Source organism: Schistocerca serialis, unplaced genomic scaffold (assembly GCF_023864345.2).
Source record: "Schistocerca serialis cubense isolate TAMUIC-IGC-003099 unplaced genomic scaffold, iqSchSeri2.2 HiC_scaffold_1362, whole genome shotgun sequence".
Lineage (NCBI taxonomy): Eukaryota > Metazoa > Arthropoda > Insecta > Orthoptera > Acrididae > Schistocerca > Schistocerca serialis.
Genome location: NW_026047583.1, coordinates 10,406,050 through 10,478,138, shown reverse-complemented (window position 1 = coordinate 10,478,138; position 72,089 = coordinate 10,406,050).

Here is a 72,089-nt window from a genome sequence, read left to right as displayed (position 1 = left end):
CCCTCCCTACCACCTTCATAGAGGGTGAGAGCCCGACACCACCTTGGCTCCAGGCTCCGGTTCGTATTTATCTCGACCTCAGCTCACTCCCGAAGGAGGGTACTCCGGCTGCAGTGTATTGCTCACGGTTTGTCGAACTTCGTGCTCGACTTGCTGGTCACACCTTTATTTACACCGATGGCTCCAAAACTGACGATGGTGTCGGCTGTGCCTTTGTCGTCGGGACCGCCACCTTTGAATACCGGCTCCTTGACCAATGTTCCAGCTTTACGGCCGAGCTTTTTGCTCTCCATCAGGCCATTCAGTATGCCCGCCGCCACCGCCATTCATCGTATGTACTCTGCACTGACTCACCCAGTGCTCTTCAGAGCCTTGGGGCTCCCTATCCGGTCCATCCCTTGATTCAACGAATACAGCAGTCCCTCCATTCTTTCGCTGATAATGGCGGTTCTGTCAGCTTTCTGTGGGTCCCCGGACATGTAGGAGTGCCTGGGAATGAGGCTGCGGATGCTGCTGCCAAGGCTGCAGTCCTCCAGCCTCGGCCAGCCTCCCATTGTGTCCCGTCATCTGACGTTTGTGGGGATGTATGTAAGAGGCTTGTGTCCTTGTGGTGGGATGCTTGGTCATCCCTCCAAGGAAACAAGCTCCAGGCAGTAAAACCGCTCCCAACTGCTTGGACAACTTCCTCCCGACCATCTCGGCGCGAGGAGGTCCTTCTGACCAGGTTGCGGATTGGGCATTGCCGGTTTATCCACCGCTACCTGCTCTCTGGTGACCCAGCCCCGCAGTGCCCTTGTGGTCAGGCATTAACGGTGCGCCATGTTTTATTGTCGTGTCCCCGTTTTAGTCAATTTCGTGTTGTCCTGTCCCTGCCACCTACCTTACCGGATGTTTTAGCTGATGACGCTCGAGCAGCTGCTCGTCTTCTGCGTTTTATAACTTTAACTGGCTTGACCAAAGACATTTAACCTTTTTACTTATTTCATCTGCATCTTTGTCATGTCCTTTTGATGTCCCCCCATCCCCTTGAGTTTTAGCAGGTTCCTTGTGCTCTAACACCAGTGACTGGGCGCTAATGACCTCAGCAGTTGAGCGCCCTTAACCCCTACCAAAAAAAAAAAAAAAAACCACTGCACACATTTCAAATGAGCGATTATTTCTTAGAATTTACATGATCGGCCCATTATCTATGTATGAGTGACGTATGTGAACATAGAAATGCTGTTAGATTGCTTTAGCTGATGTGCGTATCAAATTAAAAAACCACTTAATGAATAGACTCTTTGGTCATAGCTCATACAAAGAAGTATCATTAATTTCTAAATTAAATATATGCATAATTTGATTTCTACCGTCTCCTAATAACAGTGATGTTAATAGCTTGAACCCCACCAGGTGGCTTGCCATGCTTTGGTGGGCTCATACTTGGCTACCACGTGACCCCAGCCTTTGCAGCATTTTTTCCCTTCCTTGCTCCAAGTCTGTCCTCTTGCTATTCGTTTTCCCCTCCTGTGGGGAAAATGTCTGGTGTGTTGTTGGAGCGTTCTGTATCATCGCTGAGGTAAGAACAGTCTCACCTTTGTTTTTCACTCCCTTTTTCTTTCTTTGTCTCCCTTCTCCTCTCATTCCTCCAAATCAGCATTTGAGGCTCCTCTTTTTCTTCTTCCTCCCTTTGTGCTCTGGAAGGTCGGACCACACATATGACGCAAAACAGGTAACTGGGTAACACATTAATTCTCAGCCCCTGGTCGACAGATAGGGTTCGCACGTGCCCCCTGGCACATTTCGGCCCCAGGGAGGGGTGATTGCCTGAGCTCCAACCTTCCCAAATTGCCAATTGGTCCCTCTGTCAGGTGTTCTGGAGGTGTGACCTAAGGCAGGTGCACCCTCTTGTGAAGAGGGCTGCCAGTTGGAAGGAGCATGCCACCAGAGACACTGGCAGTCATGGGGGATTTCCTCAATCATCTTCCCACTCAACTTCTATAAAATGTAAACACAATGAGGCTAATGATAGAATGACCTTTCCTGCTGCACCACGGTTTGTTCTGGTCTCATGTACTGAAGACAGTCAGTCGTTTGCCATGGTAATTCCATTTATTATTCAGAAAGGTGTTGATGTAAATGCTGGCCCTGTGAAATACTGTACTCGTTTAAGGAATGGCACTTTGCTTGTGGAGACCACTTCTGATTCTCAAGTGCAAAAACTGCTTGCACCCTCATTTCTCCACAGCTGCTCTGTCCATGTCGAGGCCCGTACAACTTCAAATTCTTGCCATGGTGTAATTTACAACAGGCAGCTCAAAGGTCTAACCGATGGTGTCACCACATGATACCTTAGCCCGCTTGGTCTCCATGCCACAGGTGCGCACCACCAATAGTTTTTCAGTGTTGGACTCCACAGACCAACCACCAAAGCATGTTGATGCTTTTGTGGAGTCCATGGAGTAGGATCCTCCTGCTTCTGTGCCATGTACTGGAGACAGTTCACCATCTGTCACTTGGCAGCAGCCGAGGTGACACACCTACATCACTTCCTCAATATGCCTCTCCTCCAATGGAATGTTGGCAGCCTTCAGTCCCACAAAGAGGATTTATGGCTGAGTTTAGCATTGCAGCATCCCCTTGTACTCTGCCTTCAGGAAACTAAATTGAGCCCTCATGACCGCTTTGTGCTTTCACATTACTTACCGATTTGTTTTGACCTTCCCACTAAGGTCAGCATTCCATCTCATGGGGCATCATGCTGCTCATAAGGGATGACATTCATAGCCAACCCATCTACCTGACTACCAATCTTCAAGCTGTTGCAGTTCACCTTTTCCTTCCCCACCTGACTTTTTCCCTCTGTACCATTTATGTCCTTCTGTCATTCGATGCAACCAGGACAGACTTTCTTCAGCTTCTGAGGTAGCTTACTCCCCCATTTTAGGGACTTCAACACACATCATCCACTTTATGGTTCTCCCAGGACCTGTCCGAGAGGTGCCCTCTTGGCTGACCTTCTTAACCAACTTAAACTTTTCTGCCTTAACACCAGAGAACTGGAACACCCACTTTCTTTCCTGACTCTTTGCACACCTATACCCATTTGGACCTATCCTTCTGCACTGCCCAGCTTGCTCCCTCGTCTAGAGTGGTCTGTTGTTTCTGACATGTATTCGAGCGACCATTTCCTGTGTCCTATCCATTTGCTGACTCCTACCCCATCGGTGTGCACCCCCAAATGGCATCTTCCTAAGGCTGACTGGCAGCTTTACTCCTCCCTGGCAGCCTTCAAAGAACGAGACATCTCCAGTTGTATGACCAGTTGGCATATCTCACAAACGTTATCCTTACTGCTGCAGAACGTTCCATTCCCGGCACTTCCTCTTTACCATGTCATGTCCCATTCCCTTGGTGGACTGAGGCACGCTGCTACGCAATTTGACAACAGAGACATGCTCTCTGCACTTTTAACCATCACCCTACGCTGGCAAACTGTATTCATTATAAACAGATGCGTGCAAAGTGTCATCGCGTTCTTTGGGGTAGCAAAAGAGCTAGCTGGACATCATTCACTAGTTCTTTCAGCAGTTCCACCCCTTTCTCTGACATGTGGGCCAACCTCCAATGTGTGTCTGGGACGAAGATCCATTCCCCAATTTCCAGCCTGACAGTAGCTGACGATGTCATTGTAGAACCTATTGCTATACCCAACACCTTCAGCCGCCATTTTGCAGATGTTTCGAGCTCTTCCAACTATCACCCTGCCTTCCTCCATCAGAAATGAGTGAAGGAGAAAGGAGACTCAGGCTATACACTTCTCTTCTCTGGATCTTGAGTGCTACAATGCCGCCTTTTGTATGAAGGACCTAGATCTCACTTTCAGTTCATCTCGATCCTCCGCCCCAGAGCCAGACGCCATCCACATTCAGATGTTGCAGCACCTTCCTCTTGTGGGGGAGCTTTTCCTGCTTAAAATGTACAACTGAATCTGGGCAGGGCACATTCCCTGGGTACTGGCATGAAGCCACCATCATACCCACACCTAGTCCCAGTAAGGATAAACACCTTTCTTTTAGCTACACCCCATCTCTCTTACCAGCTGCATTTTCAAGATGATGGAATGTATGATTCATGCCCAGCTGGTATGGTGGCTAGAGTCTTGCTATTTACTGATGAATGCACAGAGTGGATTTAAGGTTTGGCGTTACTTTGTCCACCTCGTTACTTTGTCCACCCATATCACGAAGGGTTTTCTGCAGAAATCCCAGACTTTGGCCATGTTTTTCCATTTGGGGAAGGCATACGACACCTGCTGCACAACTGGTATCTTCCACACTCTTTACACATGGGGTTTCCATGGCCGCCTGTAATGTTTCCTTCAGGAATTTTAAGAAGACCAAGTTTTCAAGGTGAATTTGGGTTCTGCCTTGTCGGACAGCTTTATCCAGGAAAATCGTGTCCCTCGGTGTTCCGTCCTGAGCATCATCCTTTTTGCTGTCGTCCACAGCTCATGGTCTCGTGGTCGCGTTCTTGCTTCCCGAGCACGGGGTCTCAGGTTCTATTCCCGGTGGGGTAAGGGATTTTCACCTGCCTCGAGATGACTGGGTGTTTGTGTTGTCCTCATCATTTCATCATCATTCACGAAAGTGGTGAGTTTGGACTGAGAAAAGGTTGGGAATTTGTACGGTCATTGATAACCGTGCAGTTGAGTGTCCCATAAACCAAACATCATCATCATCATCATCATCATCATCATCAATCATCATCTTTTTGGTATTGCTGTTAACCCTATAATGGCCTGTCTCTCGCCGGTCATCTCCTGCTCCCTTTTTGTAGACTATTTTGCTATCTATTGTAGTTCTCCACAGACATGTCTCACTGAGCAACATCTTAAGTGATGTCTTAATTTTTTTATTTATTTTTTATTTAAACGTCAAGTTTGTTAGGACCAAATTGAAGAGAAAATCTCCAAGGTTGTGGAACATGTCAGTACATGAAATTACAACATAAAAGTAATAACAGACAAAAATAAAGTGGTTATGAACTCGAAAAAAGTAAGTCCTTAAGTATAAGTAAGCACAATCAACAATACAGCAAGGCTTATTTTTTCAAGGAACTGCTGTAGAGAAAAAGAGTGACCGATAAGGAAACTCTTCAGTTTAGATTTGAAAACATGTGGATTACTGCTAAGATTTTTGAATTAGAGTTGTATTTTATTGGAAATAGATCGGCAGTATAATGCACACCTTTCTGCATAAGAGTTAAGGAAGTCTTATCCAAATGAAGGTTTGATTTCTGCTGAATATTAACCAAGTGAAAGCTGCTTATTCTTCAGAATAAGCTAATATTGTTAACAAGAAATGACAGTAAGCAATATAGGGGCCGTTGTCAAAATACCTAGACCCGTGAACAGGGGTCGGCAAGAGGTTCATGAACTTCCACTACTTATTGCCCGAATCGCCAATATCTCAGCCAAAAATATCTTTTTTAGAATGGGAAGATTTACCCCAAAATATTATACCATACCACATAAGAAAATGAAAATAAGTAAAGTAGACTAATTTTTGTGCCAAACAATCACTCGCTTCAGTTAACATTTGAATAGTAAAAATTGCTGCAGTAAGTCTTTGAACAAGATCCTCAACAAGGGCATTCTATGACAGTTTACTATCTATCTGAACACCTAGAAATTTGAACTGTTCAGTTTCACTAATCATATGCCTATTCTGTGAAATTAAAATGTCAGTGTTTGTTGAATTTTGTGTTAGAAACTGAGTCTTACTGTGATTTAGCGTTACTTTATTTTCTACTAGCCATGAACTTAGGTTGTGAACTACACTATTTAAAATTGAGCCAATGTTGCACACAACATCCTTTACTACCAAGCTAGTGTCATCAGCAAAGAGAAATATTTTAGTTACCCATAATACTAGAGAGCATAGCATTTATATAAATAAGGAACAGGAGTGGCTCCAACACTGGGGCACCCTCCCCCCCCCCCTCCCCCCACCCCCCACCCCACTTGACCGTACTCCACTCAGACCCCACATCACATCCATTCTCAACATTGTGATAATGACCTTTTGCTGTCTGTAGCTAAGGTGAGAGGTGATCCAGTAGTGAGCTACTCCCCATATTCTATAATGGTCCAACATCTGGAGCAATATTCTGTGATCAACAAAATCAAATGCCTTAGTTGAATCAAAAAATGTGCCTAGTGTTCGTAACCTTTTGTTTAACCCATCCAGTACCTCACAGAGAAAAAAAGACTATAGCATTTTCAGTTGTTAAACGACTTCTGAAGCCGAATTGCACGTTTGATAGCTAATCTTATGATGTAAAATGATCAGTTATCCTTACATACACAGCCTTTACAATTACTTTAGCAAACACTGATGGGATAGAAATAGTAATAAAGCCACTCTATAAAAATGGAGAAAGGAGTATTGTAAATTATTTTAGACCTGAGTACTTTTATCATTCTGGAAACTGACCTTTCCTAAAGGAAATATTATAAATATGGCTAAATACATGGCTCTAACATGTGCAGCACAGTACTTAAATATTCTGCTAGGCACTCCACCATAGCCATAGGAGTCCTTAGTCTTCAGTGATTTAATTATTGACTCAATCTCCCTCTTGTCTGTATCACAGGGGAGTATTTCAGACATCAATCTCGGAAAGGCATTTGCCAAGAAAGTTGTATGATTCCCTGTAGAAAATAAATTTTTAATTAATCCACCAGCAATGATCATAAAATTGTAGTTAAATACTGCAGATATATCTGATTTATCAGTAACCAATATTTTTACTACAAACTTACTTTATATCATTGACCCAGGGCTGCTGACAAGACACTTCCTTCACAACTGACCATATGGTTCTAATTTTATCCTGTCAATTAGCTATTCTATTTGTGTACCACATACTCTTTGCCTTCCTAATTACATTTTTAAGCACATTCAAGTACTGTTTGTAATTGGCTATTGTAGTTTGATTGTGACTACTTCTAACATTTTGAAGTATTTCTCACTTTGTTTTACATGATATCCTTATCACACTACTCAGCCACCTGGGCTGCCTGTTACTGCTAGTACCCCATTTAAAATATTCTAATGGAAAGCAGCTCTCAAAGAGCATGAGAAACGTGTTAAGAAAAGCATTATATTTATGATCTATGTTATCGGCACTATAAACATCTGGCCACTCCTGTTCCTTGACAAGGATGAAAAAACTCCCTATTGCTGTTGGATTAACTTTCCTACATAGTTTGTAATTATATGTGACATTTATTTGAGCACAAAATCCTTTTAGTGTTAAAATTTGTGCATCATGGTCTGAAAGATGATTCACCCTTTTACTAACAGAATGCCCGTCTACCAAAGAAGAATGAATAAAAATATTGTCTATGGCTGTGCTACTGTTCCCCTCCACCCTAGTTGGAAAAAACAGTGTCTGCATCAGATCATATGAATTCTGGAGATCTGCTAACTTACTTTCCCTTGCACCATCGTATACAAAATTTATGTTGAAGTCACCACATGTATCTAATTTCTGGTACTTCCTCCAGAGTAAATCAAGAACACTCTCTATTTTCTTTACTCATAGTGCATTGACAGTGGCCTACACTTTTCCACTGACAAAACCATCTGTATGAATTTCTTGTGGGGACAAATGGTTTCTCCCACCATCTTCACATCTAGGGCCTGTTGCCCTTCCATTCATTGACAAAACAAAATTCATGGGGCTCATGCTCAATACGAAACTTTCTTGGTCCTCCCATGTCTCTTACCTGGCAGCCCACTGTACTCGGTTCCTCAGTGTCCTGTATGCCCTCAATGGTACTTCCTGGGGTGCTGATCGAAGCACCCTCCTCTGTTTGTACCTGTCCCTTGTCCACCCGAAACTCAACTATGGGTGCTTTGTTTATGCATCTACATATCCATCCCTCTTATGTGTTCTCAACACCCCAGGGGGCCCAAAACTCTTTTGTGGATACGTGCGTGGCGAGCACGGGGCCCCAAGCTATTGCAGCCTTCTTACTCTCCAGGGCTGCATTTCCTTCCCCTTCCCCTCCTTTCCCCTCCTTGCTCCTTTCCCATCGCCCTCTCCTCTCCCTCTCTTGGTGTCCTTGCTTATGTTGGCCCCCGATATTCTCCTGGTTCTGTTGGTTTTACAATTCGGATTTGTTGCATAATCATCTCCTCCTTTTGGCATTCCCTGGTCCCCCTCTGGGGTTTGACCTCCATTACAAAATTTCTCCTCCATAGTGTGAACCATTTGGGGAAGAGCACCTTACCTAGTGTCTCCGACATGCGCCCTCCTAGTACATTCCACCTTTCCTTTCACGTCGTTGTCTGATGCTGGGGTGCATAGCCAGCACAGTAGCCAGCCGGTGTGGTGGGGTCACTATGTACCTTTTGGTTGAGCCTCCTGAACACACAGGGATAACACTTCTGATACCTGAGCTGTGACCACCTCATGCATGCCTTGGAGTGGTTGCTCGTCATCCTGGAGCATTGGAACTCCCGGCAATGGTCGCCGTGCCAGACAGCCCTTGCTGTGGCTGGGTGGTGCCCGTGAGGAGAGTCCCTGATTGGAGCGGGTGCTATCAGGGCGGATGCTATGCAAATGAAACGCATACAGGTCCAGAACTCTGGCTGTTCTTCTGCGGCCGTCTCTCTGTGTGGAACTGATTCTTCAAGTGCTGCTTCTCTTGCCCCTTCGGCCTTCCCTTCCATGGCTACCCCCTGGGAAGAGGGTCAGGCCCGTCGGCTAGGGGCAAAACGTTTCCCCCCATTATCTAGTTTGCACCAGGACTGATGGACATACTTTCACCAATACCAAACCTTTATTCTTCGTGGAACACATTGAAGGCAAGTTTGGTGAAGTGGGATCCCTGAGCAAGATGTGGTCGGGTTCGTTGCTAATCAAAACTGCTTCAGCTGCTCAATCTGTGGCCCTTCTTCCTGTACCCATCTTGGCACAATTCCTGTGTCCATTACCCACCACCAGGCTCTAAATATGGTACAAGGTGTGATTTTTCACAGGGACCTCATCCTTCAAACTGATGAGGAACTTCGGGACACTCTCGGATGGCGGGGTGGTCACTTTGTTTTGCGTGTTCAGAAGGGTCCTAAAGACAATCGCATTGATATTGGTGCCTGTATCCTGGCCTTTGAAGGGGATACCCTCCCTGAGAAAGTTAAGATTATGGTTTATTGATGTGATGTGAAGCCGTACATCCCACCTCCTATGACATGTTTTAAGTGCTTGTGTTTTGGACACATGTCTTCCCACTGTTCACAGGCCCCTCTCTGTGCTGACTGTGGACCTCCCCTCCATGAGGTTAGTCCCTGTCTTCCCCCTCCTGTGTGTGTAAATTGTCATGGTAGTCATTCTCCACATTCACCAGATTGCCCAGTATATAAGAAGGAAAGGAAGGTTCAGGAGTATAAGTCTCTCAATTGTTTAACCTATACAGAGGCCTGTAAGAAATATACATGTCTTCACCCTGTGTCCATGACATCTAGTTACGCCTTGGTTACATCTTCACCCCTTCCTCCCTCTTCCTTACCCCCATCCCGGACCCCTCTCCTCCCCCCATCCCCTGCGGCTCCCGCACCTTCTCCTCTGGGCACTGCTCCCCCTCCCCAGCCGGAGAAGTGTCCTACTGCTTCGGCATCTGCCGGTCAAGGCCGCCTCTCCTGGGATGCCCCTTCCTGGCACCTTCCAGACCAAAGGTCTGCTGCTGCTGCCACGTGACGACCGCGAGAGCCGCGGTCTGTTGGTCACCAGGTCGCCCGGTCTCTTTCTGTTCCCGATCTTGCTGCAGCTGACTCCTTTATGCCACACAGCCCACACGATCTCAGCCAGAAAAGAAGAAGAAACGTAAGTCCCGGGACAAAGAGCCTCCGGTGTCACCGGAGGTCCCATCCCCAACTTCACAACCTGATTCTGACCTGTCATTCATGGATGTCACCCCCTCCTTGTTGGTGACGTGTGGGGACCCAGTGGTGTGCCTGGCTTTAGCATGTTCAGACCCCATTGAAATCATCATTCTGTGGGTCTCCAATGGAATTGTAATCAATACTATCGTCACCTTCTGGAATTGAAATACCTTCTTTCGTCTTACTCTGCAGCTTGTGTGGTTCTCCAGGAATCTCATTTTATTGATGTTCACTCACCGACCCTCCGTGTTTTCTGCCAAAATCAGGTCGGAACCCTGCGGGCTTCTGGTGGCATTTGTACGTAGGTCCGTACAGACATTGCTAGCACATTGATTCCTCTTCAAATTACATTGGAAGCGGTTGCTGTTAGGGTCCACCTAGGCTCTGCGGTCATGGTTTGCAATCTTTATCTCCCTCCTGACAGGACTCTTACACCTGCTGGCTTAACTGCCTTTCTTCAGCAACTTCCTCCTTCCTTCCTGCTCCTTGGGCATTTTAATGCTCATCATCCCTTGTTGGGCAGTGCCTTTCCATCTAGACGAGGTCTTCTCATAGACCAGTTTATTGCAGACCACGACTTTTGCATCTTAATGATGGCTCCCCTACTCATTTCAGTGCCGGTCATGGTACGTTTTCTGCCATTGATCTTTCTCTTTCTTCTCCCTCTCTCCTCCCTTCATTACACTGGTCGCCACATGACGACCTCTGTGATAGTGACCATTTCCCGTTGATCCTCTCTCTCCCTTCCCGCTCCCCGATCGGGAGGTTACCTCATTGGTCTTTCCAACGCACTGATTGGCCTCTATACACTGCACAGGTCATGTTTTCTCCCTGTTTGTTGGGTTGTATTGATGACGTCCTACGTGATGTTTCTGACGTGATTGTTTGCGCTGCTAGCCTTGCTGTCCCGCGCTCATCTCGACCATTTCGTTACCGGCAAGTCCTATGGTGGAGTACGGCCATTGCCATTGCCATCTGTGATAGCCGTCGAGCTTTCCAACACCTTAAGAGGCACCCTTCCGTAGCCAGCCTTACTTACTTTAAACGCCTTCGCGCTAAAGCCCGTTATTTAATCAAACAGAGCAAGCGGATATGTTGGGAATGATTCATTTCTTCCCTTGGCTCTACTGTCCCTCTGTCATGGGTATGGGCTACACTTCGCTCGCTCCAATGTTGCCATCAGCAGTCCACCCTCCCAGGCTTTCACCTCCCAGATGGCCCTTGTACGGACCCATTAGTTCTTGCAGATCATCTTGCGACCCATCTTTCAGTGGCCTCAGCATCAGCCTCCTATCCAGCTGCTTTCCTCACCAGAAACAGTGGGCTGTAACTTAGACCGTATGTTTTACCCCTTGTGAGTCAGAATCTTACAACCAATCTTTTACTGAATGGGAATTTCTTTCTGCTCTATCTTCTTCTCATAATACGGCCCCTGGGCCTGATTCCATTCATAACCAACTGCTTCAACATCTCAGTGTTCCACAACGGCAACATCTTCTTCGGGTGTTTAACCGTATCTGGCTCCAGGGTGACTTCCCTTCTCAGTGGAGGGATAGCATCGTGGTTCCTGTCCTTAAACCTGGTAAGAACTCCTGTCTTCTGACAGCTATCGGCCAATTAGTTCGACCAATGTTGTTTGTACGTTACTTGAACATATGGTAGCCCGTCGGCTCAATTGGGTCCTCGAATCTCAGGATCTCTTGTCCCCATACCAGTGTGGCTTGTGAGAGGGACGGTCTCCAACCGATCATTTACTTCGCTTGGAATCCGCAGTTCAGCAGGATTTTTCTTAGCGCTGCCATTTAGTTGCAGTGTTTTTTGACCTTCGCAAGGCCTATGACACGGCCTGGCGCCATTGCATCTTACTTACCCTTCATCAGTGGGGTCTTCAGGGCCCACTCCCGATTTTTTATCCACCAGTTCCTGTTCCATCGGTCATTCAGAGTTGGTACTGTTTTTAGTTCTCCACGGACCCAGGAGACGGGCATCCCACAGGATTCTGTCTTGGTCCCTCTTTTCCTCATTGCTATCGATGGACTTGTGGCCTCTGTCAGTCCTGTGGTTGCCCCTTCCCTGCATGTGGGTGATTTCTGCATTTGGATTAGTTCCTCCTCGATGGCATCTGCAGAATGGCAGCTCCAGGGAGCTATACGGCGTGCCTCTGCATTGACCCTCTCACACGGGTTTCAGTTCTCTCCTCTAAAATCGTGGGTGGTCCACTTCTCTCGCCGTACTACGATCCACCCTGATCCAGAGCTCTATCTCGATGCACAACGATTGCCTGTGGTCCCACAGTTTCGTTTCCTGGGTCTTCTTTTCGACAACAAGCTCACTTGTCTGCCCCATATCAGACTTCCGAAGGTAGGATGTTTCCGTAAACTCAATGTCCTTCACTTCCTTGCCCACTCCTCTTGGGGTGTGGACTGTTCCCTCCTTCTCTGTCTTTAACGTGCTCTAGTTCTGTCTCACTTGGACAATGGTTGTCAAGTTTATGGTTCAGCTGCTCCTTCCACACTGCACGTGCTAGATCCAGTCCACCATCATGGTGTCCGTTTGGCCACCAGTGCCTTCCCTACTAGCCCTGTTGATAGTCTCCTGGTTGAACCTGAGATCCCCCCCCCCCCCCACCTCCCTTTTTGTTTGGTGGTCCCAGCTTCTGGTGTCTTATGCACTCGCTATCCATTCCTCTTCCACTTATTATTCCTATTCTATCCTGTTCCCAGACCATTGAAGTCGCCCACCCCACTCCCACCCTCGTGCGGGTTTACTGGTTGGGCTCCGCCTTGCGTCTCTTTACCATCCCTCCGATGGTGTTCCATTCCTTTTTCCACCAAATTTTATGGGAGTTTCGGGATGCTGTTGTTTTTTACACTGATGGCTTTAAATTTGCTGATCATGTGGGGTATGCCTTCACGTCCTCCGTTGGAACGGAAAATCATCTGCTCTCACCTACATGTGGGGTGCTTACTGCGGAATTGATGTCAATTCCCCAGGCCCTTACCTTTATTAAACAGTCCCAACACAACCGCATTTTGTTATGTATGGACTCGATGAGTGGCCTTCTTGCTACTGACCGGTGTTTTTCGCGCCATCCATTGGTCTCTGCCATCCATGACCATCTCGCTGATATTCACCGTGCTTCTTGTTCCATTGACTTCCTTTATGTCCCTGGCTATGTGGGTATCCCGGGTAATGAGCTCGCTGATTGTTTGGCTGGAACAGCAGTCACTTACCCCCTGTTTTCTGTAACCCCTCCTGCAGTGGATTTACGGTTTCACATCAAATCCCACTTCACACAGTCATGGGCCAATTCTTGGGAGGTTACTCCCCTGTCTAATAAACTTCGTGTGATTTAGGTGACACCAGGCCCATGGCGTTCTTCCTTTCACCTCCCCCTAAAGGACCCGACCACACTGTGTCGTCTCCGCATTGGCCGTACCAGGCTGACACATGGTTTTATTTTGCGTGATCAGCCACCCCCACGTTGTGGTTGTGAATTCTTCCAGTCAGTTGCCCACATTTTGGTTGACTGCCCCCTTCTTTTGGCTCGGTGTGCTAAGTACAGACACCCCCACACTTTACCTGGATGGTCACTCTGGTTCTCGGTTTCCTCCGGGAAAGTGGTTTTTATTCTCAGTTTTAAGGATTTTAATCTCTCTGGTGTTGATGCAGGGCGGTGAGTGTTTTGGTGTCTCCCACTGTAAGCCGTGGTTGGAGATTCCTGACACATCTCCCTGACCAAGATCCTCTTTTCTTCCCCTTTTACTCTTTTTTTACCATTTTTTCTTAAGGATTGGTTAGTCTCCTTTTCCCATACGTACTTCTACATTCTAGCGGTTGCACCTTTTAAGTTGCAGGTAGTCTTGCCTATACTGCTTCAGCGTAGCGTTGGGTTCGTTCTCTTGCTGACTTCCTTCATTTTGTTATTACCATTGACAACATGACTGCCCTTTTACGTTTTTAGCATTTTCCCTTTTATTGTTCTGACTTTCCTGAGATGTCACATTAGCGAAATGGACCACATTTGAAACAAGGGGCTGATGACCTTGCTGTTTGGTTCCTTAAACCACAACCAACCAACCACGTTTTCTCAACACTGTCCACCATCATAGCATCAATTTGGCCTTCTACACTAGCCTGGTTGAGTGTCTGTATGCTGAAGCTGCTGACCTACCACTGTCATACTGCCGTGACTCTCTCCTCAGCAGGTATGCATGCCATTTGTCTGCCGTGCATGGCCACCCACCATATGCCTCATTCTTCGATGATTCCTTTGATTGCTGGAATGGGGCATGTCCCTCTTCTCTGTTAGCTCCTTGAGTCCACTTTCGGCACTTGCTATGGAAGCTAAACTTCACACTACCTGCAACTTTCCTGGTGGGTATGAACTATGCACCTTCTTGGTTTCATGCAGCAGCCCCATGTTAACTATGGCCTTCATTTGCTTCCTAATGACATTACTCCAGCCCCAGTCTATTGCCTTCAGTTTCACAACCTTCTGTAGAGGAATGTTGGACGTGGATGGAAACTGTCAGCATGTGGCGTATTAAAACTCATCAGAGTTTCCCAAGTGATTTATTATTTCCCACTACAGTGCCCCATTCCTCTCGGTCAGCGTCACTGGGTCCCATAATGCCGAGGACACCGCTGTCTGTGAAATGGATTGGTGCAGAATGGCTGCCTCAGAGACCCATGCAACGCCACCCTGCTGTGTGTCGGCCTAGTATGGCCGCGAAGTTGTGACGGCGTCAGGTTGCGTTGACATCAGGCTGCGCCAGCGGCCAATTCAGCAGCCTGCATCCACATTGCCTCAGTGCTGCTCTGAGGGAGCCGCCGGGCAGCCCTCTGCGTGCTCCTTCACTGTCATGGTTAATATCGCGGGCAACAACAAGTGCCTGTGATTCAATGTCCGAATCTGCTGCCTTCACCTCAAGATGCCTCTGGCTTGTGTTAGGAACTGACAAGACTGCCTGTGGTAGCAAGCCATGGCATGGCTCGCCGCTGGCTGGCTGCAGTCCATGCATCGGCTTCAGAGGGTCGAACTGGCAATCCGCCGTGAATTGAAATGCCGGTGTCCCATCTGCTACTGCATGTAACCGGTGGTGTGACATGCCCCGCTGTGTGCCCCTGTATTGCTAACACACCACTCTGAGTCACATACTCGTAACACCTAGGTTGGGCAAGTGGGCCCCTTCAGTCTGTAACTTTCGCCATAGAAACTGCTGTGTTTACACTTTTTCAGTGGTTCGACAGCTCTGTGGCGTCCATTCTACTTCAGAACCACTGGTAACATTACTTACTGTCAACAGGCCCGTGCCTGTCTGTAACTTGTGTGCTCCGAAATATTGCACCGAAGCTAACCTTTTCCTGTTATAAATGGTGGTGCCACTACACTTCGCATGGAACTTGGCGATAGTAGCTTTGTATACTCTGATTGCTCTCGGACTGACCGTGAGGTCGGGTGTACCTTCATTATTGGCACCTGTGTCCTTGGATATTGGCTTCCGGCAAACTGCTGAGTATTTATAGCCGAGGTCATTGCCCTGTATCAGGCCATTGAGTACATCAGGCAACACAGCCTTTTCAATTGTGTCCTATGTTCAGGCCCAGTGCATTGCCCTTCACCCCCTGCGGGTTCGGGGGTTAGAATAGGCCCGCGGTATTCCTGCCTGTCGTAAGAGGCGACTCAAACGTTTCGGCCTTATGTGATGGTCCCCTCTCGGGTTTGACCTCCATCTATCTAAATTATTCCGAAGAGCGAGCCAATTGGGGAAGGGCACCTTACATGGTGCACTGTATCCTTCGTGCATTTAGACCTATAGCCGTCTTTCTCGTCGTTGCAATGGTGTCCCGCTCGTTTTCGATCTCTTGGGCGATTACCACGCTGCACTCTGCAGTGTTTCTTTTAACTGTGACGACGACCTTGGCCATTTTTGCACCTAAGATCCAGCACGGTAGCCAGTCCGTTGTGGTGGGGTCGCCATGTACCCTCTTGGTTGTAGCCCCCTGACAACACAGGGATCGCTCTACTGATGCCTGCGCCGTTCACTCCCCACGTATGCCAAGGAGTAGATGCCCATCTCCCTGGGGCATCAGGACTCCCGGCAATGGCCATCCTGCCAGGTGGCCTTTGCTGTGGCTGGGTGGCGCCCGTGGGGAGGGCCCTTGGTCGGAGTAGGTGGCATCAGGGCGGATGACCCACAATGAAGCGTGGTACATCATCTGTCGCTGGCGGCCAGCCGTCAGCAGTCTCTAAGCGTTCGAGAGCCCATTTTAAAGGTAACGTTTACGACCCCAAATCGTTCCCCTCCCTCGCCACACCATGGGAGGAACGACAGGCATTGCGTGACACTGAGACGTATTCGCCCAGATATCTTGTCTGTACCAGAGCTGATGGGGAATCTTTTCTATCCGTGAAGCCGCAGTTCTTTGTAGAGCATTTAGAGGACAAGTTCGGGGAGGTGGAGGGCTTGTCCAAGATGCGGTCTGGATCGGTGTTGATAAAAACGGCATTCTCTGCCCAGTCACGAAGGTTGCTCAATTGTGACAAGTTGGGGGATGTTTCCGTTAGCATCACGCCGCATAAGAGTCTCAACATGGTCCAGGGTACTATATTCCACCGGGATCTTCTTCTGCAGTCCGACGATGAATTACGCGCCAACCTCGAACGACGAGGTGTTCACTTCGTCCGGCGCGTCCATCGGGGTCCGAGGGATAATCAGGTCGCCACCGGTGCCTTCATCTTGGCCTTTGAGGGTGATGTCTTACCCGAAAAGGTTAAGGTGATGGTTTACCGTTGTGATGTGAAACCATATATCCCTCCTCCGATGCGGTGTTTTAAATGCTGGAAGTTCGGGCACATGTCATCTCGCTGTACTTCCAGCATGACGTGTCGGGATTGCGGACGTCCTTCGCATCCCGATACTCCATGTGCCCCGCCTCCTATCTGTGTTAACTGCGGAGAACACCATTCCCCCTGCTCGCCGGACTGTAGGATATTGCAGAAAGAACGGAAGATAATGGAATATAAGACCTTGGACCGGCTGACCTACCCCGAGGCTAGACGGAAATATGAGAGGCTCCATCCTGTGGCAATGCCGTCGACCTACGCCGCTGCTGCAACGACGGTTCTCCCGTCATCACGAATCGGCTCTAAGATCGGTCAGCATCCACCGGCCCCCTTGCTTGTGAAGGGCACTTCACACCCTGTTGCTCCTGCTCCATCTTCTTCAGGAGCAACACCCTCCCAACCTTCGGGGACATCAGCTCCCCCTTCCCAGCCGGAGAAGCGTAAGACTTCTTCGGCTGCTCTCGCCAGGAAGGGATCCCTTGGGGACCTCCCTTCGCAAGTTCCGACCAGTGGCAGAGCGGACGCCCGCAAGTGGTTGAAACAACCGCCAGTCCCTGGTCGTCGGGCCTCGCGGTCGTCGTCTGTCCCTGAGACTGACCCAGTGAAGCCCATACAGCCTGAAGAGCCGAAGGCACAGCGTGATAAGCAGAAAAGGAAGAAAGTCCCCAAGACCAACGGTAATGCGGTGGCACCGATCCCGCCGCTCCCTACAAGCTCTGCCTCTGAGGACGAGGTGGAGATTCTGGCGTCCGCTGAGGACCTCGCTCTTGCCGGTCCCGCGGACGCAATGGATGGCATTTGCACGGATGCTCCATCGGAGGCAGCAGGTGCCCCAGTGGCGTAATCTACCTTCCCAGTCCCGTCACGCCTTTCCCAGCCATGGACAACACCATCCTCCAGTGGAACTGCAGCGGTTTCTTCCACCATCTAGCTGAGCTCCGCCACCTTATCAGCCTTCACCCTTTCTTCTGCATTGCTCTCCAGGAAACTTGGTTTCCAGCAATGCGAACCCCCGCCCTCCGTGGCTATCGGGGTTATTATAAGAACCGAGCAGCTTATGAAAGGGTGTCTGGTGGCGTCTGCATATATGTCCTTCACACTCTGCACAGCGAGTCTGTCCCTCTCCAGACGCCTTTAGAGGCTGTCGCTGTACGCGTGTGGACGCCACAGGCTGTTACCGTCTGCAGTCTTTACATTCCACCGGATGGTGATGTCTCGCAGCATGTCCTGGCTGCACTGGTCGCCCAATTGCCGCCACCTTTCTTGCTATTGGGCGACTTCAACGCTCATAACCCTCTGTGGGGTGGGTCATTGGTAACAGGTCGAGGTGCCATCGTTGAGCATTTATTGTCGCAGCCCGATCTCTCGCTGTTAAATGATGGTGCCTTCACACACTTCAGTGTGGCGCATGGCACCTACTCCGCCATTGACCTTTCCATCTGTAGCCATAGCCTCTTACCGTCTGTCCAATGGAGTGTGCATGACGACCTGTGTGGTAGTGACCATTTTCCGATCTTTTTGTCACTACCACAGCGCCACTCTTCTGGGCGCCCTAGCAGATGGGCTATGAATAAGGCTGACTGGGACTTGTTCTCCTCCACTGCCGCTTTTGAGCCTCTCTCTACCGATGACATTGATGCGGTGGTTCAATCGGTCACCACCGGCATCGTTACTGCCGCCGAATCTGCCATTCCCCATTCCTGTGGGTCCCCTCGGCGGAAGGCTGTGCCTTGGTGGTCGCCTGAGATCGCTGCAGCGATTAAAGATCGCCGGCGGGCGCTCCAGCGTCACAAGCGACACCCCTCCCTCGACCACCTTATCGCCTTCAAACGACGGCTGCGTGCGTGGGCCCGCCTCCTTATCCGCCAAGGCAAGAAGGAGTGCTGGGTGCGGTATGTGTCCACAATTGGCCTCCATGTCACTCCATCGCAGGTCTGGGCCAAGATTCGACGCGTCTACGGCTATCGGCCACCTGTCAGCGTCCCTGCGCTCTCACTGAATGGAGCAGTTTGTACTGACTCCGACGTCATTGCAAATCGCTTAGCAGAGCATTTTGCTTTGAGTTCCGCTTCTGCGAATTACCCCCAGGCCTTCCGCTCCATTAAAGAGCGGCTGGAACGTCGGAGCCTTTCGTTTCGCAGCAACCACCCAGAATCTTACAATGCTCCATTCAGTGAGTGGGAATTTCGCAGTGCCCTAGCTGCTTGCCCTGATACCGCTCCTGGGCCAGATGGCATCACTGTCAGATGCCCCCTGCGGGTTCGGGGGTTAGCATAGGCCCGCGGTATTCCTGCCTGTCGTAAGAGGCGACTAAAAGGAGTCTCAAACGTTTCGGCCTTATGTGATGGTCCCCTCTCGGGTTTGACCTCCATCTATCCAAATTATTCCGAAGAGCGAGCCAATTGGGGAAGGGCACCTTACATGGTGCACTGTATCCTTCGTGCAATTAGACCTATTGCCGTCTTTCTCGTCGTTGCGATGGTGTCCCGCTCGTTTTCGATCTCATGGGCGATTACCACGCTGCACTCTGCAGTGTTTCTTTTAACTGTGACGACGACCTTGGCCATTTTTGCACCGAAGATCCAGCACGGTAGCCAGTCCGTTGTGGTGGGGTCGCCATGTACCCTCTTGGTTGTAGCCCCCTGACAACACAGGGATCGCTCTACTGATGCCTGCGCCGTTCACTCCCCACGTATGCCAAGGAGTAGATGCCCATCTCCCTGGGGCATCGGGACTCCCAGCAATGGCCATCCTGCCAGGTGGCCTTTGCTGTGGCTGGGTGGCGCCCGTGGGGAGGGCCCTTGGTCGGAGTAGGTGGCATCAGGGTGGATGACCCGCAATGAAGCGTGGTACATCATCTCTTGCTGGCGGCCAGCCGTCAGCAGTCTCTAAGCGTTCCAAGGCTCAATTCAAGGCTAATGTGTATGACCCCAAATCGTTCCCCTCCCTGGCCACACCATGGGAGGAACGAAGGGCTATGAATGAGAGCGAAAGATACTCGCCCCGGTATCTCGTCTGTACCAGAGCTGACGGGGAATCTTTTATGTCCGTGAAGCCTCAGTTCTTTGTAGAGCATTTAGAGGACAAGTTTGGGGAGGTGGAGGGCTTGTCTAAAATGCGCTCTGGGTCAGTACTGATACAAACGGCATCCTCCGTCCAGTCCCGCAGGTTACTTGCTTGTGACAAGTTGGGGGATGTTAACGTTTCTATTACGCCACATACGAGTCAAATATGGTCCAGGGTGTTATTTTCCATAGGGATCTCCTTTTGCAGTCTGATGACGAGCTGCGCGCCAACTTAGAACGTAGAGGTGTTCATTTCGTCCGGCGCGTTCATCGGGGTCCGAGGGACAATCAGGTTGCTACCGGTGCCTTCATCTTGGCCTTCGAGGGTGCTACGTTACCGGAAAAGGTCAAGGTGATGGTCTACCGATGTGACGTCAAGCCCTATATCCCTCCCCCGATGCGGTGCTTCAAGTGCTGGAAGTTCGGCCATATGTCTTCCCGCTGCACTTCCAGCCTCACATGTCGAGATTGCGGACGCCCGTCTCATCCCGATACTCCATGTGCCCCGCCTCCCATCTGCGTCAACTGCGGGGAGCACCATTCACCTTGCTCGCCTGACTGCACAGTCTTTCAGAAAGAGCGCAAAATCATGGAATATAAGACCCTGGACCGGCTGACCTATACTGAGGCCAAACGGAAATATGACAGACTCCATCCTGTGAGAATGACATCTTCGTATGCAGCTGTTACAACAACTGTGCTAGCTCCATCATTTGCGAGACTTCCAGCCAGCTCGATAAGCAGTACGACTCCTTCTGCCCCCTTGCCCGTGGGGGGCTCTCCCCAACCGGTTGCTCCTGCACCACCTACCTCAGGAGCAACCTCCTCCCACCCGTCGGGGACGTCCGTCCCCGCTTCTCAGCCGGAGAAGCGCCTAACTTCTTCGGCTACTCTCGCCCGTAAGAGTTCCCTTGGGACACTCCCTTCCCAGGGTTCCCCCAGCGGGAAGGATGACGGCCACCAGTGGCATAAGTCCTCACCAGCAGCCGGGCGTAGGGCTTCACGATCCTCCTCTGTCCCGGAGACTGAATCGGTGAAGCCTTCCCAGCCGGTGAAACCCAAGGTTCAGCGAGAGAAGTCCAAGAGAAAGACCTCTAAGGCTAAAGAACTTGCGGTGGCACCAACCCCACCGCACCTTTCGCGCTCTGCGTCTGAGGATGAAGTCGAGATTCTAGCGTCCGCTGAGGACCTTGATCTCGCTGGTCCCTCAGACGCCATGGATGCCTCTCGTCCGGGTACTGAATCGGTGGCAGTGAGTGAACAAGCGGCGTAAATTGCCTTCCCAGTCCTTTCACGCCTTTCTCAGCCATGGACAATACCATCCTCCAGTGGAACTGCGGCGGTTTTTTCCACCATTTAGCTGAGCTCCGCCAACTTCTCAGCCTTCGCCCTTTCTTCTGCATTGCTCTCCAGGAAACTTGGTTTCCGGCGATGCGAACCCCCGCCCTCCGTGGCTATCGGGGTTATTACAAGAACCGAGCAGCTTATGAAAGGGTGTCTGGTGGCGTCTGCATTTATGTCCTTCACACTCTGCACAGCGAGTCTGTCCCTCTCCAGACGCCTTTAGAGGCTGTCGCTGTACGCGTGTGGACGCCACAGGCTGTTACCGTCTGCAGTCTTTACATTCCACCGGATGGTAATGTCTCGCAGCGTGTCCTGGCTGCACTGGTCGCCCAATTGCCGCCACCTTTCTTGCTATTGGGCGACTTCAACGCTCATAACCCTCTGTGGGGTGGGTCAGTGGCAACAGGTCGAGGCGCCATCATTGAGCATTTATTGTCGCAGCTCGATCTCTCGCTGTTAAATGATGGTGCCTTCACACACTTCAGTGTGGCGCATGGCACCTACTCCGCCATTGACCTTTCAATCTGTAGCCATACCCTCTTACCGTCTCTCCAACGGAGTGTGCATGACGACCTGTGTGGTAGTGACCATTTTCCGATCTTTTTGTCACTACCACAGCGCCACTCTTCTGGGCGCCCTAGCAGATGGGCTATGAATAAGGCTGACTGGGACTTGTTCTCCTCCACTGCCGCTTTTGAGCCTCTCTCTACCGATGACATTGATGCGGTGGTTCAATCGGTCACCACCGGCATCGTTACTGCCGCCGAATCTGCCATTCCCCATTCCTGTGGGTCCCCTCGGCGGAAGGCTGTGCCTTGGTGGTCGCCTGAGATCGCTGAAGCGATTAAAGATCGCCGGCGGGCGCTCCAGCGTCACAAGCGACACCCCTCCCTCGACCACCTTATCGCCTTCAAACGGCTGCGTGCGCGAGCCCGCCTCCTTATCCGCCAAGGCAAGAAGGAGTGCTGGGAGCGGTATGTGTCCACCATTGGCCTCCATGTCACTCCCTCGCAGGTCTGGGCCAAGATTCGACGCGTCTACGGCTATCGGCCACCTGCCAGCGTCCCTGCGCTCTCGCTGAATGGAGCAGTTTGTACTGACTCCGACGTCATTGCAAATCGCTTAGCAGAGCATTTTGCAATGAGTTCCGCTTCTGCGAATTACCCCCAGGCCTTCCGCTCCATTAAAGAGCGGATGGAACGTCGGAGCCTTTCGTTTCGCACCAACCACCCAGAATCTTACAATGCTCCATTTAGTGAGTGGGAATTTCGCAGTGCCCTCGCTGCTTGCCCTGATACCGCTCCTGGGCCAGATGGCATCCACTGTCAGATGCTGAAACACCTTTCAGTGGACTGCCAGCGGCGCCTTCTCGATCTTTACAACCGTCTTTGGGTCGAGGGGGAGTTTCCGTCGCAATGGCGGGAAGGCATTGTCATCCCCGTTTTGAAACCTGGAAAGAACCCTCTGGAGGTGGACAGCTACCGTCCCATTAGCCTCACCAACGTTATGTGCAAGCTTCTCGAACGGATGGTGAGCCGGCGCTTGCATTGGGTACTGGAGTCTCGGGGCCTTCTGGCTCCGTCTCAGGGTGGGTTCCGTAAAGGCCGCTCCGCCACCGACAATCTGGTGAGCCTGGAGACTGCCATCCGTACTGCCTTTGCCCGCCGTCAGCACCTGGTCGCTGTCTTTTTCGACATGCGGAAGGCGTACGATACGACATGGCGTCATCACATTCTTTCTACGCTTCATGGATGGGGTCTTCGGGGTCCTCTGCCGATTTTTATCCGCAATTTTCTGTCGTGTCGTACCTTCCGCGTGCAAGTCGCGGCCTCGTATAGTTCCTCCCACGTCCAGGAGAACGGTGTGCCACAGGGCTCTGTTTTAAGTGTCTGTCTGTTTTTAATAGCCATTAACGGGCTTGCTGCGGCCGTGGGAAATTCTGTCTCCGCTTCCCTGTATGCTGACGACTTCTGCCTTTATTACAGCTCTACTGGCATTGCAACTGTTGAACGTCAGCTACAGGGCGCTATCCGTAAGGCGCAGTCTTGGGCTGTAGCGCATGGGTTTCAGTTTTCGGCAGCCAAGACCTGCGTTATGCATTTCTGCCGGTGCCGAACAGTCCATCCTGAGCCGCGGCTTTATCTTGCCGACGAACTCCTTGCTGTGGTGGAGACCCACAGGTTTTTGGGGGTGGTTTTCGATGCCCGGTTGACTTGGCTGCCTCATATCCGTCAGCTGAAACGGACGTGTTGGCGGCATCTAAACGCTCTGCGATGCTTGAGCAACACCCACTGGGGCGCCGACCGCTCTACACTGTTGCGGCTCTACCAGGCGTTAATCCAGTCCCGTCTGGATTATGGGAGCCTGGCTTATGGCTCAGCATCCCCATCTGCGTTACGGGTGCTGGACCCGATTCTCCACAGCGGGATACGCCTTGCCACTGGTGCTTTCCGCACCAGCCCTGTGGACAGCGTACTAGTGGAGGCAGGTGTACCTCCGCTGCGGTTCCGACGCCAACGTTTGCTGGCCGCTTATGCTGCCCATGTTCTAAGCTCGCCCGGGCATCCAAACTATCGTCTCCTGTTCCCGCGGTCGGTCGTCCGTATGCCAGAACGTCGGCCCCGGTCTGGTTGTACAATAGCGGTCCGCGTCAAGGAGCTTCTCTCTGGGCTCCAGGGTTTCACTGTTCCACCTCCTTTCCGGGCTACTTTGCATACACCCCCATGGTGTGTTCGTCGCCCAAGCCTTCGGCTCGACTTGGCACAGGGCCCTAAGGACTCAGTCCCTCCAGAGGCCTTCCGCCGCCGCTTTTATTCTATCCTGGCCACGTATCAGGGCTCTGGTGTTGTTCACACTTACGGTTCGATGGTTGCTGGTCGTGTCGGATATGCGCTCACTCTAGGGGACCTTTCCGAACAACGTTCCTTGCCGGATGGCTGCAGCGTTTACACTGCTGAACTGGTCGCCATCTTTCGTGCCCTAGAGTATATCCGCTCCTGCTCAGGCGAGTCCTTCGTTATCTGTAGCGATTCCCTGAGCGGTTTACGAGCTCTCGACCAGTGTTTCCCTTGTTCTCGTTTGGTAATGGCTATCCACGAGTCTCTGCATACTCTCGCCTGTTGCGGCCGCTCTGTGGTCTTTGTGTGGACCCCCGGTCATGTCGGTATCCCGGGTAACGAACATGTTGACCGCCTGGCGAAAGAGGCCACCAGTAAGCCATCTCTGGACGTTGGCCTCCCAGAGACTGATTTGCGGGCAGTCTTCCGCCGCAAAATCTTGGCGCTATGGGACGATGATTGGCGCGAACTGCCAATGCGCAATAAACTCCGTGCTGTCAAGGAGACGACGGCTGTGTGGCGGTCATCTCTGCGAGCCACTCGCAGGGACTCAGTAGTTCTTTGCCGGCTCCGCATTGGCCACTCCCGGCTGACACACAGTTATTTACTGCGCCGGGAGGACCCTCCTCTATGTCGCTGTGGGGCAGCTTTGACAGTGGCCCACATTTTGCTGGCCTGCCCCCTTTTAGCAGTGGTCAGGCAGACATTTGCGCTGCCTGCTACACTCCCTGCCCTTTTAACAGACGACTCCACTATGGCTGACTTAGTTTTACGTTTTCTTCGGGTAGGGGGATTTTATCATTTACTCTGAGTGTTTCTGTTTTATTTTATTGTTTTGTGTTGACTCTGGCCTTTGGCCTATGATTTTCCACTGGTTTTTTAATGTGTTTCTAAGTGGTTGGCTTTTCCTTATTTATTTCTATGGTCGGCCAACCACCGTCACACTCTGTGTGGTTTTAGTTCGTTTTGTCTTGTCCTTGTCTCCGTCTCTCTTGTTCTGTATCGTCTGTGATCTCCTCTGTTCCTCTTTTTTTATTCTCTGTGGGTGTTCTTTGTCTTTGGAAAAAGGGACCGATGACCATGGCAGTCTGGTCCCTTTCATCCCCCAAACCAACAAACCAACCAACCATTGCCCTTCAAAGTCTATGTGCACTGTACACAGCCCATCCCTTAGTGCAGAGGGTCCAGGAAAACTGTCACTTGTTAAATCTTGGGGGAGCCAGTGTGATGCTTCTGTGGGTTCCTGGTCATGTCAGTCTGCCAGGAAACGAAGCTGCTGATGCTGCAGCCAAGGCTTCAGTCCTTGTACATCAGCCTATGAGTCCTTATGTTCCCTCCAATGATCTCTGTGTTGCCATCTGTCAGGAGCTGGTGTCTTTTTGGCATTGCCAATGGTTTTCCCTTCATGGGAATAAGCTCAGGATTATTAAGTCTCTCTCAGCGGCTTGGACAACCTCCTCTTGGCACTCCCACCATGAGGAGGTCATTTTAACCAGTCTGCATATTGGGCACTGCCTTTTTAGCCATTGTCATTTGATAAGTGGTGATCCCCCACCATTTTGTACACATTGTGCCAAAGTTTTCACTGTCTGCCACTTCCTGATGGTATACCCATATTTTAACCATTTACATTCCTGCTTGAGTTTGCCGTCTGAGTTACTGGCTGTTTTAGCAAATGACGCATGGTCTGTTGACCGCGTTTTATTTTTTATTCACCAAAGCAATTTAATTTTTAGTTTTGTAACCCCATTTCAGCATGTTGTCTTTTCTAGCCCTTTTCCCACATACCTGTTTTATGTCAATAGGGACTGATGTAGAGTCATTTTTTAACTCGTCTCTGCCTTCGTGTTCTGCACTTTTGACTTGGGCACATATGACCCCAGTTGTTTTTTGCACCCTACTGCATAACAAAACAAACAGCCAGCTTACATGTTAAAGAGCCTGCTAAGCTAGGACAAAGTCTGGAATTGTAACTACATCAGTACTGACAAAGCAGAATTCAGAATTGGCATTTACTCCAAAACAGATGAAATTAATTACACAGTCCTACACTTCATCACGAATTATTTCTATCTAGTAACTTAAGGAAATTAAACTGGATTCCAAACTATTAAAGCTTGGTTCTTAAAAGATGGTGCAAAAGCATTACTCACCAGATCTTTGCTCACTCAGCCTGCCTTAGACTTTATGGGGTAATGGGAAGGAAGAGTATTTCCACTAACTTTAATTCCCCCCATGGGTAACTGGCCATCCTCTCACTAGAGGCAACTCCTCTGAATCTGCTTTGATACTGGAAGTAGTTGATATCCAGATCCCACACCACTATGCTACCCCCAGGCCCTGAGAGAGCACAATGGAAATGAGCTTGCAAATGTGCTGGGTGGATGGCAGCAGCAGTCATAGTGGAGCCCTCCAGACAGTCTGGTAAGACTCATTGTGGACTCCTAAAGTCACTCAGCAATGAAAACTAATGAAATACACCAGAATTTGAATCAAGAACTGCTTCCAATGTGGGTAACTTAAGAAAGAGATACCCTTGGTTTTACAAAGCAGCTGAAATCTTTTAATAAAGACCAGTCCTCCAGTCCAGATTATCTACCAATTAAATTACTTTGAGTATGCTGATATAATAGCTCCATACTTCACACTTACATACAGCTCCTCACTTGATGAAAGTTGCACAAGTCACACCACTAATCAAGAAATGAAGAAAGAGTAATCCAGTGAATTATTGACCTGTATCACTGACTTCTATTTGTAGTAGGATTACGGAACATATACTGTGTTCCAACATTGTGAATTACTTTGTGAGAATAAAGAGCTAGTTGGCATTCACAAGATGAATATATTCTGAATCAGTGCTGACCATCTGCCATTAGAGAGTTTTCTTCAAAGTAACAAGTGCTATCAATAGGGAGTCTAAAATTTACTCCATTTTTATGGAAATCCAAAAGGCTTATGATAATGTTCCTTACAAACAACTTCTAGTCAAATTGCATGCACATGGAGTGCCATCGCAGTTGTGTGGCTGGATTCATGATTTCCTGTCAGAGGGGTCGCATGAGATATCCAGAATTCCCCAATGAAGTGTAATAGGTGCTCTACTGTTCCTAATATGTATGAATAGTTTAGGAGACAGTCTGAGGAGCCCTCTTAAACCTGTTTGCAGATGACATTGTCATTTACTGAGTACGACAGGCATCATAGTATCAAAACCAATTGCAAAATGTTATAGACAAAATATCTGTATGATGTAAAGTGTGGCAATATGACTAAAAAAAAAAAAAAAAAAGAAAAGCTTGAGGTGATCTATATGAGTACTGAAAGAACTCCATTAAATTTCGATAGATGATAAGTCACATAAATCTATAGACGGTAAGTTCTACCAGTCATGTAGGCATTAAACAGGAACAACTTTAATTGAAATTATCACAGACAATAATGTTGTGGGAAGCCAATGTAATAAATTAATAGAGATCAGAGATCACATGGAGAGATTTAAATGTTCATCTTCCCTGTGTGTTGTTAGAGAGTGGAATGGTACAAAAATAATGTGAATGCTGTTAAATGAACCTTCTGCCAGGCACTTGCATGTGAATTGGAAAGTAGTCGTGTAGATGTTGGTGGATGAGTATACAGCAGACTGACTTAGGTCCCACCCTCCAGGCAGTTCTGCTACAGACGCACATAGGTGCAATGAAAATTAGCCGTTTTCATGTGAGACTGCTCCATGTTTGTCATGCCACTGAGAACTTATAATGACAGTACCTGGTCTGCTTTGCCCATCTGATCAGCTTTGCTGAGTGTTCCATGATGTCCCAACATTCCATTCCACTTGCTGTGGCTAGTATATTTTGTAGCATCAGAATAGTGCTGTTGTGTGTAAGTTACACTTTCCTACTTAATCATGCACAGTCAGCAGATTGGTGGCACCTCTGTCTTAAGATATTTTGCTGCATATGCATTTGACTGCCCAGCTCATATGGTATGTAGCAATCTGTTCCGTAAATCAGACATAATAACTGCAATATCGACAGTATCTGCAAACTGAAGCTCCAGTGTATTACTATAGCTTGGCCTGGTTTCCTCTGTTAACTGAGTTGCCAGGGAAGATGACTAGATTTTTACTTGGCTACACCAATATATTCTTCTGCGGAACACCACTACATAAGAGAGTGCTACCAGGATTCTACTAAGACTTGGATGTATCAGATGACTATCCACTGGTCAGTATCATTGGAGTGTTCAACATTTTGCCAGTAGAATAGAATTTGTTACCAGATTTCATTCACTAAACACCAGAAATAAAGCTCTTTAAATTTTACAGTGAGTGTTTATCTCATATGCAGAAAACGTCTGGCCTCCACCACACTTCCCTCATTCCGGACATTGAAAACATTTTGTACATACACAGTCAGTATTTGAAATAAGCATTTAATCTTGGCATTGATACACAGTTCATTTTGGAGGTTAGTCACATAGTTGAAAATACGAGAGTACGCATTCTGAACAAGGTTAGCATCGACCGATCTCCACTGCGTACTGGGAGATAGCCAGATTCCCATTCTGTGGATTAGGAAGTGAATCATCTCCCATCTGCTAACAGGGCCAATGTGATATTCAGACATAGAGTGCATGGGAGTCTGCTGAAGCAAGTCTTGTAATTTTTACATCGTAATCAAGGTGACTCAGTCCACTCGTAAAATAAAAATGTAATGGCAGGTTATCCAGGTTTATGTGTGTAACCAACCAGCTCAGGTACTTGGTAGGACTTCATGTTTGGTGGAAGTTTGTGGATTGAATTGTGACTGAAATATATGTAACTGATATGCCACATTGTGTTGGGTACATGTGAATGTTATGGGTAGAAATTGGAGGTCAATATTTCCGTGCAGAGATGATTGTGGAAGCAGGTCTGTCATAAACAGCATTGACCGAAATATTGGAATAGCCAGGAAGGTCAGGCATAACAGTGTTAAGGTGCTAGCTGTCGATAGCATTTGTGTCCACCAGCTGATCAATAGACATAGCAGAATAATACAAGAATAGGATATGTGTTGCTAGTGTTGAGGTGTCAAGTAGTCAAGTAGGATCAGGATGCATCTCCTTATGCCAGGGAGTAAGATCCTTACTCAAAACAGCCTAGAATTGTTAAAAAAAATTTATTGCTCAGATTGATTACACACAATCTTGATTTAAGCTGGAAGTTGAACCATAATTGACATTCATACTTCGTTTGGCTTACGAAAAGATCAAAGAAAGATTTTACTACCATAATGAAACCTTTTTGGAAAGGTGAATATTCATCATCACCAACTATCTTACTTGAACACATCCAAGGACCTCTCTTATAGTATTCTCGTGAATTATTATACGAATTTCAAAGCTATTTTATGGAGGTGAACATTTATCACTTGGAGGTTTGGAGTTAATGACACCTTTTATGCCTTGAACACTTTCAGTAGTATCCTTCTGTAGAACATACTCAAAGGTCTGAGCCATTAGTTGTGTAAATATGCATGGTGCCCTCCAGTCTACGTTGCCTATTCATTTACACTAAAGAGCATTTTGGTAATCTGGTGTATTATTGTGAAGTCACGTTTTTGGTGGTAACAAATGCTGCAATAGAGAAACTTCCTAATTTCCAAACTATTACATAGCAGAATGCCTCATTTCAGTGCACTCACTCCAGAACAATTTCAACAGATGTGGTGTGTTGAAGGAAACCCATATGTTACTGCTGTTACCTGCTGGATTCAGGAAAGGTTTCATATAATACCTGATATTTTCTGCAAGTCTATCATGTCACAGCTACAGCATATGTTGAAGATTCTTTGACAGTTCTTGATTCTAGTCTAAAGCACTCTACTAGTCATAACTGTATAGTAATTGTAATAAACTAGTTGCCTATTCAACCCATGAATCTTGATAAACTGAACATTGGAGTGCGGATTGACTCCAATGAATGTCAACACTTAACAGATGCATGAAGGAATTTATTTGCAAACCTGGTAAATTGGAAGTTGTTGTACATTTATTGGTGGGGGCATAGTTGTAAAAGTAAACAAAAAAAAAGTCCTTTTCTAAGTGCATATCTTTGGGGAGGAGCTTGTAAAGTTAACGAATGGGGACTCTCTTCTCAATTCGATGTTATCCTCATTTTCTGTTCAACAGACAGTGCATAAGTGTGGAAAGTGTTCTGCCATAATGTTTTACACTAGCACAATTGACATGTGGTTATATCTTTCACACTGGGAAACCTATTTGTCCTCATTAAAGAAAGAAAATTGCAGAGAGCATTTCTTCTGCTCTTCAAGGCTCTAGGATCTTAATAGTTTGGTTCCTTTTTCTGCCGTCCTCTCATATGAGGTTGATATCACAAAATACCAACCGGTTACAGACTGTCTGGATCTGAAGAACCATTAACATTACCAGTGTCATCCCGATTTGTTTTCAAGACCCCAGCAGATTGTTTGTTATCAAAACATGACATTCTGACCTCACCTGTACCTCAATCAAAAGATACTGGCTCATTTTGTGATGCAGAGGCAGTAAGAAATCTCCGTTAACTATAGTCAGATTAAAATTACTTGATAGTTGGTGCTTCGTGCTTTGCGGCTTGTTTCCTTCAGAGTGCTCAACATCAGGCCCAAACCGTTTGCTGTTGCAAAACTATCACAACAGTTGGTTAGTTCACTTTCAAGTCCTTACCCAGTTTTTTTTCCTTGCTGTGTTTGGATCTAGATTCCTGGGTTTGGACCTTTTATTTAGTGTTTCATCACATGTGATAACCACACCAAAAACCAACCAACCCCCCCCCCCCTCCCCCGACACACACACAATACTAATTAAATACACATGTTTCTTAGATAGCACTAACCATACTACTGGATCCTTCTGCACGAGATGTGATGTGGCACCATTCATTCAGTTGTTACAATTACAGAGATTGGTTTAGATTAGATAAGCTTTGCACAACATTGTGCAAAGTTAAATTTTTAAAGGCTACCATTCATGATTGTGGCTGGGTCACCATAGCAAAGGATATAACCAGTTGCCATAAAGTAGCTTACCATAACACAGTGCTTAGTGTAAAATTTTGACGTGTAGATGTCTGTAGGTTCGAACCTCATCAAATAAAGAGACATTTTTATTTCTAAATCTAATCAAAAGACTTTGATTATTAGTTCTATTGAATTAATTGGTTTAAATGTAATATATTTATTTTATTTCTAATACTTTGCTGTAACATTTTCATCATTGTATTAACTTTTCTACTTTGTCTTACTTATCTTCCTATCACTCTTTATTCATTTGGAATCTGCATGTGTCGCCTATAATCTGAAACAAAGTGCCAACCAGGAAAGCTCATTGATTGGTCCCAATATCTTGTCTCAAAACACAATTTTCAAATCTTGTTCTTGTTTTCTTCAGTCCAAAGACTGGTTTGATGCAGGTTTCTTAACAACACATGGATACCATATACTGTCAATTCTACTTTTACACAACTGAAATTGAATACTGCACATTGTTCACTTAAATAATTTTCCCTTAAGTGTGTGTGTGTTGTAAGAAGTACAACAGCGACAAATGTGGCTGCGAACTTCTTATGTCATTACCACATGTAGTTCAAAGTGTTGCATTCAAACTTTTCTCCTTCCCCACAATTCCTCTCTGAACTTCCATTATTGGTTGTGACTCGTTTGGCATGATACCCTCTTTCTTGTAGGTACTAAAATGGTCTCACTAAAAGAGCAAGACAGGATATTCATTATCAAGAATGCAAGAGGGAAAGAATTCATCAACAAAGATAATGACGGGGGGAACCACAGAGGCCTGATGTCTATCGTTCACTTCCAACAATAATCTCCGTATATCTGCAAGATGTAAAAAATCAATACTGCTAAATCCGCTTTGTTCTATCCTCTCTCTTGAATCAATTACCACTTGACTCATCATTCTTGTGAGGGACTTTCTGCTGCAGAATTATTTCCTAGGTTGACAGATGTAACCTTAACCCTTAGCTACTGGAGGGGTCTATCAGACAGCCTTTTCATTTTTTTATGTACAAAACCACTTCATTGGTGAATGTATATTTTCATGGCTTCCTGTTGTTTGTTACACTTCTTGGAAACAGACTTTATGGGAATTTTAAATACACCATTTCTGGTACCACGCGCCACGGTATTTGAATCCGTGTCAGACTTCATGGATGTCGAAGACCCATAGAGGTCTCTGCTGTGGCGGCGCACACCTCCTGGCCCGCTTTTAGTGTGGGGGCGCCACAGTGGAACACATAGTCATAGCGGCCAATAGCGGTGCCCCCGATAGCATACTTAAATGCCGGCCACTCGCTCAGCCAGTCAGTCTAATCTCACTTAAGTCGGGTTACACCTCGCTTTGCGCTAGACTGCTTACTTCCAAGTTTGTGTACGAGTTTGTTTCCTTCTGACTCTGTTGTTCAGTCTTGTTGTATTCGTTCCGTCCTATGTTGGTCATGTCGGTCCTCTTCCTTAGTGTTGTTGCTTGGGGGCCTCTCCGCAGGTCCCGGCGCACCTTCCATCTTTGCTACCCCGCGACTGTCCTGGTCGCAGTTATGACATTTTCGCAACGAGGTAAACATTGATCATTCTTGGTATGGAGGCGAAGATGGTCTGTCTGTTGGAGCAACAGCAGCACTAGACTCTATTCAGTCCTACCCCTCCTGAGCCTCAAGATACCGCCCATGCTCTGCAACCAGTCATCCCACAGGATGACCCATCAGCACGGCAGCTTTCCCTCATGCTCCGCATTTTCAGAGATGTCAGTTCCACAGCACGTGAACCTCTTTGTCGTTGACCATCCATCAGCTGCGAATATTTTTGGCCTGTATGTGTTTAAACTGTTTGGCTTTTAATTTTCTGACGAAATTAAGGTCGTTTCCACGACTGTTCCCCTTCAGGACTTGGACGATCTGTGCTTCACTTTTGCATCGTTGTTTGCACCGTATCTTGGATGTTCTTCCCGCTTTCAAGTGCACATCACCCTTTGGCCAAATGCACAGCCTCGCTTTTTCTGGGTCCGACCCCTTCCGGCAGGAACTAGATCGGCTCCAGGCTGCCGGCATGCTGGAACCTGTCACCTATAGTGGATGGGTGACACCACTGGTGGTCATACGGAAACCCAATGGGTCCCTTCGGCTGTGTGGGGACTTTCACACTACAGTCAATGCTCAGTCCCTTGTTGACACTTACACCATTCCCCGACAGGAAGACCTTCTAGCCACGCTTGCCGGGGGAGAGTATTTTTCCAAGATTGACCTGGCTGAGGCTTACCACCAGTTGCCCTTGGATGCCGAATCTCAGAACGTCATGGTTAGCAACACGCCTTTAGGATTGTGTAATTACAAGTGCCTTCCCTTTGATGTCTCTTTGGTGCCAGCCATTTTCAAGTGATTCCTGGACCAGCTTACCCAGCCTATCCCTGCATGTGTGAATTATCTGGATGACATCTTGGTCACTGGGCGTTCCCGCCAGGAACATTTGCAAAACCTCAGCGCCTGATTACACGCTCTGTAGTCTGCTGGTCTACGCTGTCGGCTGGACAAGTGTGGTTTTTTTCAACCAGAAGTGGAATACTTGGGCCACTGGCTTGGCAAAGATGGCATTGGCCCTTTGGGTCATAATGTCGGGACCATTGAGGCTCTTCCTCATCCCAAGGACTTATCGGAACTGCAGGTGTTTCTGGGCAAGTTTACTTATTACTTAAAGTTCTTGACCCAGGCTGCCTCCATTGCTCAACCCCTCAATCACTTGCATCACAAAGGGGTACCTTTTGTTTGGACTCCTGCCTGTGACCTAGCCTTTCTCCATTTAAAGGCGATGATGAAGTCCACCCCTTGCCTTACTCCCTTCTCTCTGGACCACCCCTTGGTTGTGACAGCTGATGTGTCGGCATATGGCATTGGGGCCGTCCTCGTGCACCAGGATGCTGATGGCTCTGAACAGCCCATCGCTTATGCCTCTAAGACGTTGACCCAAGGGCAACGGAACTACTCCCAAATTGAGAAGGAGGCCATGGCGATCGTGTTTGCCATACAGAAATTTCATACCTGTCTCTTTGGGGCAAAATTTACCCTCCTGATAGACCATAAACCCTTGGTTACACTTTTTGGACCCCACTCTCACCTTCCCGAGCAGATGGCTCAATATCTCCAGTGATGGGCATTGTTTTTACGTAATTACAATTACGACATCCAAAATAAGCCTACTGCCCATCATGCTAATGCGAATGCTTTGTCACGTCTCCCAGCAGATCCCTATCCTGCCTTTGACCACCAGGAGGTCCTCTGCTTTCACACTGATTCCACCTGCTGGGAGCATTGGATGGTCTTCCTCTTATAGCTGCTGACGTTGCTGCGGCTACCCGCCGCGACCCTGTCTTGCGGCAAGTTCTGAACTACTTGGCCCATGGGTGGCCATCCTATGTTACTCTTCGGATGCAGTCCAGGCTCTCTATGGTCAATGATGTCCTTCTGTTGGCCATGGAGTCAGATACCCACCGCGTTGTCATCCCTCCGAAATTGCGGCTTCAGGTGCTCAGTTTGTTACACCACAGGCACTAGGGTATGTCTCGTATGAAAGTTTTGGCTCGTCGGCATGTGTATTGGCCTGTTATCAATGGCAATATTGAGCGCCTGGCCCGTGGCTGTACTGTCTGTGCGCGTCACCAGCCAAGCCCCCCGCAGTCATTTGCACACTGGCCTGTGCCTCGCCGGTCCTGGGATCGCATCCATGTCGATTTTACGGGCCTGTTTTTAGGATCCATGTGGTTACTCATCATTGATGCCTATTCCAAATACCCATATGTTGTCCGAATGGCATCCACCACCATGGAGGCTACACCCATGGCCCTGGCCCAGGTTCTCGCCATTGAGGGCCTGCCCTCACACGTTGGTCTCCGATAATGGTCCCCAATTCACAGCATCCTCCTTCCACAACTTCTGTCAGGCCAACGGTATCAAGCATATTCATAGATCCCCTTTCCACCCTTCATCCAATGGCGCGGCGGAGAGGCTTGTCCGCACTTTTAAACACCAGTTGACTAAGGCGGTCGACACATCTCCAACCACGTCGGCCCTCACCCTGTTTTTGAGCACCTACCGCACTATGCCAATTGACTGTCACAGTCTGGCAGAGGTCTTTCGTGGACGACAGCCGCGGACCCTGCTCCATTTGGTGCTGCCGTCCTCCTCCCGCCCCCACTCCCGGCCCTCGCAGCGGTATGCCCCTGTCACGGCTGTGTGGGCCCGCAAGTACGGGCGCAAGGTCGGCTGGACAACGGGAATGATCGTCACAGCCCATGGACAGCATGTTACGTCGGTGCAGACGTCAAAATGGGTAGAGCGCTGCCATCATAATCAGCTCCACCCTCGTGCTGCCACGGGACTCGCGCCGCAGCCTCTTTCCCTACCTCCTGCGGGTACGGAAGTGGTCCTTGAGGCACTGTCCCAGCCCCCAGCTGCCGTCTCCCCGTGGGCCTGCCGCCAGCCCTCTCCACCTCCGGGTGGATCAGCAGCTCCCTCCCCCACCCTGGACTCTGGATCAGCCGTCATGGGTACCGCGGGCATCCCTTCCTCCCCGTCGCGAGCAGTTCATACGCCCAGTTCCTCTTCCTACTGCCACCCACCTCAGCACCGTCTGGGGCGTTTCTGCCCCTACACACAAGTTTCAGGGGGGAGGGATCTGGTACCGCGGGCCGTGGTATTTGAATCCGCACCAGACATCATGGACGTCAAAGACCCATAGAGGTCTCTGCACCATCGCACCTTAAGCTGTGGCGGTGTGCGCCTCCTGGCCAGCTTTTAGTGTGGGGGTGCCACAGTGGAACACGTGGTCATAGGGGCCAATATCAGCGCCCCCAATATCATACTTAAACAGCAGCCACTCGCTCAGCCAGTCAGTCTAATCTCGCTTACGTCAGATTACACCTCGCTTTGCGCTAGACTGCTTACTTCCTGGTTTGTGTATGTGTTTGTTTCCTTGTGACTCTGTTGTTTGGTCTTGTTGTATCCCTTCCATCCTATGTTGGTCATGTCCTTCCTCTTCTGTTATGTTGTTGTTCGCGGGCCTCTCCGCGGGTCCCGCTGCGCCTTCTGTCTTTGCTACTCCACGACCGTCCTGGTCGCAGTTACAACACCATTGTTTAAGAAATTCAAACTTTTGAAAAACAAAACACAGAAAAATTTGCTGTTTATTTTTATTTTGTGTGTTATTAAAATAATAGCACATATTTACTTCTCTACTCACTCACATATTATCATCAGGAAAATAGCATTACAGATTTGCAACATAGCTGTATGGAAAAACATGTTTTAGTTAAGACAAATTAGTAAACTCAAAGCTGATTCCAAATACAATTGTCTTTTTCAGCCTTAGAGTGGTTATTCCACTGTTTAATTCTGTCAAGGGAGAAATTTTGCCAAATTCTTAATTTGAAAATTTGGACAAAAGTAATTACTATATGTATTCTTCTGTGGCCCTGAAGCAAATTTTAATCACTTTCAGCTTGCATGCTTTTCACGCAGACCCTCTTAAAATTCTGCAACCAAATCATAACACTGAACTGTTGACACGGATATCTCGTTTTCCACTTCAAACAAGGACGACAAGAAGTTGACTTTTTCATTTTTCAAAACAATATTTTTATATCTGAAGCTCATATTTTCAAAACACCAAGTTTGCTCTGAGACTTTGTCTTGTAGCTGCCTGGACTACAACTGATTCTGCAGTGTCGAATTGCCTTGTTCTTACATTAGTTTCCTCCTTCGAAAGTATCTTTCTGTTCTTACTGAAGAAGTACACTTCTCCATTGTAGACATCTATTACATTTACTTCACTTTCAGTTTCCTTCTCCGAATCAGTTTCGTGATCACTAAATACTTGCAGTCAGGATGATTATCACTGTTATCAAAGTTTTCATCTGAGAATTCACTGATGTATTCTTTAACATCCACATCTGTCTTGGATAGAAAACATTGAATAGAAGGTTTAGCCTTCCTCTTAATGGAGAAATGATAATGTTCAACAAAAACATGACACGCAAACACTGTGGTATATCTTTGAGACCTTCCGAAACCCAAAAACGAGAAATAAATTGTAACAACAATGCCAGATTTATGGCAAGTGTAGCTTGCTGTCCAATACAAAGGCACACAAAAGAGTATACTTCACCTCAGAGGGGTGTGTGAAATATCGTAAGACAAAAGAACTGTTGCGGTCAGAGACGCTATCCATAGAAGTCGAGGGTTAACAATCTTAAAAACATTTGTATGCCACTGATCCAACCTATTATGGCTGTTTATACTGAACTTATCCTCCCATAATTATTATTATGCCTTGTGGGGTACAAGAGCCCTGGTTCCTGGCAGTCGGATAGAAAATTTCATAACTGAGGTTAAGTAATATTTGGTCTGTATGTCCTCAGCACCTAGTAGACATTCATCAGGAACCGAAGCTAATAAACTCTGGTTCTTGTAGAAGACTTTGGAAAGCTTGAATAACGTCCTTGCAATAGTTTGGTAATATCCTGTGCCTTTTGTCAAATATATGATAATCACTTCCACGGGACTACATGGATTGGCAGAAACTATAATTTCTTTTGAACTGTGTATCCAAGGAAATGGGCAAGACTTCTAAAAATCAGATTGTTTGAAATTTCTAAGCATGGTATTGTTTGATATGAGATTAAATTGGTTGTGACCGGTAGGCTGAAAGGAACACATGACAGGAGATGGGACACTTGCAATCAAGAGCCTGGATAATGGTAGCCAATTCCCCTTCTAAGTCCCTGTGGATCAACCCCCAGCTTGCGACCAGTGGGCACAAGGGAGCCAATGAGTAATCAAACTGTTCAGCCCAAGTGCTAGTGTGCATTCCAAAACACTTGAAACTTCCTAGCAAGGTAGGAAGAGTTTGAACTGAAAACAGCTGCAGTATTGTTCCTGCAAGTTTTTACTGATCTCTCTAACTCTATGATGAATATTTTGCGTCTTCATTATGACATCCATCATTGCTTACTGCTGTTTTAGCTTCCTCTATTGATCACCAACTTTTTGTTCCACTTCATTTGGAATGGAAGAACATTGACAAAATGGTGTTCTGAGTCTGACGGGATGAGGGATATGGCATCCCTGGTATCACAGAGTGGCTTCTCCTGAGATTTTTTGTTTCTTTTTTCTCTTCAACTACTTTAGAACACTGGAACACTAGAGGGCTTACCTGCTATGGCGGTAGGACCTGACGAGGAGCTGACAGCCTTGGAACCTGCAGTCCATGTGCCCTCCAGCCACTGGCTGGTGTCATGTTGTTGTGCAACCTACTGGTTTTGTTTGCACTAACAAAATTATAAAATGAAATTAGGCAAATGAAACTATACTTGTGTGTAAATTCTTCAAATTTAGTGGTTTTGGATAGTAACAAATTAGATTCCATTTGACAATGAGGTGCTATTGCAGTACAGTTGGAGAGCCTCTGCAATGCTGTTAGTTTTTGGGGAATAAAAAGTGGGCTGCAGCCTAAGGAAGAGACAATGACAAAATTGCAAAACACAAATAAACATCAAATATTAAACTGGATGATATGGTAAGTCTATTAGGACAGGGATGTACACTGACAACTACAGAGGCTAATATTATACACAGTGTCACAAATGTAACTGGAAAAAGGAGAGCAGTCAGAGGAAGCAGAGCATGCACAGTCACCAATAAACATGTACCAGTGTCCTTGTGAAGAGCACCAGAACATTCAGAGGAACAAATTCCTCACATTTAATAGTTTTTGGTTAATTGATATTCAGACTGACTTCAGTGTTCAAAGTGATGCACTGAAGTGACTGTTAGTATGTGGTGCTGCCACATTGGGCACATTCACACACAGATGGCTCATAATATGCTGAATCTCTTAATATCTTACCCAGCCGAGAACAGCAGCCAAAAGACAACATTACATGTTCTGCCTGCCCCCTTCGCAACTATCACGTCACTGACATCCTTCATCAAGAATTACTGCATGCCACACAACCATTCCAAATATAATTTAGCTTTACAAAGATTGCAAACATGTACAATATCTACCTTATAAATCTCCTCCACGAATTTCTGGTTGAATGAACACAAAGACAAAACCTTGGCAAATAAGTTAAATAATTTCCAGGTTTCAAAATATGAGACGAAGGGGAGAGAGAATTTATGGGTTTTACATTCCTCAGTTAGGAACTTTGAGGATGTGGTGGTGGTGGTGGTGGTGGTGGTGGTGGGCGGTGGTGGGGAGTGACCAGCAACTCAATTCACATAAAATGTTCAGCCGCTTCATGAAAGCTCATACTCTTGTACCATCATTCTCCACTAATTGTTTTTTTTCCTTTCTTTATTTCTTTCTTTTACATTAAGAGAACTGTGCTGGCATTTAAAGCATCATCTGCATCAGGACCAATATATATTTTTAATCATCTCCAGAGTTTTGGTCATTGTCTGATATTATGTAGAAATTTGTCTGTAAAATGCTCACCCTCTACACCTGTCAGAAAATGAATTATCACTTGTTTTTGCTGAGATGCATAACTTTAATGCAATTGTTGCACTATGATAATCCTTAATGAGCATCTGGTACAAAATCTTTCCTGTACTTGTATGTACTGAATTTCAAAATCACACTCTTGAAGTGCTAACATCCGATGAGTTGCTCTGCTGTTCATTGGTTACCAATTTAGTAAGAATGAAGGTGTCCTACAACCCGAAACAATGATAACATCTTCCCATAAGTAACAGAGAAACTTTGGCATGGGAAGGGCATTTATTCCTGTAATTATATACTTCCTCTCAGAGTACACAAGTGCACGACTTGGGAATGTGACAGTAGAATTTTCTTTGACTCAGTTAACCTCATTTAACTGATACATTTCTGTGCCAAGGGAAAAGTAAGTGGAATCAGTATCAAGGTAAAATTTGTTGCTTAAGTCAGGATGATAAAGTAGTGGTGCCTCACACAGCTGGTTTTCAATGTTTTATGATGTTACTTAATCCATTTCCAGATGGAGATACAGGTGAAGATAAACAAAATCAAGGATGGAAATGATGTTAGCAATTGCAGAAACCGAGAAGACTTTAGTTGTCTACAGCACTTTGGTGCAGGAAAATTTCTTACTGCTTCCATTTTTGTCAGGTCAGGTTCTATTTCTCACAAAGAAAGTATATGTCTAAAGAATGTAATCTGTGATTTTGTGAATTCTTATTTATGCACCGTTACTATGACTCTAGCTCTGCTAACTGCTTAAAGTACATGGCATACAATTACTAAATGCCTCCCCCCCAATGCAGTACCAATTAGAAAGTCATCTACATAGTGTTAAGAATGTCAGTATTTCCCTTAAAACTTCATTAAGTGCACTCATAAAGGCCGCTGATGATATTGACAGATATAAAGGTAATCTGGTAACATCTTACATTCCATAGAAAGGCTCTATACTTTCTGCTATTTACATCTTTCACTTGGTCACATTGTGCAGTAAACCACATCATTTCACCATGAGCACCACCAAATGAATGCACACTGCCATCCCTTTTTGTTAGTTTGGATTGGATTAGAATAGTCACTACCTGAGTGTTAAATTACCTGATTGTCCAACATCAGTTTAATTGTATTTTTAACTACTGCTTTCTAGGGCAAAGGTACTGGGTGCAATTTGCTATGTAATGGGTCATGATTCTTTACTTCAATTTTACAAGTGCAGCATCTGATCAGACCAGGTATTCCTGTAAACAGATAGATGTAAGATTTTAATACTTCTAGCAGTTCTTCTCATTCAGCTTCAGGGCATATCCACTAATGTTTGAATCTTGTTTTGAATACTAGTCAGAGGATGTGAATCATTATTCTCCTGCAGCCCAGCATATCCCTCAGAATTATTTGAAGTTGCAGTTCCTCAGTTTGTCAGTAATGAATGTCCTCATATTTATGAATGCAGCATCCTAATCACCTCTCTTGATGAATCCTTTCAACTCTCTCCTCTCCTCTTCCTTCCACTAGTCAACTCTGGTTTGATAGAAATAGAGTGTAAGAGAGTGCATTCACAAACCTCTTCAGAATCAGTCAATTCTGAGAACCAAACCAATGTTACGTGGTCCAGTAATTAATACACGGTGCTCATATTCGTCTTTTTAGATTCTAAACTTGAATAGTACCTGGTCTCTAATGGCTTTACTTTGATTGCTTACAGCAATGGTAGCATGCACATGACTAACAGGAAATGTTCAAAGTCCAAAGAGAGAGATTTTCTGAAATAGCTCCCGTTCTCCTTGCCGAAATGACTTTTGCATCCATAATAATTCTCCATATTTGGACTTTTATGAAAGGCATTGAAGTGTATTGTGATACTCTTTTTCTTGTCTACAAATCTTCTTTCATGTCACGTTTGCACTTGCAGTGTTTATTGTGACTCCTGACACATTTCCCACAGCTGTCATTTCAGAGTGGGAGATTTCCAAAACTTTACTTAGTTATCTGAATCACAACTTCTCATGTAATGACTTGGGCTTGTGGCACATTCTGGCCATTGATTTCGTACTCTGTCTCCAGCATATATGGAATTTTTGATTTTATGTCACATTGTTTTTCTCAAGACCAAAATTCATTTAAGAATGTGGTTGCAGATTCTTCACACCTGAAAATCTTTTTTTGGATACAAAAATGTCCCAGATATGTGCTAAACATGTGATGTGGCTAATGCACATGTCTATTTTACACTGCTTGGTTTGATGTCTCCAAAATTCAGGTTTGAACTATTGAATAAAGGACGCAGGATGTATACTGTGCTTGGAGCCACTATTCTGCAAATTTGGTGCACTAATTCCATTATCCGCAATTATTTGAGGCACATCATCAATGTTAGTCTCTACTTCATTCAATGCTGCATTAACATCTTGCAGTAGAAGGTTTTTGCTTACTCAGTTCGACCCTTCATTGCAGTCTGACTTCCAGCGGATTTTTGTCTATTTAGGTACCCACTACCATTCACCCACAACTGCTGGTGCACTTTTTGCAGCGCATGCTAGTGCACATTGTTGCTGTCAGCGATATCATACTCAAACATGTACAGGTACTTTTCCCTTATAGTAGGTACAGTGGTATAGTGTATCGACAATGTCGCATCCTAACCTCTTTCCTCTTGTACGTTGTTGATCTTCATTATTTATAAGACTTTGCTGTAGATAATGCACTTGAACAGTATCTTTCCTAGAATTTGATGTTTGGTTTGAAGAATGCCTTCAATGCTCAGTTGATGTATTTTAATACTTGGTTCCACTTCTGTAGATCTTTGCCCCGGGTAAAGAGCTTTTGATGTGGTGTCAAGTTATTCATTCTCTGAGTGGTATGTACTTCTCATGTAATCAGAAGATTAGCAAGTGCTGCTGGTTTCACAGCAGCTCCCAGTACTAACATTAGGGTCCTTTAAGTGTAACACCTGCAGTTGTGAATCTTTATTGACCATCGTCAATTGTGAATCTTCTTAGGTATGTCTTACTTCAGGTAAGTTACCTATAAACATAGTGTTCAATGTAGTGATTCAAGAGAAAGATATGTAGTTCAGTTTTGAATAGATATTTACTAATATTTAAGATTTTAAGCTCAATGGGAAGAAGGTTGAAAATTTTTACAGCAGCATATATATCATCTCTCGACAGCAAATGGTTCAAATGGCTTTGAGCACTATGGTACGTAACATCTGAGGTCATCAGTCCCCTAGAACTTAGAACTTCTTAAACCTAACTTACCTAAGGACATGACACACATCCGTGCCCGAGGCAAGATTCGAACCTGCAACCGTAGCAGCTGTGTGCGGTTCCAGACTGAAGCACCTAGAACTGCTTGGCCACAGCGGCCAGCCTCAACAACAGAGACAGCGCATGTAATTCTTTTGTTTAGTGACACACATGCAAACTGCTGAATTTTGTTGTCGAGGATCCAGTCTCTATGAACACAATATGATAGAGAAAATAAGTGTTGAGAAGCAGTGGTAAATATTTTCAGCTGGCTAAATTATTTGCAGCAGGTGGTTCACAGATCAAACTCTTTTTCAGTGCTTAGTGGGGAGATTAGAGTCATATATAGAGTAAGTGAAGAGTTTGCCCAGTGCATAGTTCTATATGACACTACAGACCGTGCAGAAGTGAAATGAGCTGCCTTTCTTCATCTCCAGAATTAGGCAGAAAAAGGTGCTGAGCTGAATCTGTCAGTCTGATAAATGTGGTGCTTCCAGCACGAATACCCAAGAAGTTGATGGTATCATCTCTTTATCTGCCGGTTATTCAGTGTCGCAGAGTGTTTGTCTGGCTTTTCATGAGTTGATACGAACTGAATAACAGTCGTCTGCAAACAAGGTAAATTTCCACAATGCACCATTCACAACTGCAGGCAGTTTTTAGCATAAATAACACATGCTGAAGGACTCAGGAGGACAAAAGGTGTTTTCGTACCCAAACACTATTCCATCTTTATTTCTGAATGGCGAGTCTGCTTCCTGACACACAGTACCAGTTGCACTAGCCTATATGACTGCTTTCTTTTATTTTCAATATATTATACAAATATGGAGTGAGTTTAAATTCCTGTCAAAATTTAGTACTTCAGAGGTATAATCGTATGACAAAAGTTTAGCACAACTGGACAGTTATTAGTGAGTCACTGTGGGTACACGTCCTGAGGAAGTGTAGCTCCAGTTACGTAAATTATGCACTCTATATTCATCCACTGTTTCATAATGAGAGCACTTAGCGATCTCCAGAAAACTTTAGACATAATTTCAAACCTTTTCTAAATGCTTAACGTCAGATTTTTTCACAGTAATGCATTTGCAAAGCAATCGGAAGTCTGAAGCTGTTTTATACATTAAAGTTTGTCTTTAAAGATACTGTAGATTATTTATATGGAAGGTGTTTTTTATGCACTATAATTTGAGAATATTTTTATGACAATTTTTCTCATCACTTGTGTCTGAAATTCTCATACCTAGGTGTATATAATAGTACTTTGCAAAGTTTTCTGATATATGTTATTGTATTTTCAGTTAAAGGTTGCTCTTATGGATGTATTTCATAGATAAGTAACTGATACATGTATTTGCTGAAATGTATCTGTGCCTCTGCCTTAATAATCTAAATGATAGTTGTGTCTTACACTGTTACATGGATAATAACTTCAACAAGCAGTTTGTGATCTATGTACATTTCTGTTAAAGAGTGCATCAGTATTATAAAATATGCATTATATTAGTATAACCGAGGATGAGATGGGAGTATTGAGCGACTGGATATTATCAGTCTTGACATTGTATATAAATACTGCTTACATTCCAGTAACTGGCTTTAATCCATTTAGGTGTATTTTGGAATGTAAGATTCTACTAGTAATAATTGGCATGCCAGATAACTATGTAATGTGCCTTGGCATACAGTATCGGAAGACTTTTATGTTGTCATTTAGTGTGTCTTTCACAGAAGTGGCAACAGCTGACTAATCCTTCATTCTGTGTGTTGAGGTTGCAAGTACATTTTATTAGTTGTGATCTGCATGATACAGTATGGTCCAGCAATGAAAGGACCGAATCTTCATCCTTCAGTTGTACTTACATCTACTTTATTATACTTTACTTTGTATTTGATACAGACATTTTGCTGTTCATGTGTGGCTAGGCATGTAGATTGATAATTTGATCTGTATATTACATCTCATGCAACATGGCACATACTGTTAATGTATTTGTAAGTACAGCCTACAACAAGCATTGTTTTCTATTAAAAAATTGTACACATGCAGGTCCACAGCCTCCAAATTAGGTTATCAAACTGACTAATTGGTACACAGAGCAACTGGCGGTCAAAGTGGTGTAACTAAAGTTGGGAATTTAATAATGACCTTGTAAATATATGGTTTTCATTACTTTTTAAACTTCATTTACTCATAGAAAACTTGCTGTAACATAATATAAAAACACACAGAACAAGTTGTACGAAGTTGTATTTACTTTTTGTTAAGTAACCTGTATATACAGTCAATTACTTGGTTAAATTGTTATCAGCACACAGTCATACAGCTACCACAATGGCAGTTTGTTTTCCTACAAAATGTATCTCCATCAGTTGAAACACACTACTTCTAAGATTTCTTAACTTTGCTATTTCTATGTGATGCTTTTCCACAGAATGACATTCTGCATGTGTAACACAGTGTAGGAGGGGTGTTCAGATTGTAATGCACTATTTTTTCTTTGCCAATGTCACTTTGAAAATATTTGAAATATTTTGCTGGACGGGAAACCATAGGGGGCTGAAGTAAGGAAAATTTAATGGAATTCCGATAAGTGGCAGCACTAGATGCAGTCTTCCAAATGGAGTCTGTAAGGGAGGTGCATTCCAAACAGAAACTTGTTGAGTTTTCAGTGGAAATCCAGATCATCGCAGATATTCACAGGTGCTGGCAGAATGTCTACGGACACCTGGTAGTGGAGAAAGAAAGAATGCCAGCCACACATAGCTGTGACTCCTGCAATGTTGGAACATATTGACCCTATGATTGTGATTTGTCAATCACATCAGATGACACACCCTGCTGCTCAGCTGGACATCTGTCGGTACTGGAGACACACACGTCCACCAGTTGGTGTGCCCTGCTGGGTTCCTTGCCACCTAAATGAAGACTGTAAAGAGCAATGAGGAACCATCTACAAAGAATTGTCTGCACATTACAAGGGTGATAATGATGATTTTGGTTGAACATTGTCATAGACAATGAAACAAGGGTTCGTCACTTTGAACCACAAACAAAACTGAAATCCATGGAATGGTGCCATACCACCACCTCAGAAAAAAAAGATCAAAGCCGCATACTCAGCTGGTAAAGTCACAGTGGTGGTCATCTGGGACTGTGAAGGTGTTACTCTGTATGATTACATCCCTCATGGTGTAACGGTCAATTCTCAAGCGTATTGCGGTAACATCACAAAATTAAAGAAACGACATCAGTGTGTTCGTCACCACAGAAATGGAAATGTACTTCTCACTCTCCATGACATCGCAAGGCCTCACACAAGTCTGCACCCCCCAGGAGGAGCATACAAAACTTCATTGGGACAAACGGATGGAAACCAGGTGGTGCGAGATCTAGGCTGTTGGGTGAATGGGGAAGAACTGTCCATTGAAGGATGCACTTGGATGACGAGGTGGTTATTGACGCAACAAGACATTGGTTCCAACATCAGCCAGTACAGTGGAACTGTGCTGGCATACAGGCCATCCCAGTGAGATGGTGTATGGCTGCCACAACGAATGGAAATTATGTTGAAAAGTAGGGTTTTGAAGCGAAAAGCATAGGGAATAATATGGTTAACTGGAATCCTGAACTAAATCAGCCTGCTTTCAGAAAAATTGTTATGTTATTTACTGAATGCCCATCCTATATTTAAGTCAGTATTATAGACAATTGAATGTTCCAGTTTTGTAATGTGGAATACGTTATTTTGTGTATACATGTAACAGCAGTTTATGCACTGATATATGCTGTTACATGTGCAAGTGACTGGTACCTTGCAGATATTCAATTTTGTAATGTTGCATTTTGGTGAATGTATCCATTGAATGTACTTCCAGAATGTGGTGTTGTGTCAACATGTTACCTCAGCATAAACATGTAAGTCACACAGTGTTAAATTTGACATGATCTTTGTTCTCTTTATGTGAATAGTATTTGACCATATTTCAAAACAGTCATATTTATCTCACTAACATCTTACTAGAAACATCTGACAATGCTTCCACTTACTTGTGTCAGACATATTCTGTTTTCTTATCTGTTGGTCTCTCTTGACCAGCTCTTGATTTTTTCGACCCCGATGGTATTAGGTTGCGAGGCCGGAGGGTGTTTTTCATTTTCTTTATCTAATTTTCTCTCTCATGGGGGTGGAGGACCACCTCAGGCATTGTCAAGCCAACCTTCCTAGATGTGCAAATCTTTAAGACAGAGCTGGGGTTCATGTGATGAGGTCAGTAACCTATCCATGAAAAAATCATCATTCTTGCAAGCTTAAAAAGAAGCATGAGATGTAAATGCTGATGAAGCAAAGCTGTGGCTGAACAGAACAAGAGAAAGAAATCCTGAACTGCCAGAAGAAGAAATGGTAGTGACACTATTTTGTATCTTCACAATGTGTCTGAAACTTTTAGCAATAATTTGTATCTGAACAGAGTGAGGACGGTGATGTAGCTGAGCATTATTAAATTTATATCCATCACAACCAGCTGGTGGAAAGGCACTGAGTAGTGGCTGTGATACTGAAGGTTTCATCCTGGCTGCATGCGTCACTAAAGCTGCTAGCATACGGGTGTGTAGACTGCTGTTACATATCTGGTCACAGAAACTTCGCGTTTGGAACACAATGTGACACACAGTTGGAGACATTTCTCTGCATCAAAAGTTAATATGGGGAAAGCTCCTTCATCCATCTAGCCAAGGGAAGCATTTTCAATGGAAAAATATTCAACACATTAAGTTGGAACTTACTGGTCTTAGGTGTCGTCACCAAAAGAGTGGTGGGGAATATTGGAAAGCTTTAATTGCATGTTGCTGCCATTCCTCGGAGACAATTCTGGCGAGAAGCACAGCACTGAAGTGTTCTTCGTGGCAAGTGAACAAATGCTTGTGACACAGAGGAGACTGCTGTTCATAAATTTCAGTGGAGTTGTGCACAAGGCTGGACATTCCTTACGGACAAAAACTAATTTTGGTGGCGTCACATGTTTGGAGAAGACTGAAGAGTAAATGAGGACAGGACACTGTGGTAGTGCGTTGCTGAAAGTGTGTGAGGTACTGCTGTACCTTCTCCCACATTAGTATCTACTGAGTAAACAGCCTCCAAGATGCTACTGTGTACAGAGTTGGGTCTTTCATCCCAGACTTCACGGATGTCTGCCCTGATCCTCATCATTTGTATTTCAGTGTCTGCTACTGGGAGAAGGACGATAGTCATTGTGGAAGAATGTTTAGCAAATCTGCTAACTGGAAGATGACGTGAGATCCAGCCAGCTTTTCCAGATGCCTGAAGTACCTTTGCCTGCAACCTATCACTTCGGGAAGAGACATCAGCTTGTGTAGGACAACATCCTTCCATGGAAACTGTGTTAAAACTGCCTTACATCAGAAGCCTTACTTGCTGAGCAGCACACTTCTTCCAGCCATGTATGTGGTTCAGTATCCATGCACATCAGTACCCATGCACATCAGTATCTATTAAAGGTAGTTCACGAGTGCTGCTGACAAGAAGCAATGGATTCTGCATCACACATAGACACTGTAGTTATTAGCAGAACATTGTGGTACTGTGACTAGTATTGGGCTGAATGCAATGTTAAGTAGCAGTAGATACCACTCTTTTCTGGTGTGGAAGCAGCCACTTAGTAGGAATACAATGCAAGGTGCCAGCCTGAGCAAAGCACCTCAAACATGGAATTCCCTTTCTGATATTTTAAGATGCAGCCAGTGAGACCTGGTTGAGTTGGTTCTGTATGCATGTCACATGTAATAACTCTAGATTTAGTTTCACATTAGATGGTTTTTAAAGTTGTCCCTTCTCTGCAACTTAATTTTTTTCTCCTCATGAACTGTTGTATATTTAACCAAAGAATGTTATTTATGTAAGTATTTGTGAGCTGAGCATCATTTCCTGCTTCTGTTTTGCTGCAGAGAAGCTGTGGATTTCCAACTAACGCAGATGATGCAAGCAATATAGTTACCATCTCAAGTAACGTAACTTGTTTGTATGTAACATGCCAATTGAAGTAAATGGTGTGGACAAGTGATAAAATTATTTGTTGTATTGTAGCTACCAGTTGACTATGAATATTTCACCAATAATAGATAGGCAGTGTAGGCCTACCATGATTTTAGAATCAAATGTATTAAAAGAAAAAGGTAGCCACTATTTTGGTCATTCATTTATTTATCACAAGCACCATACTAGTCATGTTCTTGGCTTATTTTCAGTGGTGCTGTGTACAATTACTGTAAATTATGCAGTCTGTTGAAAAATTACCACATTGTGCTGTTTAGTTTTTATATTAATGTGCAGTTAGCTTGGTGTGGTAATTTTGCAATAAAATATACCCACGCAATCTGAGATGCACATTTGTAAGGTGGTTTTAATGTAGATGAATTATGATATTTATTATGGTGTTTTTCATTGTCAGACATTGCCTTAGGCTATGATAAAGAGCTAGTTGAATAATGTCACTTCTTTATACAGTAACTGGTAACAGATTATTGTATGACTTCATATAGGCTGTGATAATGCTTGTTTATTGTGTGGAAATCTAGATAAATACACACCGTAAAGCCTAGTTTTCCACTTGGTCTTTTTAAACCAATAAAATTATGTTTTGGAATTTGAACCTTATCTTCTGTACTGCTCTTGCTAGTTGTAGCACTGCAGTTAAATGATTGACTACAAGATTAATGATTAGCTACACACAAATTTAAGGAGAGAGAGTTGTAACAGTATATTCATACATCATTCCAGAATGATATTGAAGTATACTGATAATTTCTGTGAATTTTTTTTAAAAATCCCATTTCAATGTCCTTGACAACAGAAGGAAAATATGAAGTGGACAGGTTGTTCTGGCTGTGCTCAGGGTGTTTTGCAATTCATATTACAGGCTTGTAGGAGGAACTTTGTACATTTCCATACATGGATTCATTAATCTTAGTGGATAAAGTTTGCTCTAGAACCTCTCTGTAATGGGAATTGTGAGACACCTTGACTTCTTGAGTGACATGATGAATGGCATGTGTTGAGTGTAGACTATTGAGCCTCAGTAAATCAGTGTCCTTTGTATCTAGTTTGCACATTATTCTACTTGCTACAAAGTGACAAGTGTTGTCAATATCATTACATGGAAAGAAATTGTATATTAATTTTCTGTGAGAGTTTGTTTCTAGTTATATTGCCAGTTTGTCAACTGGATAGTTTAGAAGCTTGTTGTGTGCTGTCAAGCTTATTTTGATGCCAATGCAGTGAACTATGTTATGCTTTGTAAATGCTTGAAACTTTGTTTCACAAGTAGGTTGTTACCTGGCAGTGAAAAAAGTGCTTGCACTTAAGCTTTTCCTCAGTATTATTCACTGGATATAAATATGCCATAGAAACACATCATTATTCTGTGATGCCCATAATATTATCTGTTTATATTTTTTGTCGAAATATTACCACAGTCTGGAATTGTCAGTTATTGGCAGTTGTGTTTCCCTTACAAATTAAATTTTACAGTGATGAAGAATGTCAGTGACACACATTAGCTAATGATACATTAGTTTGCTCATAAATATTTTCAGAGTGTTTATGCTGTTAGTAGGAAAGCATATACATATATTACCTGTGTACTGTTACAACAAACTTATTTGTTGTTCACAATTACCGTAATTGGAGTACATATATGATTAGCATGATTATGTTGGTCCTGTGAATGCAAACATGTTACTGCTCTGATACCTCCATGTGCCTGTTCATCTACGAAAATTCAGTATCTTATCATCCAGCTTTTAAAAATAGTGTCTATAAACAATTGGGAATTTACTGGTACAACTCCTGTGTATAAAATGATGTCAAACTTCTGACTGCTTTGGAAATGAGTTAATGTGTAAAAATATTTCACTTGAAGCATAGTTTCAAATGTTTGCTAAACTTTTTCTTGCTTACATGCTTGAAGTTTAAGAAGTCTGTAAGTGTGCTTATTCTGAAATACGTGATGAATAGTATGTGCTCAGTTACAGTGCCTCAACAAGCACTGTTTCCAACTGTGCTTGCCAATATCTACTCATTAAGATTGTCTTACTGTGTTGTAGTTGGTCAGTAATTACCAGAAATATTGCCAATCAAATTTTTGTAATTCCTGAAAGGCATTAATTAGGCAACCTACAACTGGTACCTGATTCGTGGTTAGTCCCTGGATATTCAACTGAATCTCCAGTATTCCTGTGTATGAGTTACCTTGATTGTCTGTTACTGGAACAGTGTTAGTGTAATAAGTGACTATGTCATTCATTGTTATTTAAATGACTTTTGTGCCTACAAAGTTAGTTTTGTAATACTGTCTGATTGTATAATGACTTTTTTAACATAATAAGCGTTGAGTTATTAATATCAGTGCATCTTAATTTGCCCCTTTTGCCTGTTTTTATTACAGTAGATATTGGCTACAGATTTTGCTCCTTCAGATGCATGTATTCATGCTTGTCCTCTCCATACACATTTCTTACTTGGGTACCTTGTCAGAATTGTGGGTACATGAATGTTGATTAATGTGGACCTTGTTTGTGCACATGGTTATTGGGTGATCAAAAATCAACTACTCATCCCATTATTTTATGGCTAATGATAAAAACAGTTCACAGGTGTGGAAAGTTCTTAATTCTCCAACACTGTATCTTAACTTCAACGTGCATTTCATTCTTCTTCAGATACTGCTCACTGCAATACAGGAGACTAACTATACAAAGTGTCTGTTAGCTGTTTGTTTGAATATCAACTCACTTCTCAAGACGGCCAATGGCTAAATGGTCTGTTGCTTATGACTGATTCTGTTGGTTCCTACAGGATGCCAAGACTCTTAATTGGAGTGTGTCAGTGTGGACTTCCACAATCCAAAAGCCCACAAATACCACCAAAGGCTGTGGTGGATTCCATAAGATGTGGGGTACTTATTTCTGTAAATTATGCCTCCATGCTTTAGTTGTGATTATTTTGAGGATCAGATCAGATCATTACTGAGCTCATGAGCTGCAGTAGGTTTCATTGAGGGGTTTTCTCCCATTGACTAGTTGTCTCGCAATGTATTGGAAGTTTGCACACTTCCATTCTTTCATTATTCTTTTTTATTATTGCAACTGCCTTCTTTTCAGTTGTAAAGGTATTGGAAATGCTGGAGTGTTTCTTCAGAATGTTACTAAATATCTTAGATGTGGCTATTTATAGTGAGTACTACGCTCATATTCATTTTCCATGTTGCTCCATGGCTCGTAGGATGTAAAACTTGTTTCGTGGATTAAATGTACTGAGTGTACCAGTAGGAAGCTGTTTTGTATTCTCTCACAGCCAAACACCTTGGAATTTTGTAGTAGGACTACTCTCCACTTTTCCCAAAGGATAATAAATTCAGTTGCAGCGATGTACACAGCAATGGAACAATCATCCTATGCTGCTGTCTTACTGGTCTGCCTGACTGCTGGTTCATATTGTGGAGCAGTTAACAGCCCGTTGCAGCTCCTCACTGTTTTCACCTTCTAGTAGAATTATCGAATAGTCAGCAAATAACATGCATTTAAGTGCTTCTTCAATTGTGTCCAGTGTGTTCAGCTGCTTTGCAATTTCATCATTTTACCTAGTGCAGCGTTTGCTGATGACACTGTAGTACACAGAGAGGTATTGTCATTGAGGGACTCCATGAGGATACAAATTAACTTTCTACAGGTTGAATTTCTGTTTGATGTGATGAATGGCAGCTCGACTACATGCAGACAAAATGTAAGTTAATGTGGATGAGTAGGAGAAACAAACCAATAATGTTCGAATACAATATCATTAATGTGATGTTAGGGACAACTACATCCACATGATTAATCTGCAATTCAGAATAAAGTGCGTGGCAGTGAGTTCATTGACCCACCTTCAAGCTGTTTTTCTCATTCCTCATTAACAGTGTGGAGCTCTGATTTATTTTATGATGATCATTCCACCCTATGTAGTTGGGTGACGACAAAATATTTTTCACATTATAGGAGAAAGCTGGTGATTGAAATGTTATTAGAAGATCTCACTACAGCGAGAAAGACCATTGTTTTAATAATTGCCACCCCAATTCGTGAATCGTATCCTTCGCAGTCTCCCCTATTTCAGCATAATATGAAACAAGCTGGTCTTGTCTGAACTTGTTGTTGACCTCTGTCAATCCTATATGATGCAGATCCCTCACCACACAGTAATAGTCCAGAAGAGGGCGGCCAAGCTCGATGTTAGCAGTCTCTTTACTAGACCTGTTGCGCTCTAGTGTTCTGGAAATAAATCGCAGTTGTTGGTTTGCATTCCTCACGGCATTTTCTGTATGATAGCTCCAATTTAATTCGTCCATAATTGTAATTTCTAAGCATTAAGTTGAAATGACAGTTTTCAGAAGTATTGTGAAACCTAAATGTAGCGTACTCATGTGGACGATCTCACTTCTACGTACTGAGAGACAATCGCCACTCTTCGCACCATACAGGTATTTTGTCTAAATCGTGTTGCAATTAGTTTCGATCGTCCGACAACTATAAACGGCGGTAGATGATGGCATCATCTGCTAACAAACTGAGAGCTGCTCAGATTGAGTCCAAAATCGTTTGTCTGGATCAAAAACAGCAGAGCTCCTGGAATATGTCCTTGGGGAATGCCATTTATTATTTCTGTTTTACTCGATGACTTTCCGTCAATAACTACCATCTGTGACCTCCCTGACAGGAAATCTTATCAGTATTCGTTTGAGGAACAAATTTAAAATATGGAATCAGTTTACGATCCCCTTGTAACAGTGGTCAGTGGTAGATTCAAAAAAATTTTGCGTCCCTAGGCACGCCATATTATAAGCGCTCTACCCCCCACCACCCCCCTCCCCTCCTCCAAAAAAAGAACACGTTTTAAATACTAACTATTACCGGTACCCGATCACTCCACAATTGCTGTTTTGGGTGGGCGCGCTGTGAGCTATTTCCGTACTCTGCTATTTGTTTTTCTGAAGGACGCGTCAGCAGTCTGGTCGCGCTCTATCAAAATGCAATATGGTTCCTGAATTATACTTGGTGTACGGCAGCGGATAAAACAAACTTAAAACTGGATTGTGTTAACACATTCTTCTGTCGAAAGACAACAGAAATGAACACAAGAAAAGTAACTTTTCTTTTATGGCATAAAATTTAAGCAGAACGTGTAGGAGACAACGGATTGTTGTTATACATTCACTTCTAATATGTTCTTTCACACGAAACCGTTGAAAATGAAGATAAAGTAGTATTACGATCTAAAAATTGAAGCGAACTTGTCATACAGTAGAAATTAATACGTACTTTTACAGAGATTCGTTCCAAAGTAAAATTAAATTGTCCTTTCACGATCTAGTAAATTGAATGTGTAGGCCTACCGTAGCAGACAAAAACCACATTCGGTGTTACTTCATGAAATTATGGGAAAGCTTAAGAAATCAAAATGAAATAGAGATTTCGGTGCACGAACTAATAATTAAATACGGACGATCAAACGCAGATCTGGATTTGCTATTACATAATTTTACAGAGTAGTGTGGAAATATCAAATTTGTTTTATAATCTAAAGTTAAAGTGTAAAGCATTAAGATCTGTGTAGCTAAATGTTGCACAATAAGTGTACACAATACATTTAATCCATGTAAAAGCTGAACAGTTTTATATCTTTCTAACAGTATTAGCGTAGCTTTTACGTATTTATTGACAGAACTTAACTACGTTATTTATTAACACTTTTTCATCTGAGTGTACTCTCCGATAATGTATATTAACGTATAGCCTATTTCCGCGATAACTATACATTCCAGCAGACGCCAAGAGTACCGTACGCATCAGTTGTAACATATCAGTATGACTTGACTGTACAGCGCCGAGCGGCCTGGGTCATTCGGGTATTGTGTAGTATTGTCGGGCGCCTTCGGTCACGTCTGCACGTAAACGAGGTTTAGTTCTGTGTTCTGCCATCGGCAATTGTAAAATAAACAGCTAATACGTAGTTCGTAAATCCAATGAATGTGCTCCAACTTATTATAAACATTACATTATAATCTTAAAGTCTTAAAACTAATACGAATAAGTAAACAAACACATCAATCAGCAAATTTTGTGGCTGGCTTTGACGGCAGAAAACTCGTGAGCATATCTTCATAGTTCAGATAGTTATGAGTTAGGAGGTCGGCTTCGATGTGAAGAATGGACAAGGCGTTCAATCTCTCCTCAGACAACGTAGAACATTGGTACGATTTCAGTCTTTTAAGAGCCAAAAACGAGCGTTCTGCTGAACAATTTGTAAGTGCCATACCTAGAAATATTCTAATAGCACTGTCAACGTTTGGAAACACGGACTGTAACCTCCCTTTTCGTAAAAATTTACTCATTTCGACTGGTATATCACTAAACTCAGAAGATTTCAAAAGTTCCGCTAAATGTACACACTCACTAGCAAAGAAATGCTGTATATCTGTGACATTTGACGCTTGGAGTTTAGCTCCACGTTCAGTAATATCATCAGATGAACTGTTCTTAAGATTACTGTAAACTGCGAAGGAGTAAAACAGTGGTCTGTACCTTTCCTTCCTCCTCACTAATTTGGCACACAAGTTGCCGAATACAGGGAGAAATATTTCAACTCTAAATTTTTCTCTTCCAGTCAGAAAAATTTCTTCAGAGTCCGCTTCTTCGTCATCCTGAAGTTTGCGTTTTCACGATCTTTTATAGGTGCATTCAGAGTCTGTATCAGTCACAATCTCCATGGATTTATTTTCATAATAGTCGAACACACCACGAATAGATGCAGTAAATCCTACAAGTGATTCATATAATTCATGCACTATTTTAGTATCAATATTTACACTTCGCAATTTCAGATTGACACTATTAAATCTCTGGAGTATATCGTTCCGAACTGTCAACACGAATACTGTTTCTAGTCCACTAAGTTGATTCAATAAAGCTGAAGCCTCATTTTACACACGCTTCCTCTCTTGCTGACCAACGTGTTTTTGATAAACTTTTTACCGTTTTGCTTCTTGGTTTCATGAAAGAAAGAAGTTTACCTCAGTGCTGTGTAGAAGCAGAGAAGAAATTATAAAGGTTTTGCACTACATTGAAAAATGAACTTGTTTCCCGACAACAGCTTGCAACACTAGTGCCGACTAAATTCAAAGATTGTGCTGCACAAGATACATAATGCACTTTCGGATTTCGTTCTTTAATGCGTGCCTGCAAACCAGTCTCGGTTCCTGAGATATTGCTTGCGTTCTCGTATGACTGGCCTCTACAGTCAGTAATATCAATGAAATTTGAAGACAGGACATTTAGTACGGGCTCAGCCAAGTTTTCGGACTTGTCCTGGGTTTGGTAAAAACGGAAGAAAACATTCAACAGTTTCACTATTATCGATCACATACCTTAATATAAAAGATAACTGATCAATATGTGAAATGGCCGTAGTAGAATCTGCTATAATAGAGAAATATTTGTCTTGTTTTATTTCACTTATGATTATTTTTTTATTCGTCCAGAAAGAAGCTCTATATTGCATTACAGATTGTTGAAGAAAGATAACTTGTATGTCCCTGCCCTGGATTTTCATGCCGTTCAATGTGCTCTGTTAGAATAGGATCGAACTCGGCCATAAGATCAAGAGACATCATAAACTGACCATTATGTAATGAATGGAATCTTTCAAAGTGTCCACCTAGGGCTTATGTAATAAATGGAACCTTTCAACGTGTCCACGTACGGTAAGTCCATGACTTGTAAGCTTCTTCACTACTGCAAACACCCTCTTCAACACAGTGCGCCAGTACATTTTTCCTGTCTCAACATATGACTTGAAATGGTTATATATCGTTCCAAATGACTTTTTCTTGTTAAGAGTGACAACTCAGAACTTCTGTGTTGAAGTGAATTCTCATGACGAGATAAAATATTAGATATATTTTTCCTATCTGCTATCCATTAGCAGCAATAGCGGCCTTACATCCGAACAATTTACGTGGTGCACAAAAACAGCACCGGTGCTACAGGAGCATACTAGAAAATCACGAGAGGTTGATTCACCATTTAAAAGTTGATGGTAAAATACATTTTTGTTCAAATATCTGGTTTTCTCGCTAATTGATCTTGTTGAATTAGAAAAGTCACTGTTACAACTTTGATGAATGCCACGTTGTAAGAGGATGTCGAGAGAGAAGCTTTCTGCAGCTCCGTTTTGGAATATTTCACCTATGGTTATTTATCAAATGTGATAATCCTGGCGTTGTTGCACCCTACCTTCAGAGAGCAGTGTGACAGAAGCACTCTGCAGCTCCTTTCCCGAAATAGTTCTTACATGGTTACATAGGAAATGCGATGTTCGCGGCTTGTAGTAACTACACAAACAGCGAGCACTGTGAGAGAAGCTTTCTGCTGCTTCGTTTTGGAATATTTCACCAATGGTTATTTATCAAATGTGATAGTCCTGGCGTTGTTGCACCCTACCTTCAGAGAGCAGTGTGACAGAAGCACCCTGCAGCTCCTTTCTGAAATAGTTCTTACATGGTTGTATAGGATATGCGATGTTCGTGGCTTGTAGTAACTACACAAACAGTGAGCACCGTGAGAGAAGCTTTCTGCAGCTTCGTTTTTAGAATATTTCACCTATGGTTATTTATCGGATGTGATAATCCTGGCGTTGTTGCACCCTACCTTCAGAGAGCAGTGTGACAGAAGCACTCTGCAGCTCCGTTCTGAAATAGTTCATACATCGTTATATAGGAAATGCGATGTTCGTGGCTTGTAGTAACTACACAAACAGCAAGCACCATGAGAGAAGCTTTCTGCAGCTTCGTTTTGGAATATTTCACCTTTGGTTATTTATCAAATGTGATGATCCTGGCGTTGTTACCCCCTACCTTCAGAGAGCAGTGTGACAGAAGCTCCCTGCAGCTTCTTTCCGAAATAGTTCTTACATGGTTATATAGGAAATGCGATGTTCGTGGCTTGTAGTAACTGCACAAATAGCGAGCACCGTGAGAGAAGCTTTCTGCAGCTTCGTTTTGGAATATTTTACCTATGGTTATTTATCAAATGTGATAATCCTGGCGTTGTTGCACCCTGCCTTCAGAGAGCAGTGTGACAGAAGCACTCTGCAGCTCCTTTCTGAAATAGTTCTTACATGGTTATATAGGAAATGCGATGTTCGTGGCTTGTAGTAACTACACAAACAGCGAGCACCGTGAGAGAAGCTTTCTGCAGCTTCGTTTTGGACTAATTCACCTATGGTTATTTATCAAATGTGCTAATCCTGACGTTGTTGCACCCTACCTTCAGAGAGCAGTGTGACAGAAGCACTCTGCAGCTCCTTTCTGAAATATTTCTTACATGGTTATATAGGAAATGCGATGTTCGTGGCTTTTAGTAACTACACAAACAAGGAGCACCGTGAGAGAAGCTTTCTGTAGCTTCGTTTTGGAATATTTGACCTATGGTTATTTATCAAGTGTGATAATCTTGGCGTTGTTACCCCCTACCATCAGAGAGCAGTGTGACAGAAGCACTCTGCAGCTCCTTTCTGAAATAGTTCTTACATGGTTATATAGGAAATGCGATGTTCGTGGCTTGTAGTAAGTACACAAACAGCGAGCACCGTGAGAGAAGCTTTCTGCAGCTTCGTTTTGGAATATTTCACCTATGGTTATTTATCAAATGTGATAATCCTGGCGTTGTTGCACCCTACCTTCAGAGAGCAGTGTGACAGAAGCACTCTGCAGCTCCTTTCTGAAATAGTTCTCACGTGGTTATGTAGGAAATGCGATGTTCGTGGCTTGTAGTAACTACACTAACAGCGAGCACCATGGGAGAAGCTTTCTGCAGCTTCGTTTTGGAATATTTCACCTATGGTTATTAATCAAATGTGATAATCCGGGGGTTGTTTCACCCTACCTCCAGAGAGCAGTGTGACAGAAGCACTATGCAGCTCCTTTCTGAAATAGTTCTTACATGGTTATATAGGAAATGTGATGTTCGTGGCTTGTAGTCACTACACAAACAGCGAGCACCGTGAGAGAAGCTTTCTGCAACTTCGTTTTGGAATATTTCACCTATGGTTATTTATCAAATGAGATAATCCTGGCGTTGTTACTCCCTACCTTCAAAAAGCAGTGTGACAGAAGCACTCTGCAGCTCCTTTCTGAAATAGTTCTTACATGGTTATATAGGAAATGCGATGTTCGTGGCTTGTAGTAACTACACAAACAGCGAGCACCGTGAGGGAAGCTTTCTGCAGCTTCGTTTTGGAGTATTTCGCCTATGGTTAATATCAAATGTGATAATCCTGACGTTGTTGCACCCTACCTTCAGAGAGCAGAGTGACAGAAGCACTCTGCAGCTCCTTTCTGAAATAGTTCATGTCGGCATATGGGGCAATGAACAGGCTGACCGGGCTGCCAAGGAGGCCTGCAGAGACCATGATGTGGTCCAGTGTCCTATCCCCTTGCAGTCAGTCATCGCTGCACTCCACAGGAAGTGCATGGAGTTGTGGGAGGACGAATGGCTGGCGGTGTCGGCCAATAAACTGCGGTCGGTAATGTCAACCACTCGGCCGTGGCGTTCCTCCTGCCGGTTGCTCAGGCGGGAAGAGGTGGCCCTCACACGTCTGCGGATTGGGCACTGTCCTGTGACGCATAGCTATTTATTACGGCGGGAGGATCCTCCGTTTTGTGACGCTTGTGGTGTGCACATCTCTGTCCGGCACATTTTAACAGACTGCATTTTATACCGTGATGCAAGGGCAGAAGCACAAGTTGATGGGGATCTGCCTTGTGTTTTAGCTGACGATGAGACGTGTGTGTCTAGGGTTTTTACGTTCTGTGATGTGTCTTGACTCTGGCCTAAACTTTTAGGCTGGCGGTTTTAGTGTGTTGCAGAGTGGCTGACTATTCCCCTTTTTTCCTTGCGGTCAGCCAGCCACTTCCATCTGCTACATTGTTTTAGCTCCCTCTACCATTTTCTTCCTGTGTTGTCCATGTTTTACTGCTGACGCCCTGCTTCATCCCACGCTTCGGTGTGGGTGAGCACATTTTTTCAACGATTGTTCCCCGTGTTTTATGTTCCATTTTATGTCAATGTTCTGAGGTTTTTTTTCTTGACACCCGTCTCACTATGATACTGCACGGGCGCTGAAGACCTTGCTGTCGTGCGCCCCCAAAACCCCTCTACTACTACTACTGAAATAGTTCTTACATGGTTATATAGGAAATGCGATGTTCGTGGCTTGTAGTAACTACACAAACAGCGAGCACCGTGAGAGAAGCTTTCTGCAGCTTCGTTTTGGAATATTTCACCTATAGTTATTTATCAAATGTGATAATCCTGGCGTTGTTGCACCCTACCTCCAGAGGGCAGTGTGACAGAAGCACTCTGCAGCTCCTTTCTGAAATAGTTCTTACATGGGTATATAGGAAATGCGATGTTTGTGGCTTGTAGTAACTACGCAAAAAGCAAGCACCATGAGAAAAGCTTCATGCAGCTACGTTTTTCAATATTTCACCGAAGGTTATGTATCAAATATGATAGTCCTGGCGTTGTTGCAACCGTACCTTCAGAGAGCAGTGTGACACAAGCGCTCTGCAGCTTCTTTCTGAAATAGTTCTTACATGGTTATATAGAACATGCGATGATCATGGCTCTGTAATAACTACAGAAACAGCGAGCACCGTGAGAGGAGTTTTCTGCAGATTAGTTTTTGAATATTTCGCCTATGGTTATTTATCAAATGTGATAATCCTGGCGTCGTTGCAACCGTAACTTGAGACAGCAGTGTGAGAAAAGCACTCTGCAGCTACTTACTGAAAAACTTCTTACAAGGTTATTTAGGAAATGCGATAATCGTGGCTTTGTAGGAGCTACACAAACAGCGGGCACCGTGAGAAAATTTTCTGCAGCTTCGATTTTGAATTTTGACCTATGGTTATTTATCAAATGTGATAATCCTGGCGTTGTTGTAACCGTACCTTCAAACAGCAGTGTGACAGAAGCACTTTGCAGCAACTTATTGATAAACTTCTTACATGGTTAGTTTGGAAATGCGATGATCGTGGCTTTGTAGTAACAACACAAACAGTGAGCACGGTGAGAGATGCTACCTGCAGCCTCGTTTTAGAATATTTTACATATTGTTATAAATCAAATGTGATAATCATGGCATTGTTGCAACCGTACCTTCAGAGAGCAGTGTGACAGAAGCTCTCTGCAGCTTCTTTCTGAAAATCCCCTTACATAGTTATTTAGGAAATGCGATGATCGTGGCATTGCAGTAGCTACACAAACAGGGAGCACCGCGAGAGTAGCTTTCTGCAGCTTCAATTTTTAGTATTTCACCTATGGATATGTATCAAATGTGATAATCCTGGCGTTGTTGCAACCGTACCTTCAGAGAGCAGTGTGACAGAAGCTCCCTGCAGCTTCTTTCCGAAATAGTTCTTACATGGTTATATAGGAAATGCGATGTTCGTGGCTTGTAGTAACTGCACAAATAGCGAGCACCGTGAGAGAAGCTTTCTGCAGCTTCGTTTTGGAATATTTTACCTATGGTTATTTATCAAATGTGATAATCCTGGCGTTGTTGCACCCTGCCTTCAGAGAGCAGTGTGACAGAAGCTCTCTGCAGCCTCTTTCTGAGAAACCCGTTACATAGTTATTTAGGAAATGCGATGATCGTGGCATTGTAGTAACTATACAAACAGGGAGCACCGCGAGAGAAGCTTTCTGCAGCTTCATTTTTTAGTATTTCACATATGGATATTTATCAAATGTGATAATCCTGGCGTTGTTGCAACCGTACTTTCAGAGGGCAGTGTGACAGAAGCACTCTGCAGCTTCTTTCTGAAAAACCCCTTACATAGTTATTTAGGAAATGCGATGATGGTGGCTTAGTAGTAACTACACAAACAGCGAGCACCGCGAGAGAAGCTTTCTGCAGCTTCGTTTTGGAATATTTCACCTATGGTTATTTATCAAATGTGTTAATCCTGGCGTTATGGCAACCGTACCTTCAGAGAGCAGTGTGACAGAAGCACTCTGCAGCTTCTTTCTGAAAAACTTCATACATGGTTTTTAAGGAAATGCGATGATCGTGGCTTTGTAGTAACTTCACAAACAGCGAGAACCATGATAAATATTTCTGCAGCTTCTTTTCGGATTATTTCAGTTATGGTTATTTATCAAATGTGATAATCCCGGCGTTGTTGCAACCGTACCTTCAGAGAGCAGTGTGACAGAAGCACTCCGCAGCTTTTTTCTGAAATAGTTCTTATATGGTAATATAGGAAATGCAATGATCGTGGCTTTGTAGTAACTACAAAAACAGCGAGCACCGTGAGTGAAGCTTTCTGCAGATTCGACTTTGAATATTGCATATTGCAATTTATCAAGTGTGATATTCCTGTTGTTGTTGAAACCCGACCTTCAGACAGCAATGTGACAGAGGCACTCTGCAGCTTCTTTCTGAACTAGTTCTTACATGGTTATATATGAAATGCGATTATCGTGGCTTTGTAGTAACTACACAAACAGCGAGCACCGTGATAGAAGCTTTCTGGAGCTTCGTTTTTGAATATTTCACCTATGGTTATTCATCAAATGAGATAATCCTGGCGTTGTTACAAACGTACCTTCAAAGTGCAGTGTGACAGGAGCACTATGCAGCTTCTTTCCGAAAAACTTCATACATGGTTATTTAGGAAATGCGATGATCCTGGCTTTGTAGTAGCTTCACAAACAGCGAGAACCCTGAAAACAGCTTTCAGCAGCTTCTTTTAGGAATATTTCACTTATGGTTATCTATCGACTGTGATAATCCTGGCATTGTTGCAACCGTACCTTCAAAGAGCAGTGTGACAGAAGCACTCAGCAGCTTCATTCTGAAATAGTTCTTACATGGTTATATAAGAGAAGTGAGACCGTGGCTCTGTAGTAACTACACAAACAGCGGGCACACTGAAAAAAGCTTTCTGCAGCTTCGTTCTTGAATATTTCACCTATGGTTATTTATCAAATGTGATAATCCTGGCGTTGTTATAAACGTACCTTCAGAGTGCAGTGTGACAGGTGCACTATGCAGTTTCTTTCCGAAAAACTTCATACATGGTTATTTAGGAAATGCGATGATCATGGCTTTGTAGTAACTTCACAAAAAGCGAGAACCCTGAAAAAAGCTTTCAGCAGCTTCATTGTGGAATATTTCACTTATGGTTATTTATCAACTGTGATAATCCTTTCGTTGTTGCAACCGTACCTTCAAAGAGCAGTGTGACAGAAGCACTCTGCAGCTTCATTCTGAAATAGTTCTTACATGGTTATATAGGAGAAGTGAGACCGTGGCTGTGTAGTAACTACACAAACAGCGGGCACACTGAAAAAATCTTTCTGTAGCTTTGTTTTTGAATATTTCACCTATGGTTATTTATCAAATGTAATGATCTTGGCGTTTTTGCAACCGTATCTTCAGAGAGCAGTGTGACAGAAGCACTCTGCAGCTTCTTTCTGAAACACTCTTACATGGTTATATAGGAAATGCGATGATCGTGGCTCTGTAGTAACAACACAAACAGCGAGCACCGTGAGAGATGCCTTCTGCAGCTTCGTTTTTGAATATTTCACCTATGGTTGTTTATTAAATGTGCCCCCAGGGGCTCAGCATTCATCTGCTGAGTACGGGCTTGGCGACCCCAGGGTCCTGAGCTGGGGACTGGTCGGCGCCGCCAGTCTCCTGTCCCCGTAACCCCCGGACATGCTCAGCGACCACCGTATGGCGCGGCGGTGTAATGTTGTGTGCTGCGGGGGATGGTAATCTTGTCTTGACCGCCTGGATTGCGAGGAAGGCCGACCTCTCTAAAAACCCCTCAATCTTCCGGTGTGCTCCGCGCCTATGAGATGCATGGCTGTTGAGGTGGAACAGTCGCAAGCGGGCAACCTCTGGGGCACCTGCCGCACCCCAGTTGTATTAGGCTTACTCAGGCATGCGGGGCCCTGTCTGAGAGGACCTTTAGTTCCCTAGCTGCTCGTGGGACCGCAATGGACCCTTCGACCTCTACATTTCCCCCTACCAGTGGCTTGGGTGGGCCACTGGTAGGCAGACACACCCCATTGAAGAAGCGACTTCGTGCTGCGAGTCCTCCAGCGCCTAGTGTTGATCGAGATTTGTCAGACTGTCGTAACAGAGCACATGCTGATAATCAGAATGTCTTTTTGATTATTAAACGGAAGGAGGGTAGCTTTGAGAGGGTTTCTCCCTTTTACACCCACAAGGGTCTTGAGGAAATTGCAGGAACACTTAAGTCTGTGAAGCGACTGCGCAATGGGACTCTGTTAGTTGAGACATCTAGTTCCCGTCAAGTCGCTTCTCTTTGGAAAGCAACCTGTCTCGGTGAGTACGCTATCGAGACCGAGCTTCACTCCACTCTGAACTACAGTAAGGGTGTTGTGACATGTAGGGACCTGGTGGATATCCCCACAGACGAGTTAAAATCTGAATGGGCTGATGAAGGTATTGTTGACGTGCAGCATATTATGAAACGAGTCGATGGGGACCTAGTCAAATCCGACTCGTTTATTCTCACGTTCAGTTGCCCACGACTCCCAGAGCATGTTAAAGCGGGGTTCTTACGTTTGCCAGTAAGGCCATATTTCCCCAACCCAATGCGCTGCTTTAAATGTCAGCGCTTTGGGCATACTACGTTGAGGTGCAATGGGATAGCCATTTGTGGTAAATGTGGTCCGCCTGCCCATGAAGGAGCTGATTGTTCATCGCCTGTGAAGTGCGTGAATTGCTCTGGGAGTCACCCTGTCTGGAGCCGTGTCTGCCCCCATCTATCTTGACGAACGGAAGATACAGGAGATTAAAACATCTAAGCGCATCCCCTATGGTGAGGCCAAGAAGCTCTTTAAGGCCATGCAACCTCCTGCGTTTACTACACCTTTCGCTTCCGTTCTGAAAAAACCGGTATAAATGGCCACTGTTGCTACGCAAACAGAGGTTGCTAGTGTTAGCACTAATACCTGCGTTTGCCAGTGCACTTGTGCTGCTGTGGTTGTTTTGCAGCCTGCAGCTCTCCCCGCAACGTCGGAGAAGGTTGTGGTTGCTGACATTGGGGTACTTCCTCCCTCTTCCCATATGGGGCCTTCTGCCCAGGCGAGTAATGCTCCACCTGTTGACAAGCCTCTGCCTTCTAACCCCCCCAAGACGAAGACGCCGAAGCTGAAGGTTTTGCCACCTGCGGAGACTAGTCAGGGTCGGTCCGATGACGAGGCCATCGTACTGTCTGACGTCTCCCGTGGGACGTCATCGGAGCTGATGGACAATGACGTCGACCGGGGGCGATCTTCTCGCCCCAGGAATAAATCTCCGGCCAGTACGAGGTCTCCTCCAAAGCACAGAGGCAGGGTGAGAGTTCAGCCCCCCTGATCACTGGCTCCCATATTACAGTGGAACCTGAATGGATTCAGGACGCATGTGGCCGAATTACAGCTCCTTGTACGAGAGTGCCCTTTGTGCTTATGTCTCCAAGAGACACATTTTCGGGCCACTGATGCTCCTTCTTTACGGGGCTATACCGTCTATCGGAAAGATGATCTGATGGGGGAAAGGGCAAAGGGTGGTGTTGCGGTTTTTGTCCGTGACATGCACCCCTCCTCTGAGCTCCCTCTCGTTACAGCCATGCAAGCAGTTGCAGTTGACCTTCTTGTGGGTCGGAGGCTCACAGTCTATTCACTTTACTTACCACCTCAGGATGCGATAGACTCTTAGGCTCTCGCAGACCTTATTAGCCAACTCCCCCGCCCATTTCTTCTTCTGGGGGACTTCAATGCTCATAATGCTCATAATGTCTTATGGGGCTCTTCGACTACTTGCCCCAGGGGTCGCATTCTGGGAAGCCTTGTGATGTCTTAAGAACTGTGCATCCTCAACTCTGGTGCTCCCACTCATTACTGTAGAGCTTCTAGGTCGTCATCAGCTATTGACCTTTCCTTTTGCTCTCCAGCACTCGCGGATTCTGCTCTGTGGGAGGTTGCTGCTGACCTCCATTCCAGTGACCACTTTCCCCTTTGGATTCGCCTCCTAGATGAGGCTATGGTATTTCCAGTACCACCCCGGTGGCACCTTTGCAGGGCTGACTGGACACTTTTCAGCCAACTGGCTGTTTTGGAACACCGTGCCAGCGTTCACGAATGGGTAGACCATGTTACAGCCATGATCTCCCATGCTGCTGAATTGTCAATCCCACGGTCATTCGGTCATCCCAAGAGGCGTCCTGTCCATTGGTGGACCACTGAGTGCCGCTCAGCTATCCGAGCCCACCGTGCAGCTCTGTGCCGCTTCAGGTGCCGTCCCTCAGCTGACAATCTCGTGGCCTTTCGGGTGGCAAGGGCCAAGGCGCGGCGAGTGGTTAAAGAGAGCAAACGACGGTCCTGGCAATCGTTATTGAACTCCATCTCCCGCTCCACTAATTCTACAAAAGTATGGGAAGCCATCAGGAGAATTTCCGGGAAACTCGGCCAGCTACCTGTCACGGCATTGCTGCATCAGGGAAGTCTCCTCACGGCGCCGAGAGACATTGCCCAGACACTGGCCATGCATTTTGCGGAATCTACCGCTACTATTAACTGTGATCCGGATTTCTGCCGGTACCGCACTGCCATCGAGAGGGGTCACTTGGACTTCCGGTCTCCAAATTCTGAACCCTACAACTGCCCCTTCACAATGTGGGAACTGGATTCGGCCCTGTCTGAGGCTCATGATACTGCGCCTGGCCATGATCAAATCCGGTACAGCATGCTGCAGCACTTGTTACTGCCTTCCAAGGAAGTCCTCCTGACTTTTTTTAATATGATATGGTTATCTGGCACGTACCCTGACTCGTGGAAGGAGGCGATTTTGATCCCCCTCCTCAAACCGGGGAAGGACCGAACGCATCCCAGCAGTTACCGAAGTATTGCTTTGACGAGCTGTGTCGGGAAGACGTTAGAACGCATGGTCAACCGTCGCCTGGTTTGGCTGCTCGAATCCAGGCAACTCCTTAGCCCCTCGCAGTGTGGCTTTCGGAGATGTCGTTCCACTATAGACAACTTGACCCTGCTTGAGGCGGCCATCCTGCAGGCCTTCCTCCGTAACCAGCATTGTCTCGGTGTCTTCTTTGACATTCATAAGGCGTATGACACTACTTGGCGCCGCCATATCCTCAATCAACTACATGAGTGGGGTTTTCGTGGCCATCTCCCCATCTTCCTTCGGTCCATTCTTTCCCACCGCCTCTTTCGATATAGGGTTGGTAATGTGCTATCTGATTTGTATGTGCAGGAGAATGGTGTTCCTCAGGGAAGCGTTTTAAGTGTCACCCTCTTTGCCGTCGCCATTAACAGTATCACGTGCACTATCCGGAGTCCTGCCCAATGCTCCTTGTTTGTAGACGATTTTGCTGTTTTCTGTTCTTCCTCCAGTCTTCTCACTGCTAGTCGGCAGTTGCAGCTTACGATACAGCGATTAGAGGCATGGACTGCGAAGACGGGTTTTACCTTTTCTGCCGACAAATGTGTGTGTGTTCATTTTAATCGTTCTCGACGTCTTTTTACCTCCCCTGAATTGCGTCTGAGGGACACCATTCTTCCTTTTAGCGACACTGTGCGGTTCCTGGGCCTCACTTTTGATTCCAAGCTGTCGTGGTTGCCTCACCTTAAAGACCTCAAGGTGCGGGCCCTGAAGGCCCTGAATATTTTGAAGTGTCTGAGCCATTGGTCCAGGGGAGCAGATCGGGCACGTCTGCTGCAGTTTTATAGGGCTTTCGTCCGATCGCGTCTTGACTATGGTTGCACCGTGTATGGATCAGCAAGGCCTTCGTATCTGAAGATACTTGACACAGTACACCATGAGGGTATCAGGCTGGCCACTGGTGCCTTCCGTACCAGTCCCATCCCCAGCCTGTGTGCTGAGGCAGGGGAACCGCCGCTCGCCATCCGGCGGAAACTCCTCATGGTGCGACGGGTGTGTCACTTCCTTGCCTGTCCTACATCCCCTGCGTACCCTACCGTTGCCCGACCGCCTCTGGAACCTCTCTTTTCCGGTCGTCCCAGGGCAACGAGACCATTTGGGATTCGTGCCAAGCATTTGCTCGAGTCCCTTGGTGTGGAGCGTGTGGCCCCCCAACGACAAGGTTTTACTCGCCTGCCTCCCTGGTTGCTCCAGAGGCCCAGCGTACTTTTAGACTTGTCGGAGTACTGGAGGAGCTGCGCTCCTGCGTTTGTTTTTACCGCCTTATTTTATGATATTTTTAACCAGCATCCCGACCATGTAAAAGTATTTACGGATGGCTCTAAACAGGGGGACTCTGTTGGTTGTGCTGTTGTTTTCCCTGATCGACTCGTCAAGTTACGGCTTCCTGCGGCGTTTACCATCTTTGATGCCGAATTGTTTGCGATCTTGCGGGCATTGGGGCGGATGAGATGTGTTCCCAGTCGTAAGTTCCTCATCTGTTCTGACTCCCTGAGTGCCCTTCAGACCATGCAACACTTGTACCCGGCGGATACGGTCGTCCAGAACATCCATGATGCCCTACTCCACCTGCAGCGGCAGGGGAAGGAGGTTTCCTTCTGCTGGGTGCCGGGCCACGTAGGTATTAGGGGAAACGAGCTGGCGGATGTGGCTGCCAAAGATGCATGTTCCCTCCCTCACGTTGTTGACTGTGCCGTCCCCCTCCATGCTGTTACCTCCCTCCTGCGTTTTCGCGTTATGCGTCAGTCGGAAGAGGAGTGGTTGGCAGTCGGTGAAAATAAGCTGCGTCTTGTCAAGGCCACCACGCGGCCATGACGTACGTCCTACCTGTCATGCTGGCGGGATGAGGTTCTCCTCACTCGCCTCCGCATCGGGCACAGTCCCTTCACACATGGTTTTTTACTCCGGCGGGAGGATCCCCCCCTCTGCAGTGCTTGTGGCGTCCAGATTACAGTCCGCCACATTTTACTTGACTGTCTTTTATTCTCTGACCAGAGGGCGGTGGTTTCTTTGCCACCGGATTTGCCCTCTATTTTGAAAGACGACGCAACGTCTGTGTTTAAGGTTTTACGGTTTTGTGTCCTGCCCAATTTGTTGCCACGGCTTTTAGGGAAAGGTTTTTAATGTGCTGCTGGATGACTGGCTCACCCAGATTTTAGGTAAGAGGTAAACCAGTCAATTCTACCTCCTTGTTTCCCTTCGGTTTCTGTCCTCCCTTCCTTGTGTTTCCATTCCTTTTTTAGTGCACTCCTTCTCCTCCTGTTTTGCCTCTGTATGTGAGGATTTGGAACTGCGTCAGGTCTGTGTCTTTTAGCTGTTCCCCTTGTTCGTTGTTCGTTGTTCGTCTTCGTCCCTTCACTGCATGTGTTCCTGTTTTTATGCGTTTGGGCGCTGATGACCCCGCTGTTTAGCGCCCGTAAACCTCAAACACACACACACACATTTATCAAATGTGATAATCCTGGCGTTGTTGCAACCTTACCTTCAGAGAGCAGTGTGACAGAAGCACTCTGCAGCTTCATTCTGAAACAGTTCTTTCATGGTTATATAGGAGAAGCGAGACAGTGGCTCTGTAGTAACTACACAAACAGCGGGCACACTGAAAAAAGCTTTCTGAAGCTTCGTTTTTGAATATTTTACCTATGGTTATTTATCAAATGTGATAATCCTGGCGTTGCAACCTTACCTTCAGAGAGCAGTGTGACAGAAGCACTCTACAGCTTCTTTCTGAAAAATTTCTTACATTGTTATTTAGAAAATGTGATGATCGTGGCTCTGTAGTAACTACACAAACAGCGAGCACCGTGAGAGATGCTTTATGCAGCTTCCCGTCAGGGGACTCAGCATTTATGTGCTGGGTACGGGCTTGGCGAACCCGGGATCCCCGAGCTGGGGACTGGTGTGCGCCGCCAGTCCTCTGACACCGTAAGCTCTGGGCATGCTTCAGCGACCACCGTGTGGCGCAACGGTGGAACGTTGTGTGTCGCAGGGACCGAGGATCTTGGCTTGATTGCCTGGATCGCGAGGATGGTCCAAACCTCTCTAAAAAACCCTTCAATCTTAAGGTGTGCTGCGCGCCGATAAGATGCATGGCTGTTGAGGTATCCCCCTGCGGGTTCGGGGGTAAGAATAGGCCCGCGGTAGTCCTGCCTGTCGTAGGAGGCGACTAAAAGGAGTCTCAAACGTTTCGGCCTTATGTGATGGTCCCCTCTCGGGTTTGACCTCCATCTATCTAAATTATTCCGAAGAGCGAGCCAATTGGGGAAGGGCACCTTACATGGTGCTCTGTATCCTTCGTGCAATTAGACCTATAGCCGTCTTTCTCGTCGTTGCAATGGTGTCCCGCTCGTTTTCGATCTCTTGGGCGATTACCACGCTGCACTCTGCAGTGTTTCTTTTAACTGTGACGACGACCTTGGCCATTTTTGCACCTAAGATCCAGCACGGTAGCCAGTCCGTTGTGGTGGGGGTCGCCATGTACCATCTTGGTTGTAGCCCCCTGACAACACAGGGATCGCTCTACTGATGCCTGCGCCGTTCACTCCCCACGTATGCCAAGGAGTAGATGCCCATCTCCCTGGGGCATCAGGACTCCCGGCAATGGCCATCCTGCCAGGTGGCCTTTGCTGTGGCTGGGTGGCGCCCGTGGGGAGGGCCCTTGGTCGGAGTAGGTGGCATCAGGGCGGATGACCCGCAATGAAGCGTGGTACATCATCTCTCGCTGGCGGCCAGCCGCCAGCAGTCTCTAAGCGTTCTCGGGCTCAATTTAATGCTGAAAAGTACAATCCGAAAACGTTCCCCTCTCTGGCCACGCCGTGGGAGGAACGTAAATCTCAGGATGGCAGTAGCACTTATTCGCCCCGATTCTTAGTTTGTACGAGAGCTGATGATGAGTCTTTTCTCTCAACAAAGCCTCAATTCTTCGTCGAGCATTTAGAGGACAAGTTTGGGGAGGTGGAGGGCTTGTCAAAAATGCGCTCTGGATCGGTCCTGATCCAAACGGCATCCTCTGCCCAGTCACGACGGTTACTTGCTTGTGACAAGTTGGGGGATGTTGCTGTTACGATCACACCGCATAAGAGTTTAAATATGGTCCAGGGAGTTATTTACCATAAGGACCTTCTTTTGCAGTCTGATGACGAGCTGCGCGCCAACTTAGAGCGCAGAGGTGTACATTTCGTCCGGCGCGTTCATCGGGGTCCGAAGGAAAATCAGATAGCTACCGGTGCCTTCATCTTGGCCTTCGAGGGTGATACGTTACCGGAAAAGGTCAAGGTGATGGTCTACCGATGTGATGTCAGGCCCTATATTCCTCCCCCGATGCAGTGCTTCAAGTGCTGGAAGTTTGGCCATATGTCTTCCCGCTGCACTTCCAGCCTCACATGTCGAGATTGCAGACGCCCGTCTCATCCCGATACTCCATGTGCCCCGCCTCCCATCTGTGTCAACTGCGGGGAGCACCATTTACCTTGCTCGCCAGACTGCAGAATGTTCCAGAAAGAACGCAAAATCATGGAATATAAGACCCTGGACCGACTGACTTATACTGAGGCCAAGCGGAAATACGACCGATTACATCCCGTGCGAATGACGTCATCCTACGCCGCCTCTACAACACCTGTGCTCGCCCCATCAGTTTCACGACTTCCAGCCAGCTCGATAACCAGTAAGACTCCTCCTGCCCCCTTGCCAGTGGGGGGCTCTACCCACCGGGTTGCTCCTGCGCCCCCTCCCTCAGGGGCAACACCATCCCCCCCCATCAGGGACGTCCGTCCCTGCTTCTAAGCCGGAGAAGTGTCCCACTTCTTCGGCTTCTCACGCTCGCAAGGGGTCCCTCGGGTCCCTCCCTTCCCAGGTTTCCACCAGTGGGAAGGCTGACGACCGCCAGTGGCGTAAGTGCCCGCAATCAGCTGGTCGACGGGCTTCACGATCCTCCTCAGTCCCGGAGACTGAATCGGTGAAGCCCTCCCAGCCAGTTAAACCCAAGGAGCAGCGTGAGAAATCAAAGAAGAAGAGCTCTAAGCCCAAGGAACTCGCGGTGGCAGCCACCCCACCGCCACCCTACAGCTCTGCGTCTGAGGACGAGGTGGAGATCCTGGCGTCCGCTGAGGACCTAGAACTCGCCGGTCCCTCAGACGCCATGGATAACACTAGCACG